This window comes from Drosophila tropicalis, unplaced genomic scaffold (genome assembly GCF_018151085.1).
Source record: "Drosophila tropicalis isolate 14030-0801.00 unplaced genomic scaffold, ASM1815108v1 contig_1116, whole genome shotgun sequence".
Lineage (NCBI taxonomy): Eukaryota > Metazoa > Arthropoda > Insecta > Diptera > Drosophilidae > Drosophila > Drosophila tropicalis.
This window is the reverse complement of record NW_027172485.1, coordinates 290,045-362,133: the sequence shown is the minus strand read 5'-3', so window position 1 is coordinate 362,133 and position 72,089 is coordinate 290,045. Positions and strand designations below refer to the sequence as shown.

The 72,089-nt window shown below is 38.7% G+C and overlaps 1 protein-coding gene and 2 long non-coding RNA genes across 9 annotated transcripts in view; 2 read left to right on the top strand and 1 right to left on the bottom strand.

Annotated features, from left to right (window-relative positions):
- LOC137574326 (uncharacterized) overlaps window positions 1-2,765 on the top strand; it is a 2,984-nt gene extending 219 nt beyond the window's left edge. Inside the window, exons 1-3 of one of the 2 annotated variants that reach the window (XR_011031979.1) lie at window positions 1-86; window positions 142-2,384; window positions 2,444-2,765. The exon at window positions 1-86 is cut by the window's left edge and continues 219 nt beyond it. This is a non-coding gene — a long non-coding RNA (uncharacterized lncRNA). The remainder of the gene's footprint in view (window positions 87-141; window positions 2,385-2,443) is intronic. The other variant, XR_011031978.1, reaches the window with a different exon arrangement.
- A 1,835-nt stretch (window positions 2,766-4,600) lies between these two features.
- LOC137574333 (uncharacterized) lies at window positions 4,601-5,128 on the bottom strand. The gene is made up of 2 exons (XR_011031981.1): window positions 5,010-5,128; window positions 4,601-4,944 (listed from the first exon to the last, which is right to left on the bottom strand). It is a non-coding gene; the product is annotated as an uncharacterized lncRNA (long non-coding RNA).
- A 34,011-nt stretch (window positions 5,129-39,139) lies between these two features.
- LOC137574334 (uncharacterized) lies at window positions 39,140-46,304 on the top strand. Of its 6 annotated transcripts, none has more exons than XM_068286639.1 (6): window positions 39,140-39,921; window positions 41,740-42,124; window positions 42,480-42,595; window positions 42,655-43,176; window positions 43,995-44,154; window positions 45,033-45,175. In XM_068286639.1, the coding sequence occupies exons 1-6, from the start codon at window positions 39,559-39,561 to the stop codon at window positions 45,089-45,091; spliced, it is 1,605 nt and encodes a 534-aa protein (XP_068142740.1). In that variant the 5' UTR covers window positions 39,140-39,558; the 3' UTR covers window positions 45,092-45,175. The 6 variants fall into 6 exon arrangements, with proteins under 6 accessions (XP_068142740.1, XP_068142749.1, XP_068142733.1 ...); XM_068286648.1 differs by lacking the exon at window positions 45,033-45,175 and adding an exon at window positions 44,637-44,943; XM_068286654.1 differs by lacking the exon at window positions 45,033-45,175 and adding an exon at window positions 45,965-46,304 and having other exon boundaries at window positions 39,141-39,921.
- Window positions 46,305-72,089: the final 25,785 nt, after the last annotated feature.

Genomic DNA, 72,089 nt, shown 5'->3' with positions numbered 1-72,089 from the left:
GCTGACTTGTATGTATGTGCCTTCAAGTCTGGCGTTTTTGGCAGCGGTATCTGCCAAATCGTTCTCTAAAATGTTGGCATGGCTGGGTATGTGGTGAAGCTCAACTGATGTTATGTAATAACTGTTTTCAATCTTTTCCAGGATTCTTCGTGATATACAATTGTTAGAGTGCGGGTTAATAAGCGTTTGTATAGATCCTAAGCTATCGGTTAGAATGGCTACTTTGTGCATGCATTTGAGTATTGCAAAGTCTATGGCTTTCTCTAAGGCAGTGAGTTCAGAGGTCAGTGAGGACAGCGTTCTGTTGGTGTAGAAGCTTTGAATGGTGTTTGATTGTCTATGTACAAATGCGCTGCCTGTGTAATTTTCAGATACGGAGCCATCAGTGTAGATCAGCTCATAGTTGTGGGAGAAGAGTTTGTTAGTTTTTTCTCTTAGAAGTGCACGCACAATGTCTTTGTTAGCTTCTTTCTTGTTTCTGGCCGTGTTCTTAAAGAAGTTTGTATAGAATGAGATTTTTCTAGTGGAGGCAGGAAGGGAATTTACTGGGGTAATTCTGTCTAAGATATGTTTAAACTCATTGTACACTCTGCCGTAGCTTGTGTTTGTGGGTGAGAAGGGGCTGTTAAGGAGAGAGGCCGCTGGTAGCCCGTAGGCGAAGATTTTTGCTAGCTCCTTCGCTGTGGCGAATTTAATTCTAAATTCAGGAGGGAGCTCAGCTGCCAGATGGTAAATTATATTGACTGGAGTAGATCTTATGAGACCCAGTGCTTTTCTGAGGTGGAAATTGGCATGGGCGTTGATGGCGGACATGACTGACTTAGATATATTAGCGAAAGACGTACAGGCATATTCATATTTTGGCCTTATGAATGCCTTATAGTGTAATAAAGACTTAGTGGGGTGTGTTCCGAAACGACATCCACTCAGCATTTGTAAGAACATATTTGTCTGGTTAGAGTTTGCTATGGTTTTTTTAATGTGGTCTATAGAGGAGTTATTTGCGTTAATAAGTCTACCTAGGTATTTTACTTTGTCTACTTCTCTTAAAGCTAAATTATTGCACAGTATATTCAGTGGTTGTCTTCTTAAGTTAAAATGTATCACAGATGATTTATTGGGGTTAAAGGTTAAATTAATTTTATTGCACTTTTCGCTGAATTTATTGACTAGATTTTCTAAGTTATTTTTGGCTGTTAAGAAGTTTTTGTGGAAGCTTATTAGGAAGTCATCAGCATATTGGAATAGGATGCTGTTTCGTGTATCGGTGATGTTGTGTAGTTCAGCTGTGTAGATATTGAAAAGGATGGGGCTAAGGCAGCTGCCTTGACTCACTCCCTTGCTCACTGTTTTTTCTATCGTTCCCATAGAGAGGACTCTTTTCCGGAGGAAATTGATGATGAAAGTGATGTGTATCTGTTCAAAGTCCAGATCAGTGAGTTTTTTTCCTAGGATGGGAATATTCACTGCATCGAAAGCTTTGCTCAGGTCAAGCACTGCTGCGGTGACATGGAAACCCCGCTTTTTGAGGCTCGCTATATTATTGATTACATCATTAATGCAGTGGGAAGTGGAGTGATTTTTCCTAAAAGCATAAGATCTTGGGGGGAGTATTTGGTATTTGGCTATGTGTTCTTCCATTTTGGGTTTTATCAAACCTTCTAGGCATTTAAAGACTACGCTTAGAAGGCAGATGGGTCGGTTGTTGGTTATGATTGAGGAGTCGAGGTTTTTTTTCGGGACAGGTACAACCTTAATTTTTCTCCAAAAATCTGGGATAATGCCGGTATCTAAAGTTTCATTTAGTAGGCTTACCAGTTTTTGAGTTTGAGCAGCTGGGAGGGAGAGAAGCATACTGTACGAGATATTATCTAGTCCTTTCGCGGAATGAGGATTACGCGATTTAAGAAAAGCCAGTAGATCGTTGTTAGAGAAGCTAGCCCTGTTTGAGTTGTCTAGGCTGGCTTCAGGGGCGGATATTTGTGTGCAACCAGGTGTGTCGGGTGTAGAGGCTATTAAATTAAGGAATTCTTCGTAGTTTTCTACTGAGGTTTCTGCCCTAGAGGGGTTTGTCTGTTTATATAGTTTCAGTTTGCGAATTATCTTCCAAGAATCTTTTATAGTAGTAGGGTTTGACAGGGTTTCTGCAAGATTGTCCATGTTGTTTTTCCTAGCTTTTCGTATATAATTATTTAATTTTTTATTGCTACTTAGATATTCTAGGGCATCCGTATGTAGCTTCGATTTATAATACTTTTGTCTGCTCGCGTTCCTAATCCTGAAAAGTTTTTCACAGTTTTCGTCCCAGTATTTCTTTGGCAGGTATTTATTTTTGGCATCTACTTTAATTGTGTTTTGCGATGTGATTGCGATTGAGGTATATGGTAAGTTTTCTAAGGTGGATATATCAATTTGTGCAAAGTCTTGAGCTACCTTTTTATAGTTGATTATTTTTCTATTGCAGGACGAGGAAATTCCCTCTATCTCAATAGTGATCGGGAAATGATTGCTGTTGGAAATCTTGGAATTCGTTGCTGTCCAGTTATATTGCAAATTAGTTTTATTGACTAGGGTGATGTCTAATGCTGAGCTGTAGGCTGGGGTGTGAGAGTAGGTTGGACTACCGTTGTTTAAGCAAAAGAAGCCAGAGTTTAAAAGTAGTTGTTCAATGATGTTTCCTCTAGGATTTTGTACGCTGTTACCCCAAATCTGTGATTTTGCATTTAAGTCTCCGCCTATCATCGATAGGCCCGTGGATTGATTTGCCAGCGATATTCTGTCCTTGCAACCTTCCTCAAATTCATCGTTGTTTAAGGATTGTGGTGCATAGACGCTAAAGACGCTGATGTTGTGCTTTAGATTAGTTGTGCAGATGCCTATTGCTTCTACAGAACTCGGACAATTTAGCTGCTTAAAGCGTATATGTTTTCTTAGGTAAATTCCCACCCCTCCGTAGCCGTCAGAGCGGGGCTTACAAACAAAATTGTAATTAGCTAAGCTACACATGGCATTGTCAGTAATCCAGATTTCGGAGAGTATGGCAATATCTATGTCGTTTTTGATAAGATAGAGTTCAAGGAGATGTTTATTGTTATTTGACGTGAGACTTTGTATGTTGTATTGTAGAATTCTCATCTTAAAAGAAGATAAGTTTAGGAAATAAGATAAGGCGTGAAGAAATGGTCTAAAGATTTAATATTAGTAAATTTGATTTATTTTTAGTAAATCTATTTTCGAGTTGGTTTGAGCAATTCTACTTCTTAGGGCTTCTAGGAAATTTTTGGCTTCGGGTATAATATTAGAATTTTGGTCTATTAGAAATTTTGAGATTTCCATTGATAAGGCTGATAGACTGTCTTCGGCTGTTTCAAGAGCCGAAACTCTGTCGTTAGATTTGGAGGTGGAAGGTCTGGGGGTGAGATTGGCGTTATGGTTGGCATGGGAGTTGACATATTTTTCATTGAGGGAGATTCTATGATCACTTAGAACCGCATTCCAGCTGTTCATGGTATTCATAGCGTTTCTCTCTTCATTTTTTCTATTTTGGGTATTTTTGACTGTTTTGTTGTAGGGCAACTGTTTGTGCATATGTTCTGCAACGACTTGTGTGTTGTTTTGGATCGCGTTACTGTCAGAGCTAATCTGCCATTGTGGGGTGGGGAAAAGCGTAAGGTCGTTTGTGTTTATGGAACTAGTTTTTTGAAAGAGAGCGTGGTATTTAATTTTTGTCTCGTTTCTAGAGAGATTTTCCATAGTCATGGCTTTTTGTATGGCGAACTCTCTTTTTCGAGCAGGGCATTCTGTGTGTGTGGCAATGTGTTCTTCTTTGCAGTTTATGCAGATTGTCTGGGGGCAAGATTGTTCTTTTGTATGAACTAGGGAGCAGGTGCTGCATTTTTGTTGCTTTTCTTTGCAATGCTGAGCGAAATGGCCAAAACGGAAACAACGAAAACATTGGCTGAAGGGAATAAAAGGATTTACTTTGACCTTGGAGTACAGAAAAGTTATCTCTGTTGGAATATTGTTTCCTCTAAAGATAAGCTTAACCCTACTCGTGGGGACCAGCACATCCCTTTCTTTCCTTTTTACACGTATTATTTCGTAAATTGGAACTGCAGAGCTGATGTACTCTTTTTAGTTCCGCGTCTGAAAAACGTATCGGAATTTGGAATAGAATTCCAGTTTTGAATAAAAAGTGTTTAAGTATTTTGGGTTCATAACCGTTTTTTTTTTAAATCAGAATTTAATAAATTATTTGCTGCCTCTGCTGACTTGAACTCTGCTTTACATCTACCATAGCCTATTTTATTGACCGTTAGGATGTCTTTTACTTTGAGCCTAAGTAACACCGCGTTTAGCTCTAGGGGATTTATTGGAATTCTCATTTTCGACTCACTTGCATTTGTGTCAAATTTGTCTATGTAAACGATGTAGGGGCCTTTGTGTGTGTTGTTATACATACATTCGTTGAGTTCCTTTGTGGCATTGTTTTTGCTTTCGTGCTGTGTACCGTTGTCATGTGTATTCATATTATCCTCGCTTTCCTTTTGTTCCTTTATTACATCAACTTCCATTTCAACTTCTTCTGCAATCATTCCTATTTCGTGTACCGTTGTTTTGGCTTTGGTTGTCGGGGAAAGTTTACTTCTTTTTGCAGAGTACCGTTCCGAGGATGCGGGTGTCACCCTGGCCTCGGTGGCCATCTTTTTGTGGGTAGTTTTACCCGTTTTGATGAGAATTAATTCCACTTGATTCACACTTATTATATTTCTTGTATAAAGAAGAAATAAAAATATTTCCACTGGTCTGTGGAATTTGATTTGAATTTTGCGCCTTTTTTTTTTTTTTTATGTTCACACTTGAAAAGTACCACCACTATGCTTTGAAGCTGTTGCTTCGGAAGACCACTTGGTAATGAATATCATGCCTTTTTATGGAATATTTCTATAACATTAAAAATATATATAGTCACCGAGTGTTAATTTTCTTGACGATTGCTTAGAAAATACCGAAGCAGCTCATAAAGGGATTTGTGTGTTTGGTCAAGTGGTCAGATCCTGCTATGCCCGAGATGTGCACTCCCATAACGCTGCAGCATGTGAATCGTTTTGTTGTGCTGATTAAGAAGGTACCTATTTATAAACGAAAGTAGTAAAAATTACAATGAAATATTTCCTTTTGGTAATAGTTTATTTTGACTAGTCGAGATTTCAGTTTTGGGCAACACCAAATCGATTTGACAACTAGTGTTGGTAAACTTCAAATTTGACAGGTAGATATTGATAACGTCGATAAGCTCGTCAACATGCAAAGCAATCGGCTTATGTCAGTGTTGAACAAATTATATTTGTAATTACCAGTGTTGCAAGCGAGACACCTGTCAAATCAGACTTCTCGTAATAAAAACAAAGTAGGCCGATTCATAGATGGGTATAAAGGCAAGCTAAACTGGCAATCCCAATTCATTCTCCATCATGAAGTTGTCCACATCAAATGCTGCGAAATACATAAGCTTTACTTTGGCTTTCATTATTATTTAAGTTTTCGCTAAACATATATGTATGTATGTACATAGCTTGTTTAACACTTTGACTTGGGATGAAATACGGAACACGGGTAATTGCCCGGATAGGCACTACGTGTTTTAAATGAAATATGACACAACATGAAACGAACATGACCCATGAGCATTATACAGCTCTAAAATAAAGGCTCTACAATAAAAGCAAACTGATATTGACGAAGATTTGCATACTATTGTTATCAGGAACATGATACAACTACCTTGCGGTACAATAAATCCGAATGCACCACGCTTGGTAGATGGCACTATGGTCTGGATTTGGATTTTTTTGGCATAAACTACAGTTTGAATGCTAGAGAGTTGAAATTTTGCAAGCATGCTGGAAATACTTAAAGAAATTTTCAATTTTTTTTTTTTTTGAATTGCACCATGGCTTTACCGCGATTTGTCGAAAACTATAAAATTTGATCCGATTGCATACTTTCAGGCTGCATTTTTAAATATTCGGAACTGTTTTGACCAATTAATAATTATAAACATGCACAAAATAAATAGTTTAAAATTTTATTTGTCTCATATTTGGTAGTGTAGAAAAGTGGTATGAAGAAAATAGATTAAAAAAATTTGTCTTGTGTTTCATTGGCATCGTCTTCTTCTTCTAGCTCTATGCCGTGAATGTCCTCCTCAGAATTAGAATCACAATCAGATTGTAAGTCCGATTCATTACCAGATAAATCTTCAACTTCAGTAGACGGCAACTCCAGAAGACTTAAAACTTCTTTGGGAAGAGGTTTTTTCGGGTTTTTCCTTTCCCTCTCCTTCAAACAGACACTCGATAGTAATGGATCCGAGGAATCCATGGCTCTATGAAAAATGTCACTCATTGTATTGACTCGACTATCTTTCCTTGAATGTGATCGTCTGTTTATTAAGTGAATTTTCTAGGAGGTAAGCTAAAGCTTCATCTGGAGTAAGTGGAATGGGTTCTTGCATTTGACGTCGGTTTCTCGTTTAAGTTGGGTATTCAGGTGTTTTTTTAGAACAAACGCCGCATCCTTTCTGCATTCTGCAAGAAGATTCGTGTTGAGATTAGTCTCATTTGCAAGCTCACAAGCTAGTTTCCTTTTTAATCTTGCCCCTGCATTTGTTTGTCCTGTTGTCTTCGGTGTCTTACAATTTTCATTAACAACTATTGATATTTTAGATTCAAGCCAATTAGAATGCTTGGACATAAATCGTTCCAACATTTGGTTGCATTTCAATAGGTTTTTTTTAATGAATGATTCAAAATTACTTATTTTTTTATCTATTTCTTTTATTTTTTCGTATTCCAGATGGTTATTGTTGAGTTTACTGTAGATCCATTCTGATACAGATTTTATTTCTCGATTGTTGCTGCACCAAATATCGATGAGTTCTTTATGACAAAATTCGAACTTGCCTGAATATTATAAAATGAATGGAAAAGGGGGAAAAACGGGGCGAAGGCATTAGTTTGCGATCAAAGACGACATATATAGGTACCAACTTGTCATTACTTTTTGTCAGCAGGTGTCAGCTCGTTAGTTTTATTCCACGAAACACAGAAAACGCAAAACAATTTTCTAAAAAAATACACATTTATTGGACATTACACAACACTTAAATCCTAAGACTACACATAAAATAAATATATACATTAAAAACTACATACCTTGATGGATATTTTCAATATTTTAAATTATTTTTATGTGCAAAATTCCACAAATGGTGGCACTTTAAACTTTAGGTTGTCTGACTTTGAGACCCTGGTACGAACCCAGGGATGCCATTAAAATTTTTTTTTAATCGTTATTTTGTGCTCAGGGTATCTACTCTTTTCATGAAAATTTGGACTTTGTGCCAAAAAATCGACATCCAGACCATAGTGCACTGCTGTAAATGCTTCTGTAGGTTCTGAACGGCACTTCGGAAACAATTCAACTGGTGCTTGTCAGGAAAAAAATGAATTAAAAAAAATAACAATGCACTAAATAATAATATTGCATATATGTTTATTAAATATAAGGATATTGCCAGAAAAGAGAATACATTTGCAAATACTACGCACATTTAACGGATAAAAAGCTTCTTATTGTTAAACGTTTACTTTTAGTTTTGGTAAATTTAAAATTTTTCTATCGGTTGGTCATCATGCAATACCAGTAATCGGGTTATCGTCAGTGCTGAAAAGTAAAACTGTGGATACCAGTGTTGCAAGCGACACACCTGTCACCACATGTCACGCATAGGAACAACAAAGTAGGCTTCGGCCTCAGATACAATGTATGTACATATGTATAAATGGCACGCTCAAGAGGCAATTCTCCGACATTAGCTGACATGAAAGCGTTCGCATCACATGCCAAATAAAATAAAAATGACTCCAAAAATAAATTTGATTATTATTTTAATATCATTTCACATTTGTCATATTTTGGGTAAATGTTTACTATTACTACTCGGGCCCAAAACGCGCTTAAACTACATAATTTTGGTATCAAACGAAAGAGAAAAATTGCACGAGCACGACCTCAGGTGCGCCTTGGCGATTTATTTCGTAGTTTTTGAGTAATTAACAAAAGAAAATTAATATTTTTAGCGGGACTATAGCTAAAAGTAGCTTTTTCTGGCTAAAAACAGCTGTTCAATTTTGAGATGGTGTTGCCGAATGCCGAATTTTGGATACTCGAATACGCGGGCTTTTTGAATCTTTTGTTAGCACTATTCTCAACAAACGAAAATATTGTTGAGTTTACAATATTTCTTGATTTTATGGAACAAATATAGTTTAGAATACAATATTCGGCTGCCAGAGCAGCCGAATATTCCTCGACTTTTGAGTTTAGATTAAAATATTTGGCTACCAGGGCAGTCAAACAGCGCGCCAAATAAAAAATAGCGTTTGACAACACTGAAATCTAGCTTTACCCGATTTTTCCACTTTTCAACACTGAAATCTCGAGTAGTAATAGTAAACATTTACCATATTTTGTTTTAATGAAAAAAGAATCTTAATACTGAAGTGTCTTGAATATGTTTATTCCGATTTGGCTGTTAATGCTCATTAAAAATATTAAATTATGCGTAAACATATGTACATAGCTCGAAGATAACTGTTGACCGGTTCGTGCAGTCGCAGAATAACTGTGCTTCAGAGAGAGCAATCGTTTGCATTGTTCCTTAAAAATTTTTAATCGCGCTCAATCAACGAGCAGTTTTCTCCGTTTGCATTTGAACGATGCGACGATTTAAAGTGAATTTTCGTTGGACAAAAGGAGATACATTTAAATTTTAATTATTAATACAAAGATCGTGTGCTATAAGTTAAAGCCTTTAACTTTTTTATTTCATTGCCTGTTAATCATATCCGCCGGGGTGTTAGCCGGACGGCTGCCAAAGTCTTTGCGCAAAAAATCTCTTGGTGTTTTTTACGAAATGCGATGCTTTGGGTACAGGTACAGGGTATTGCCTAGAACTAAGGAAATTGTAGGAGATTCTTCTATTACTTTCGTTTATGTTAATTCTACCGGACAGAATACGAAATTTTGTTCTCCAGTAATAAAGGGAAGAAAGTCCTTTTCTCTGATACAGTAATAAGAAAACTTAGTTTCTTGTTGATTTTCAATCACTTTTTGTAGCTTTGAGCGACGCTGCATTCTCCTAAGTTAAGTATGGATCCAGTTTGCAGGGAGCAGGCAAAGCTTCGCCTGATTTTGCTTTTCATAATTATTTTTTTTTTTTTTTGGCGACCTTTATGAGTGTATTTTGCTAAAAAATAATGTTTCTTGAAGAATGTTTTTCCTGATTTTGCTTTTTGTAATTATTATTTTTTTTTTTGGCGCCCTTTATGTGTGTATTTTGCTAAAAAATTGAACCTTGACTATTGCATTCATTATTTAGGGTGCGCAAATTTGCATAGATACATCAAAATACGTTTTTCTGCCTTTTCAGGATTTGGTGGACCCAATCCCTCCAACAGAGACATAATTCGTTTTATCACATCAGTGGTAAATGGAACAGTGCTTGGATTAGCCTCCTCACTTGTCTGACTGGGTATACCAGACTATAACCATTTCAGAACATTGCCATTGTTTCCTTCTTGTTGCTTTATTAATGTTAAAGTTGTCAGTTTTTCCTAGACTCCAATTTTGGATATCCAGAACAACTTTCTATAGTCACTGACAAAAAATCATCTTGATTCTCCATAACTGCTATTTTGCTAAAAAATTCAGTTTCTTGAAGAAGAATGTTTTATGCGTATAGAATAACGTATAATTTCCACATGTGACCGAAATCCTATATCATTCATGACTTCGAGCTTCTAATTTAGAATGTTATTTTGCACGCCATGAGAGAACTGCAGAGAATTATTTCCTCATAGAAAGATGTCTCACCTAGGGCGGGCAGTTGCTCGGAATCGTCCAAGTTATCCTTGATGGAACCGTTTATATATGTACAGCTGTGTTCAGAAAAATAGGAATGAAGTTGTCTTGCACAGAAACAGGAGAAAAATATCAAAGAAGTTAAATTCGGCTATGCCGAAGTTTATATACCCTTGCAGTCCTTGACAATAATAATTTCACATGTTCAAAATTTCTTTTCTGCAACTCAATTCATTAATATACAAACAAAACAATTTTACTCTTCATACTATGTACAATTTGTTCTTCTTCTTCCCTCATTCCCTAAGCAAAGCAACGCACGCATACACATACAGTTTATGTAGCGTTGCGTCTGTGTGTGTATGCATGTGCTCTGTTAACAGATGGTGACGTAGTAGGCAGCAAGCAGAGCTGCCGGCAGCGATTGAACCGATTTATATAGACTGTAACTTGTGTTCTATTTATCCGATCAGGGTCAAATTTTGGGATCTGAGATTTTATATCAAATTCTATTATATTGGTAAATTTCATGGGGATACTCCAATTTTTGCAAAAATTTTTGTTCCAGAGCTATATGATATAGTAGTCCGATCCCAAAGATTTTCATACTTTATCTCACCCGGGTAAAAAAAAAGCTCCCAAAAAAAATTTCATCCCGATAGCTCTTAAGATGGCTGAGTAAAACGCGTACGCACCGACGGACAGACGGACAGACGGACATGGCTATATCGACTTAGCTTCTCATGCTGATCAAGAATATATATACTTTATGGGGTCGGAAACGTCTCCTTCTGTGCGTTACAAACATCTGACCAATTTTATAATACCCTCTGCAAGGGTATAAAAAAGGATTTGTATATATTTCTCATAATACTACACATTTTTTGGATAATACTTTATATTTGTTTGCCTTCCATGGCTCAAAAAGAAAATAAATTCTTAACTTCGTCTGTTCATAAAAATAGGAATGCGTACCTAAACGTCCTCGTTTGGTGTCGTTTCACGTTTTGTACCGCGATTTTCCGTTTTTTTTTTTCAAAATGAACAGCGTTAAATACCATTGTGGTGCTGCACCCAACAATATTTTTAATTTCGTTGTATGTTTTACCCTGATTTTTAAGGCGAATTATAAGATTCCTTATCTCGACCGAGAAATGTTTTCCTCTACCCACTGAAAACGATAATCTATTAGTTTTGTAATCAATTTTATAATCTACACTGTAGATTCTACAGGATTACCAACAAATAAAACTTACTAATGATAACTTTTTTAGTTTGAACTTTTTTTAAACTTTTGTAAAGGTTTAAACTTGGCGTTCCTATTTTACTGAACAAGCAACTTTTGATGCTCGTGTTGAAAATCATTGAAAAGAAGAAAAGGAAACGCCAGAAAGTCAAAAACATGGACTAACTAGTTTATCAGTTCTCGCTGAGTTTGTAGCTTTACAAAATCTTTGTTTATGACCTCAACAGATTTCACTCTTTTAATCGGGAAGCAGCTTTGAACTGTCTAAGGATCCTACCCGCGATAGCAGAACTAATAGTCCGACACAGCACGCACTATAGAGACTGCCTCGAAGCTCATCCGAATCCCTTAGCCAGTGATGTGGCCGTCAACACCTCCAGGCGGAGGCTAAAGCGTCTCATCCTTTGGACAGACGACCAACTCCGAAAATAGCCACTGACAAAACATCATCTAGACTAGACGATTAATTTCCAAGAACTTACTTGGAATACCAATTATGCATATTTGTGTTCTGATTTCTATCAAAATTTGACTTAGACTCAAGGCTATGATTCCCGAAATGATCCCATTGTTTGATTTAGTTGCTTTTTACTATAAAAATAATTATTTTAGGCACATGAATATCTCTCTTTGGATCCATTGATAATCTTGATTTTCAATTTTCTATATTCCATTGCCTTGTCCCAGACCAGATAATTTTGGCCCTGGGTAATTCAGTTTTTTGTTTGGTCACTTTGTTGCTTCCGTTTTGCCTTAGTTTGTTGCATTTTTTAATTACTTAGTTGTTGTTGCTGCTGTTGGTGGGTAAGCACTGGGGGTTGGACCTGGAGCTGGCCTGGTGGGTGGGGCATACTCCCTCCGATATGTGGTTTATTTTCATTTTCGTATTAATTTTCATTCCGCTAGCTGTCGAATCTGCAAAAACCAGAAAGTTTGTCTTTTGCGCCTTGCGTTGCATAATTTGCGTGTTGCACACTAGTTTTTCTTTTTTCCTTTTTGTTTTTTTTTTTTTTTGTTTTGGATTTCGGGATGAGCGGGGGCGTATTAAGGTTGAAGCGAGTGGTTGGTGCGGAACTGAAGCGGAGTGGTCTGCTCTACATTTCCGCCATATAAAATATGCAAAACAATGCAAACTCTCTCGTTCGTCCAAACTTTCGTATGCCTCGAAAAATTAATTTCGTTTTAGATGGAGCCGCCAGATTTTTCGGCTGCATTTTTCGGGTACTAATGTTGTGGCACAAACTGGACCAGTAGTTTTTTGTTTTAATTAACTTTTTTCGTCCTTTTCGGGTTTTGTTATTGTTTTTATTAAAAAGTTTGTCAGAGCTTTGCGAATTGTGCTAATTTTATCCTGGTGGAAATTCAGCGAATAGTTGATGAAAATGGACATACATATATGGGGAAGATTTCGAAAATTACTTTAGACGATTGGACTAAATTGATGAAATCGATTGAAGGTGTAAGTAAAATAGAGATGGCATCACAAGTTGCCAAAGCAGATGAAGTCATCTAAGATAGTTTTAGAGTTCTCCAAATTCGTAACCAATTCAAGTTATCCCAGGGGTATACAAAACAGGTGTTTCTCATTAAGTTTCCGGGGGAAAACTGTGACACTATACAAAAGTGGATAACAGATATTGTTGTTACACAAAAAATCGTACAAACAAATGTTTGCAGTAATTCTGATGGCGCCCAAGGGTATGCACATAAAAATCTGCAGTTACAAGCTTTGCCGTTCCTTTTTCGCTTCATGTAGTTTGAATTCCCAACTACTTTTAGCGTTGAAGATGTGGTATGGCCATTACAACTGTGGAATCTTTAGCTATTCTTCTGCTGATGATATATCTTGGTGGTTCTTGAAATAACTATAAAGACAACCTGCTCACCATTTGTGCTGCCTATGATTAAAAATCTTAAATTAGTAAGATTTATTGACCTTAAGCAAAAACTCAGTTTTGAAAAATATTAATATTATATAAAGTGGTGGAAGTGTCTTTGAAAAGTATACGAGTTAATTCTACACTTCACAGCAATGTTTAGTGTTCTTATGGATTTTAATATTTAGAGGGAAATGCTCGAATTGAAAGCATAAGCTTAAGTCCAAGTAACAGACAAAATCCATACAAATTGTACAAAAGCGAGGGGGAGGGAAAAGAGACCATCCGAAAGGCTGAGAGATGCTTTGCATAGAGATTTGTGCGAAATAAAAAACCAGATGAAGGCAACAACAGAAGAACGCGTTGATGTATGATGTTGCCAATTGTTTGAAGTAAATCAAACGGCATTGAGGACTCAGAGGCATACGGACAAGGGGAAACAGGCTGCGGGCACAGTCAAAAGGCACATCCTGTGGTTGCGGCTAGAACGAGGCTACAACAAAGCTGCTCCTTCTGCCAATGATTATTGCGGCCAGGACTATGGTCCTTGGGGCCAGAGTAAACAAAGCGCATTGAAAAATTGCCAGAAATAAAGTAAGCCAAAAGGATGCGCCTTCTCCTGGCCATGTGTTGACAGACAGGAAAGCAAGAAGCAAAGCAAGAGAGACAGAGTCAAAGAGCGAGAAAAGATAGGCAAGAGCCATTTATATCTCTCTGGCCATTTTGCGAGTTATTCAATCAGGAACTCTTTGCCAGAGTTCAGGGAGGGGGTATGCTAAAGGAATGGACACAAATTAGTGCGGACCCATGCCTGCTTTTGTCTATTAAGAGCCATCAATTAACTGAAAGTCCAAATCGTTTATTCTCGTATTACCATATCCGAATATGTCCCGTGGCCAAAAATTATTTTACAACTTAATGCGAATTTATGGCCACAAAATGACACGAATATACTTTCTGCCTCCGCCCTTTGCAAATTAACTTGCGTATTTTGCAATTCATTTGAGAACCGCAAAACATTTTGCGACACAAAATAATTTATGGTAATACCAATCAGAGATGCCACACAAAATGAATTACTGCACACATATTGGCAGGCCAATCGCCCAACTTAGCATATACTTAGAGTCCCATTTAGGTGCGAATGAATAATGAGTTAGAAGCACTGCGACAGCCCTCTCTTCTCAGGGCCAATAACATTAATTTCTAAAAAGTCGTAGCACATTTATGTCTCAAACTTAGAAGGATACAAAATGCAATTGATAGTCTGCCTTTCTTTCGGAACAGTGCCTTAAAATTCAACAGTGTGGTCATATCGGTCTTAGGTATCGAAATTTCAACAGCCATTCCTGATGTGTTTATGCAATAGAGCCGTTCATACTCGATCATTCCCAATACCAGTAGACAATACTGAACTCATTCTTTGCTGTCAGTCACTTGGGGTGAGGGTGAGTGGGTATATTATTTGATTCTTTTTGGTAGAGAAAAGTTTAATACTTTCCACAAATCGATAAGGTGACTAATTCTAGTCACCATTATTCAATGGTCTTGCATTCAATTCAAATGGTATATTAAAGTCGTCAAAATGTATGTAACAGGCAGAATAAAGCATTTCCGACGCCATCCGTCCGTCCGTATGAACACCTTTATCCCAGAGGCTATAAAAGTTAGAACCACCAAATTTGGTGTGCAGACTCGTGCCGTATTTACAGTTATCAAGTTCGTTTCAAGTTTTTGCCACGCCCACTTTCACTCCCCGCAAATTAAATAAAACCGATTTTCTCAAAGAGACACCGAAATTGGTATGTATACTTGGCTCCTCTTAAGTTGGCATCAGGGAAGTTAAGTGGTAATCCTGATGAAGAGAGGGGTCCAAATAGGACTCAGGCCCCCATGGGAATGACATTTCTTTTTTACACACGTTCAATCAGGTGCCAAATCAAACGGTAAATACTAAAGAAAAGCGCTTTTCAGTGCTTGTGTTGTACTAATTGTAAGAGAATTTCTTTATAGAATTTGCACCTAGTCCGCAGACTAGATTTGACGGTCTACGCCAGCAAGCAGACCTAAGAGAGGCGCATAAGAAGCAAGCCCCTTTCTGTCCACTGGAGAAGCAGACGCTCGCGAAGACGTACATTTGGCCAGAAAAAGATCTAAGGAGACAGGCGTAAGAAAGTGGAAAGAGTGTCAGGCATGAAAAGAGAGGGTTCCCCGCTAATACTTTGTTTAATACCTATATAAAAGCTTTTCCTTTATATGTGTAGCAGCCTTTGCTGGCGATCTTTACTTAACCGTCAGTCGAGAAATTAAGTGCGGATTGATAGCCATGCCCTATGGATTATGTCTTTTTTTAACAACTGAATTTTAAATGCATTTTATATATACATTTTAGGGATCGCTATGTAATTTTATATTTTGGCTTTATTGCAGCATGATCGCTGGTAGGGTGGGCGAGTTTTAAAGGCCAAGGAAGGGTGGGCAGATATGAGTTTTCTTCTTTTCCTTCTTCTTTCTGTTCACTTTGGTATTGAGGATTCTCCGGTAAAATTATGGCTTTTGTAAGCCCGCATTTATTTTAATAATAATCCAGTAGGCCTCAGCGTAGGTAATTAAAGTAAACAACCCACACTCGTGGCCGAAGAGCCAATAGCCGGGTTTAAGTGCAGCGTGCATACCCTAGCTGAGAGACACCAGCTAGCTAACACGTGTTTGTTGCACATTACAGTACTGTCGATAGGTCCTACCAAATTCCAACAGCTCACAATAAAATTGTACTAGGTGATACATATGGTACAATGCTATGAGGCATGTAAAACAATGTAATAACCATACATTTAACCTTCGAAAATAAAAATATTTCATTCACTTTGTGCATGGTATATTTGTAATTATGAAAATTTTATTGGCGTTATTTTACTTGCGTCGTTCATTTCAAGTTTCCAATCGGAAAAATAGCTTTAAAAGAAACTTACAAATATCAGAGCAGATTGAGATATCGACGGTTGAATTTAAAATGACAGATAATGAAAAATGGTAAAAAGGCTGATGCGATGCCAAGACCAACATATTATGGTCATGTGACAAACATAGCGGAATGCGTCCCTGACCAAGAAACGTTTGATATTTGAAAGGAAAAATTGGAAGTCCATTTTTGCAAGATTAGCTGAACTCCAAAAAACGCAAAGAAAGCCACGTTGTTAAAGTCAATTGGAGTTGCAACCTACATACAACGTACTTCATAGTTTGACAGTCCATAGTCACCGGCTTCTAAAACACACAAAACAATTTTTCCATCTGGAATAAGTTTCATTTGTCTACAAAGTCTGAAAACGAATCAGTGGCTGACGCAAAAAGAGAAGACAATGCAGGTTTTTACATGGATTGCTCATCTACATATGGTCATAGGAGAGGGAAGAATTATGACCGAAGACAAAATTGGAAACACAAGGAAGCGAACAAAAAGGGCAACAGAGACGTTGAAGAATGCCACAAGAAAAGAAAAATTTACCTGAGAGATTCATGTACAATTTAACTCATCTGAGCACAGGTCATTGTGAAGCTAACTCCCAATACAATGTTGCCACGCGAGGACATAACGATCGTTAAAGTTGGTATTATTGATACCATGTTGTTGGTATACTTTCTGTTCTTATTCGCAACTTGGAACTTCCATCAAATATTTTAACGTTACACATTGTGGATGGAGTAATCATGATTCTAATGATTGCACTTCGCTAGTCAATGTATCTAAGAAATCTGAGAATGGGACTTATAACCCCAGTAAAGTTCAAGAAAGCCTAGAGTAGGTAGATAGCTCAGATTGGAGGACATCATTGGCGCTCATTTTAAAGCTAAACGATGTGGCGACTACAAGGTGACCATAAACACTGCACCGCAAGGACTCTAACGTGGATTTATCCAATGCGTACAATCAGTTTTTATTAGGAGAAGGGTCTCAAAAACTATGCACTTGGTGCACACATGTCTTAAGAGTTAAACGATTACCACGATTTGGCGTAAAAAAAAAGCGGCAGTGACTTATCAGAATACTATGGAAAGCTTGTTTCGTCTTATCATGTCATGTGTTAAAGGTCGTTGTTCAGTCAAAGAAAGGACCAACAAAATATTCAGTTGCATTCTCCACTGATCCCTTTTCGTGTACCAAAACTTTTTTGATGAATACTTGTGCCTATTTTGAATATTATGCGAGTGAGCCAAAGTAGAACTTTGTTTTTTTTTATGTTTTGGATTACTATAACACATGGGTTTTTCAATTGTTCAACGAAATGTGGCATCACTTAAGTGTTCTCATTTCCAATGGTTCCAATAGAACACTTTTTAGACTCAGTGTATTTAAAACGTCGTCTTCTGAAAAGCGATAAGTTGAAGGCTGGCGACTGCATATGTATGTAAATGAAATGGTGGTAGACTTTCTATGTCGAAATTAAATTTTCAAGTTATCAAAACAATTTTAGTTTTCGTCCATTTTTAGAAAATTTAACATTTCAAACCAATGAAATGGAGAAATCCGATTGATCAAATGACTGGAAAAAAAGAGAAAGGTTTAAAGTAAAGAGCGAGAAATCAGCCACAAAGGATACTCACATGCATCCCAAACGAGACCCAGCAAAAGAATCATTAAGTAATCCTCCGACAGCTTGGTATTCGGGTCCCACTACCAACAATGATGATTATAACGAAGACAATGGTACAATTTTAATAGTCAGAGTGAACTTAATGACTACAACGTGAACTTGTCCAAGCCAATATGAGCTTCTGCGAACGTTTTTTTTCTTGTGTGCTTGATGCAGTTGTATGTGTCTCAGGATTTAAGAATCTTCGATTTTCACGATATTTTGACAACTCGTCCATGAACCAGATGGTTGGAGTCAACACAGCAAATAAAAAGTTATTGATGGTGCAATTGGCAAACCAAGTAAAAGCATTAAAGCACCCAAACAAAGCAAGCGCTAAGTTAAATAAACTTAAAACGAAGAAAACACATGGAAGTAGCACAAATTAAAAGCCTAAACGTCAAAAAATGTGCTTAGCTAGAGGTGCACTAAACATCGATAGCCGTAGTCAAACATCGATAGTGCAATATATCGATAATCGTTGTCAAATATCGATAGGACAGTTAATCGATAGTCGTTGTCAAATATCGATAGGGTAAATTCTGAGTAATTTTTACCTTACCCCTAAGGATAAATGTTTACTACTACTACTCGAGATTTCAGTGTTGGAAAGTGGAAAAATCGGGTAAAGCTAGATTTCAGTGCTGTTTGACCGCCCTGGTAGCCAAATATTTTAATCTAAACTCTATAAAATCAAGAAATATTGTAAACTCAACAATATTTTCGTTTGTTGAGAATAGTGCGAACAAAAGATTCAAAAAGCCCGCGTATTCGAGTATCCAAAATTCGGCATTTGGCAACACCATCTCAAAATTGAACAGCTTTTTTTAGCCGGAAACAGCTACTTTTAGCTATAGTCCCGATAAAAATATTAATTTTCATTTGTAAATTACTCAAAAACTACGAAATAAATCGCCAAGGCGCACCTGAGGTCGTTCTTGTGGAATTTTTCTCTTTCGTTTGATACCAAAATTATGTAGTTTAAGCGCGTTTTGGGCCCGAGTAGTAGTAGTAAACATTTACCAAAACAGCTGTCAAATTTAGAGATAGTGCTGCCAGATGCCCAATTTCGTTTACTCAAATACGCGGGCCTTTTAAAACTTTTGTTCGCACTATTCTCATCAAACAAAAATATTGTTGGGTTTACAATATTTCTTGATTTTATAGAACAAATATAGTTCAGAATACAATGTTTGACTGTCAGAGCAGCCGACGGACTGGCAACACCATAACCCATTAAAAATAGCGTTTGCCAACACTGAAATATAGCGTTAGCCAATTTTTCTACTTTCCAACACTGAAATTTCGAGTTGCTTTACTTAAAGGTAAATATTTACATAAGCTACTTGATACCAAATTTATGTAGAAAATGGCATAATGACAAATTGTTCTCGTCAATTTTAATTCAGTATACAATGAAAACAATTGGGTTGTCAACTGTTCGGCGCGGGATCGACAAAGAACAATATTAAGGCCTTGCAGAGGGTATTATAAACTTGGTCCGTCTGTGCAAATCAACATCACGCTGCCACTGCCACTTGATACTTTAGCCCTGAGCAGATAAAGCATGAAAATTGTCAGGATCGGACCACTATATCATATATGTAGTTATAGGCGAAACATAGATGAAGAATATTTGAATATAAAACATCAGTCAATATAAATCGGCAGAGCTGCAGCCAGCCTACGTCATTGTTTGAACCCCACAGAGCAGCTGAGCACACGCATACACACAGACGAAACGCTACATAAACTGTATGTGTATGCGTGCCAATCGCAGCATTCAGCAGGGGAAAAATGGAAGAGACATTTCAAAGGTTTGTGCATTGATGAATTGAGTTACATAAAGAGTTTGGGATATAAGTTAGCTTCTTTGAAATTTCCAAAATGTTTTTGACATGACCTCTTCTAGGCTTAGCCTATGTATATGTATATTAAGTTCACTATTCGATTCAATGACATCTTCATAATTTGAAAATGTTAACGATTCTCTCTACCGATCAGGACATCATGTTTTAATTACTTCTCCACTAAATCTCTTTTACATTTACATTAGATAATTGTTGTTCGGTGCTACAAATCATTCTTTTACCAATAAATTTATCGACGACGCTTTCCGTAACCACGGAAAATTCATCCTCTCAGTACAAAAGTGCCCAAGCTCGTCGCATTTGAATCATTTGACAGGTTATTTGATCCTTGCGTTAAAGTTCCGCAGTGGCCTTTTCACTTTGGAGAGATACTTGGGCATTTTACGCTCCGAGCCTGATGCGTCGTCTCCTGGGTTCTGCTTCTTCCCTGAAGATGTTGTTGCATTTCATTCCGGGCTTTGTAAAAACCCAGTGCGACAATTTGTCATAGATTTGTGCCATGTGCGCCAGAGCTAGTGAAACCGCAAATTAGTCCAAATCATAAGATTTACATTTTGACATTAGTAAGGTGACAATTCGGCTGCTATATTTGGTCTAACTTTTTCCAGACTTTGGTTGCCCGTTCAAAATGTTTAACAGTACGGCAGCAGACGTTTCGTTGCCAACAATGCTTCCCTCTAGCGCCTTACTTAAAGTTATTATCAGGCTGCTACTGCAAAAATGTGATCCACTGTTGCACACCTCGCTAAGGCATCTTCTCCACCAGCTCAATCAGGATTAAAATTTACCCTTTTCATCAGTTGCCGATGTCCTTGTTGTTGTTCTGCTCTAGTAAAGCTGTCAATTATGCATTGGTGTTATTTGTACTATCGAACATATTCATATATACATACATGAGGTAATGTTATTTTCCTATGCATTATCATCTCCATGCAAAAGACTTAAGCGAATACAAATAGTTGGAACAATAACAGCTACAACATTTTCTTCCTTGTTTCGTGTTCAATCGCATTGTTATTTTCCACATCTCAGTGGGTCTAATAGAGACTCTTTGTCGGTTTTGGATTTTTTGGTTTTGCATCTTAAACTTAAGCTAGACTCCTAAAACGGAGTACTGTCAGTAGTCAAATTTTATTTATTAGGACTTTCGTTCTTGGCTTGCACATCCTGCTACGAAACTTCTGAGCCAGAGTCTGAAATGATGTTTTCCAATTGGAAAGTCGATCTGTTTAGCTCATTAAGCAGGAAAGAAATGCCTGTTTCTACGCTGCGTAATTTTTTTTGGTTTAGAAGTTGAGCAGAGCCTTTAAATTTTCTTTCTTTTTCAACTTAAGGATTTTACTCCCTATGCTCAATACGTCTTTTAGATACCTTTTAGTAATCTTAGATTTGAATGCCGAATAGATGAAAGTATTTCCATTCCAGGGAAATTTCGGTATGTTATTATCATACGACACATAAATCGCGAATGTCAAGTGCGAATGGCTAAGTTTTATTCTGATTTATTTATTTTCTTAAAAACACTTTCGAATCAGTGTGCTTCTAAGTAGGTGTGAGACCGAAGGGGGGAAAACCCCGATTTGTCGTCGAAAGTACTGAGATGATTTCGATACAACTCAATTGCTTATAAGGGGTATCTGAACAAACAAAAGGGTTATTATGTACATTTTCAGAGCAACCGCGTTGTTGGACATGAACTCTAGTGAATTATAAATGTTCTTTGGCATTAATGCTCTAATGACGTTTCGGTGCTCTATACCCGCTGCAGAGGTGAATACAATAGTACCAGATAACGCACCTGCATTACCTACAGTTTGAAAGCTTTGGTAAGCGTATGTACTCATAGGGTCAAAGAAAAGAAAGGTAGCCCCCAAAATGGATGAAACAGAGAGATGGAAGCTTCTACAAACCCATAAAGTACATATATTTTTAATCAGCATCAACAGCCAATTTGATCTAGCCAAGTCCGTCTGCAAAGATTCGTTATTGGAGATGTGAACTCATCGATTGTTCTCTGTCAAGACGTTTTGCATTGCAGTTTATGCATGGACCAGAGGAAGGCATTAACATTCTTGTCCCAAATGTTATTTAAGGAGCATAAATTAACAAAAGACCATTTTACCACAACACGCTAGAGATTTCAGTTAATATTTTGTAATTTTCCGTTTACAGGGCTGTCACAGAAATCGATAACCCATCACTGCAGATCGTTTATTGCGTGAATCAAACAGAGACGAAGTCTTTAGGTAACCTGCCTAAGCAGCATCCGTCCGACTCTTTCGACATGGGTCACATAGTTCATGGTCACGCAGTCTTTTATCAAGAAATCGCTTAATATGTTTATGTTTTCATATTGCAAGCATTTTTAAAGGTTCTTTAAAATTTTCTCAACAAAACGTCGGAATTTTAGGTAGCATGATAAGTTCTTAGTTAGTTATCTGTCGCTGAATTTAGTAGTAGATACCACGCTGCGTTTACTGATTGACGAACTCTCGATGATACAATAAATATTTCAGGGACGAATTATCACATATCACATAGCAAAGGAACGAAAGCAAAGGAACGAAAGTTGCACAGAAATAATAGTTAAATACGTGGAGCAACTCATTTGCTTTGATGTATTATAAAAATAATAATAATGTAGTAATACAAATAAGCGAAAGACCTATCCGAGTTCTATTCCCATTTGCAAAGTTTTGCCATTTAATGCAGATTAAACATTTAAATTTTTCATTTTCCACTCACACTCGGGGCAAGGAGAAAAGGCACATCATAAAATATGCAACAACAAGCAAAAACACAACTGAATGCAGTTTTTGTTTCACAAACGTATTTTTTTTAATAATTTTCGCAAAGCAAAATAAAACAATTTAATTGGTGCACACACACAAACACACACACACGAGTGGGGAAAACTAATCCATTTTAATTAAAGTAAATAAAATTAAATTTCAAAGAGGGCACAAAGAGGGATTATAAAATCAGAAAAAAGTTGGCGAACAAACGAATATAATTATTGGTCGTCGACAGGGCAAAGTTAGATAAACGGATTTAAATGAATATGTTGTTTTTTTTTTTTTTTTTGCCTTGGTTTGCGCTTGTGTTTTGGGAAATGGGAAATGCATAAATCATAATTGTATGCTTATTGTAAATAAATAATATTTCACATTAATTTGTTGACAATTGTGAATTTATTAGCTAACCAAAATCTCTGCTGGAGCTTACAGAGCGATTAATTAGCGTTAAGTTTTTGACAGTCTCCCATTCCCCTATCACTAGTGATTGTCAACACAAAATATTTAACTGCTCATTAGTTTAGGGAGCACAAAATGTCATGTCCTTCCTGGGTCCGTGACCACCTGCCCGGGGGTCATTAGAATTCAGCTAGTGTCTCGCTCTGGTCTCAAGTTGAGCTTCTCAGACTGCAGCCTTAGGCAAGAGCGCCTGTAGGTATGCAACAGCAGGAAAAATCCAAGGAAATATGTGCTCCTGGGTGTGTGGCTGTGTGTGTGTGGGTGCTTTTACACGAAAACTACTTGGTATTCAGTGCGTTGAACTTCGTTTAGCTGGACGAAATGTTTCAGAACTCGTTAGAGACCTGACAGTTTTTGGCTTAGCCTAGCTGCCGGCCCAATCAATGTCTGGACTAGTCCTAAACCTGAGGACTTCACCCACTTAGTAAGTAATTTATTTAACATCAAATGATGCTGACTTTTGTATTGAGTTTGATAAGCGCGTCAAATGCGGTGCTTAGACTAAATTTAATTCCTTTTGCAAATTCCGAAATAATCAAAAATCTGAATTGGGAAAATTAAAATGTTGTCAAAGTTGTTGGAAACTTATTTTCCAACACACTCCTAGCCGCTTTCTTGTGCGGATTGCCTTTCCCCCAAAGGAAGCATTTCTCATATTTTTATGCATGCAAAATACAAGCAGAAAACGACAAAAGAATGAGAAAAAACAAAAAAGAAAAGTCGAATATAAATCTTAAAATCCTTGTACTTGTGCACGTTGATTGCTCCTGCCTCGTCATCACCCCGCCCCAACTTACCTTATCGATCGACCGTCTTGCATTTACAATTCCTTTCGATTTTCCTACAGCCACTTTATCAATTTCGCCAATAAAATTTCAAACAGTTCTTTTTCTGACTTTTCCTTTTTTTCGTTGAGGTTTTTTTCGTGTTCTCTGTTGTATCCCGGCAACAAAAGTAAAAAGCAGTCGACTCTGATAGAAAGACGGACGACAGGTAGGAGGGAGAAATGCATCATTCATCATCATCCGATTTGTGTTGGTTTGGATTTGGTTGGTTTGTGTGGGTCTAACAATTGTTTTGCTTGTCTAACTGGGCTGATGGATTCTAAGAGATATGAGTTATCTGCCTCAAGATGCTCCTCTTCCCAATTGTATCAGCTAATTGGTTTTATTGTGCCATTTGCTTGAAAATAAATTAATCTACACAGCTAACTATGAGTGATTAGTTTTACAGTTTTGTCACTTGCCAAACAAGCTGTAATCCAAATCAAGTTTCTACCATTTCTGTTCTGCTCACATCCAATCCAGCAGCCAGACAAGAAAGATATGTCAATAGTTTTCCTTTTTTATGTCCCCTTTTATCCTCCGGGGTCCAAAACATTGGTTCAGGTGTCAAGCACATGATAAAACACAAAAAAAAGGTAGGAAAGGCGGAAACGAGCGAAATCACATAGATTCAACGGTGAAGAGTTGTTTCAGTTACTGTCGATGTTTTACATGGTTGAGCTAATATTTATGCTGTTGAACAGATGGATAATCGATAATAATGTTCTGCTTTACAGTTGTTAATGCTCATTATAGGTTTTCCCTTTTGATTCAAACGGAAATAGACTAAGTGCAGCAGGACTTTTGTTTCTCTTTTCATCAAGCTTTATCTATTTAGTGTTATTATTCAAGTTTAAAAGTATATCAACATCTGTTTTTAGTATAAGTTGTTGTTGTTCAGCTCTTTCCCTACCCAGGACGGGGAAAGAGTTTGCGTTGAGATTTGAGGACGAACGGACGAGCTTGTCTATTTTACTTAGTTCCACCTTAAATGGTCAAAGATGATTCCTTTACCCATTGCAAAATAAACACAGGCTTAATAATGGAGCCTACTAATAGAAATTGGGTTTCGAGGATAAAAAGAGCGGTGGATAACATTATGACACTGATATACGTAGAACAATCAATTTACAATTTAGGTGAGTGAAATTATATTCATTTACCACTTCGATTGACTAAATAGGATAAGGACGAAACACAGAAACCCCCATTCTGATTTTGCAGAAGGAATGGTCAAAGACAACCATTTTATCACAAGTAAGGCTAGGTTTATGTATAAATTAAGCCACATAATCCTTAAACCAGATAAACCAAAAAATAATTGGTTTAAGTTTTGATCGAAGGGTACGAATCATAAGAGCATTTTTTTTTTTGATAATTCAAATTAAATTCATAATTGTGTTTTTGAAGTGTTTTAGCCCCAGAGCAACTGCAATTGATTGCCAAAACAAACAGAGTTTGTGGCAACAAAAGAAAGCCTGATGCCTGATGAAAGGAGGCGGAGATTTGTAATAATATTCTTTGTTTGTCGAAATGGGATTTATGTATCTTCAGTTCACAATGCAACTAGAAATAATCGCATATCAAACATTTAAACTGATTTTCCAAATCTCACAGCAAACAGACGAAAAGTAAAGAAGGAAAACTACACAGTCCAGCACTTTACTTCACTTTAGTCATAAGCCAAAGGAGAGTGTGATTGGGGGGAGCAGGAGATGGTGGGAGGGATGTGGATGCCACATGTAACGTAACATGCTCAATTTAAAGTGCCTCTGATTTGCCAGGCTCACTGGTCTATATATTTATCCACACATACATACATACACACATATGTATGTGTCTGTGTGTTCAACACGTTTTCTCTCTTTGTTTGGTCTACAAATAGATGAGCCCAGTCCCCTTTCTGAGCATGGGCGTATTTGAGTGTGGGGTGGAGCCTGAAAAAATATTGTAGCATAATTTTTGGCGCTAACAATACACGTTGTACGTGAGGATAGACGGCTAAAAAGGGGATGTCGGTAAAAGGGGAAAGAGGAAAGGGGGGGGACTAGACAGAAGGCACATGGCATATATCAGCACATGCATTCATAAATCATATTCTGCAGCAGCAGCAAAGTGCAGGCAGGCAGGCAGCCAGGAAGCGGCCAGGATCCTATTTTAAGGATATTTATACTGACAGCGGATTTTTGATGGAAAAACTTTTGTAAATTGCTTTTAACACACACACACACACACTTGCATGCATACACATAGAAACTCATACACAAAATGTTGACCAAACCTCAAGCTTTAAGAATTTCTTCGTCCTGGTCGTGTTTGTGTCCTGTTTGGGGCCCCAGGCACATTTATTAAATCGACTTCACATTTTTAATGATGCCTGCCGCCACACAAAAGGACGCATAATAGCTCTTTAAAAAAAATTGCCAACCTACATACAAATATCCATGGATATACATATACATGGCTCTATTTATTTCTCCTTTTCTTTGGCATTTTATCGTCCTTGCTGCAGCGTGTACTGCTTACATTGTTGCCGCTATGCAATTCGGTGTGTCCTCTTTGTCTATCCCTTGGTGACCAAGGAAAATATTGTATGGCACATTTTCTTTTGTGTGCCAAAATCATATAAATTTACCCGATATTAAATTGTAAAGGTCTTTAATTGGTCAATAATTATATAAATATGTACATGTGTATATTTCACTCTTGATATTTTCTCTTTCAAATAAAAAATTAGTAACTTTATTCCACTAATTTACATTTAATTGTCTTAAACGAAGGCAGTTTGAAATGTAACTTGAAGGACATTTCATTAAACTAATCTAAGATGATTGGAGTCCTGTAGGAGTAAAGACAACGAATTCATTAAAAAACTAAAAGAAACATTTCCCATAACATAAAATGTTGTTTAGTATATAAATATGTATCAAATATCCTATGTATAAGTCTGTGATATGCTACTTCTCAAATTGCCCTCGTTTGGGCAAATGTATATTATTTTAAAAATAAATATTTCATATTTTCTCTAACCAGTTTAACCCATAAATTTCATTTAAATTAAACAAATGAAAATTCATTGCCAGCCTCTTTGTGGCTTCAAAAATTGTTTATAAATATTTCACACTTTTGTAGAAAGAAACCAACAACGGCAAAAAGCAACAACGATCAAACCAATAACAACAAACCACTGGCCAACAATTAGCGTATTTAACAGATTTTGCTTGGCCAAAAAATGCTTCATTAAATTTGCAATATATTTATACTTTTTTCTTGTTTGCCTTTGGTTTGTTCAACCAATTAAAATTGAAAATATTGTGATACATTTTGTTTATAATCAAAATAACAAAACAGCAACAACAAAATGCCAAATGACCATAAAATTAAAATGTACCAGAGGAAGGGACACAGTGCAGGAGAGTGGACCAGGAGGAGAGACCCAAAACATAAAGCCACATGAATAAAAATAAATAACACGAAAACGCTATCTGTGAAAAATGCAAACAATTTGATAGAAATTGTGATGTCGGTTTGCGTTCAATTTGCAAATTAGTTGAAAATTCAATTATTCTGCATTTTGGGCCTGTTGGGCAATAAACATTTATACTAGAAATATTTAGGTCGTTCGGTTTCCTTTATCGTCCTGTGAGGATTGTGCTGGATGCATCTAACACATTGACCACACCAAATATCTTCATTGCAGATGAAGAATAGTGAAGCTAAACGATATGAGCAATTTTTAATATCGAATTGTAAACGCATTTGTCAAGAAGACAATGGCAAATTCAAGGGAAACATGGAATGAAAAATATTCTGGTATAGAGTCTAACCAATAAGAATAGAAATTCATTTGAAACTGAAAGATATTCAAGTTATATAATTTAACTTGCGGTTAGTATTAAAAATTCAAACTTGAACAACTCATTTGATAACCGTCAGTCCGTCTCGTAAAATTTGATAAGATGCTAAGCGTTGGAAAGGGAAACTTGTAATGACCCAAAAAATGACACTAGAACTAACCATTTGTAAAGCTTTTGCAAGGTTTTAACTTGGATTGTCCAGGATGTAGTATTTCTCTTTTCTTAAGCAATATTTTGTGTGTCCAAAGTGCAACAACTTCAGCCATACCGAAGTTCAAATACTCTCTATTTATAAGTCATCAACTTGCTATCAAAAAAGTAGAATTTGCGCTAAAGAATGAGCTACAAACTTAGGTTGGAGCAATTGGGGACACATATGGAAAGCAATTTTTGTAAGGTTGTATCCAAAGTCTAGTTTTGCATAACTGCTTTACAGCTTGCTATATATGACCTCATCTCGTAGTCCTGATCAAGAATATATATGGGTATATTATTCATATTATTATGGGTATACTATTACACTCCTCACCAAATACAGTGGCGAGCACATGTGGATACATGTTTTGATACTGTGACTTTGAGTGGCTGTAAAACCCACATAAATGCATTAATCGATCCCAAATTTTCAACAAAAATTCATTAATAATATATAAAACGAAAAACAAGAATTTTTTTTATTATCCTTTCTTTAGCTCAAATAATCCTGAAAAAACTTAAAAATGAGCATGTATCCACTTTTGCTCGTATAACAAAACTTATAGGTTAAGGAATTTTTTTAATACTAGTCACAAAAGCCTTTGCCTTTAATCACGCTATTATTGCTCCTGGGCATACTCTCCACCAATTTTTCTATCAATCCGTGCGATAGAGTGCTCCATTCAGCTTGGACTCGACTCCAAGGCTCGCCCATTGTCCTGGGCGGATTTTCGTCGCGCGACAGTTGCTTCTTTAGCAGAACCCACGATTTTCGATCGGATTTAGATCTTGGCTTTGAGTCGGCCACTGCATCTTCAGAAAACTTTGATTTTCGAGCCATTCCTTTACAATTTTGGCCATGTGACCCGGATCACCGATAGAGATGCTCCAGCTCTGGAACCGATAATGATCAACCAACCGTAGACAACGCTAAAACAAGGTTCAGTTTCATTGAATAATGGAGTTAGTGAGTGGACAGCACGCCGGGCACTTCGCAGGATTGGCCTAACAGCTGCTATTAAGCAGCATAACCATGAGTTCTCAGCGAAGAATGTTGCAGCACGGCTTAACTTCAGCAAAGAACACAGGAATTGGAGTGTGGATGATTGGAAGATGGGTGATTTGGTCAGATGACACCAAAATCAATAGATATCAATCGAATGCAAAGGAGTAATACTGACATCGCCCTCATAAAAAAGCTTCAAAAACACCAAGTAAACGAAACTATGAAACTTAAAGGTGGCGGCTTGATGGTTTGGGGGTGATTCACCCATTGGAACGTTGGCGCATTGGTCCGAATAAATAGCATTATGAAAGAGGAAGACTATTTACATGTTGGTGAATCCAATCTTCCTGATTTTATAGATTAGAGTGGGTATCAAGAGAGCGAAGTCACTTTCCAACAAGGCGGTGATCCGGGTCACATGGCCAAAATTGTAAAGGAATGGCTCGAAAATCAAAGTTTTCTGAAGATGCAGTGGCCGACTCAAAGCCAAGATCTAAATCCGATCGAAAATCGTGGGTTCTGCTAAAGAAGCAACTGTCGCGCGACGAAAATCCGCCCAGGACAATGGGCGAGCCTTGGAGTCGAGTCCAAGCTGAATGGAGCACTCTATCGCACGGATTGATAGAAAAATTGGTGGAGAGTATGCCCAGGAGCAATAATAGCGTGATTAAAGGCAAAGGCTTTTTGACTAGTATTAAAAAAATGCCTTAACCTATAAGTTTTGTTATACGAGCAAAAGTGGATACATGCTCATTTTTAAGTTTTTTCAGGATTATTTGAGCTAAAGAAAGGATAATAAAAAAAAATTCTTGTTTTTCGTTTTATATATTATTAATGAATTTTTGTTGAAAATTTGGGATCGATTAATGCATTTATGTGGGTTTTACAGCCACTCAAAGTCACAGTATCAAAACATGTATCCACATGTGCTCGCCACTGTATATTATAAAATGTACGAGTAAGACATGTCGATGTCACATACACAGAAGATCATGAACATGAGTTTTGATTAGCTCAAACATCGGATTAACTATTTCAAATTTCATTTCGACTGTTGTCTCCTGTTTTTCCGCTCAATTTTCCGATTGCTTGCTAAGAATTTGTTTTAAACATATTGAAGAAATGAAGAAAAATGCGATTAGTTTCTATTTCACTGCCTAAAAGGCAAACTATCCGTCTGAATCCTATTGCTACAAAGTGAATTATACAGAATCGAACAAAAGTTACAAATTGCTCATGTTTTAGTGGTATTTGAGGACATATTTTTCAATAATTTCCTTTATTATTTGACCCACTGTAGTGTATGTGATCTACAGGGAATAAGTTCGTTCTAGAAAAATCCAAACAAGTGAGGAAAGTGAGGCAAAATCTGATAGTTAGGCAGCCGTGCAATGATTTCGCGTTTGTTGTGCAGCGGTTGGGTGAAAATGTTGCACAGCATGCATAAATAATAAACGGCAAGCTGGCTGACACTCACACAGAGGCACATGCACACACACTTGCAGATGTTATGTACATTTTGCCGTTTTGCCAACGCGCCCAACTGAGGCGTGATGCAAACAAGAGGAGGATGGTTGGGAAGAGTGGATAGAAGCCAGGCAGCTTCTAAATTTATTTTATTAAGTCAAGCACACAGACAGCACCCGTTACCGCTACCGCTGCCGCTGCAACTCCTGCTACTCTTCGCGTTGCCTGCAGCCTGACTAACGGTATAAATAAAATAATTTACGGTAACTGCTGACGCTCATCAGGCCGGGCCGTGCCAGGACGATGACGTTGACGACGACACCGAGAACATGGGCGACGGCGGGAAAAGAAGGAGAACGCGAAAATGGAGCGTGTGGATGATGGCGGCGTGTTGACAAAACCTCGGCACAGGATCATCGTCATCGTCATCATCAACATCAGCTTCAGTATCATGTTCAGTTTACAGAACGAGGTAGAAAAAAATGTAGCATACTTTTTTGCGTTGAGCTTTTGTGTGCAGCTGCCGTTTTTTTCTGCATATGAAATTAATGCACATTTGCATGTATGTGTGTGTGTGTGCGGTCGCTTCTTCCTAAATACAGTTATAATTATGCGCACACATTTTTAATTAAGTTTTGCACTGGGCCGCTCCCCGGTTTTCCTTTTTGTTTTTGTTTTTGGTGTTGGTTTCACTTGGCTTTGGTTTAGCTAAATATTATGCATACGCCCTGTTAAATTGCATTAATATGAGCCTCTCTTCCGCTTGTGTTTGTGTTTGTCAAAAAATTACATATGTTAAACATTCTGTTATCTTGAATATTATGCAACTCGCGTACCGCTTGCAACTGCTGCGTAGATGCTTGAGAGTTTATTTGGGTTGAGTGCGAGAGAAGAGACCAAAGGAGATGCCAAGAGTCCTTTGTGCCAGCATTTTTTGTTACACAAATGATTTCAGATTTTTGTTTGTTGTTAAAATTCTGAATTAAATTCACCTGAAAGTATGTGGATGATATGGCTCACACTTAATTCCGAAGGAAAAAATCAAATATTTTTATGAAAACTATAAAGGACCCTCGAACCTACACTCCATTGTTCACTTTGAAAAGAAATTCATTGATTTTACAACAAGAAATCAAACAATAAAAATGTGTGCATGCAAAAAATGCATTTTTTATTTCGTTATAAAAAACTCAATCAAATTGAACCATTGCTCTTTGGTATGTTTCGCAATTATTAAGGTAATAGCCAAAGCGAAAATGGCACAGCTTACCCATCAGAAAAGCTATATAGGTATCTCATAAGCAAAATGGTAAAACGAAAAGTTTTGATTGTAAACTTATCGATTCCTTTTATACTATTTATTATGCCCTTATGGAAATAAGTGTGAACTGCACACACAAAGGAACAGTCTAAAAATAATTTGTGACCTGTCCTTAGCTAAGAACAATAGAAATACATGCCGCAAATGCCTCAGTATTAGTAATATTATGGGCCGGTGAGCCGGTGAGAAAACACAAACGCATTTTTGTCTCCTTGATTCCAAGAAATGTTCTGCACAAATTGTAGAGACAGGCTCTGACATTGACTAAATTATATAATAAGGAACAATGGATGGAAATTCGCATGGTGTGATAGGTTTAGTTTGATAGTCTAGTTAATATATAGAACTAAAGTACGAAATGAACCTGACCCATCGCATGGAACATTGCATTCTCCTGCCATCTGCTGGTGGATAAATATTTACAATTTTAATAAAAGTTAAGTTGGTTTTTTCTATACTTTTTGTGTGCTCTTTGCTGAGCGCCAAACACAAAACACTTTTTCACTGTTTTTAATGCGAAAGTTTTGTTATGGAAATGCGGCAAGTTGTAGATTTTTTCAACATTTTTTCTGCTGATGTTTTATAGTGTGAAACTTTTAAATATGATTTTATTTGTGCTGCCAAGTTTGCGGCATTTTTATTTGGTCGGCTAGCGGCTGATTTGGTCGGCCACAAAAAGGAAAAAGTGAGAGCACGAGGAAAGGCAAACAAAAGAAAAGTTGAAGTAAAGTAAACGAGTTTTTGCCCCAAAGTTGAAAATATTCTTTGGGCAGAGAGAACTGTATAAACGTTTAGGCATCCTTAAATCAAGTCCTTTTTTTCGCCGTTTGTTGTTCAGAAGATTTTCAGCTAAAATGCATTTGGTGTCCGCATCGTCTCAAGTGGCCAACCGTTGTTCGCACGATTGCCTCGAACAGACTATTTTCCTTTCAAACTCAAGCTACTTTTTGCAATTTACATACAATTTATTCATTTCTGCTGCTCGCGGTAAGGGAATAGTCAGTATATCCATCTGGATCAACGCAAACCCCACTATAGGCCATTAAAGGCATGGAAACGGGCCTCTATATCATATACATTTACCATAGCGACGTTTGTGTTATATTGAAACTAAGTAATCATCAGGTACATCTAATATTTGTGACAAATCAGATGTCATTTATCATTCATTGAATCACACTTAAGGGCCTTTCTTAGATAAATATTTTATATTTAACATTAAAGAGTTTTCAAGTTGACACTTCAATGTTGGGAAGAAGCAATACAAAAACTAGCTTGGCCTGGTTTGGTTTATCATTGTGTGTTATGATAATACTGGTTAATTTACACAAATATTCATCCCAGACACTCATTGGTGACATATAATTTCATTTTCTAAACCCTTGTCAATTTGTATCCACTCATTTCAAACACACTTGGCCACTACCACTTAGCTTCTTGAGGTACTTCTTTAAGACAATTCTTAACCCTTTTGATTGCCATCTACGTTGAATTTACACCTGGAGCCCCAGAGTGATTTTACGTTTTATGAAAGGTGACATATGCCAACAGCAACATTGCACCCAACCACACACATACACTCACGCTCACACACAGAGACATCCACCGAGACCCACACTCATTGGGTCGACGTAAATGTTTGTGGCAGTGTCAGATCCATTGTGAACTAGACTTCATCATGTTTTGAGGTTGTGTGACTGCTTCTGTGGCTGAGAGACTGCAACATGTTGTAAATTATTATAAACTCGAGTGGTTTTTCAAGTGCGGCATTGGTTTGAATAATGCAAAAGAGGTTCAGGCTATCAAATAAAATGAAATATACGATTTACAATGAAGCAAATGTTAGGTGAAATATTTATACTGGTACAAAAAACGAACTTATCACATAAAAGAGCTCTAGTTGGTATTAATTGATAGACATTAGGTTCGATTTGTAAAAACAAACACAGTCAATGTCGGGGAAGAAATTAGCACTGTAAAATGTTTCGATTGAATAGTCCTTTTGGTTAAAGTAAAGATAACAAGCCAAAACCCAACTTTGCTCTTATAAATTAGGCTATAATTTTTTTTTGTCTTCAACTCTCTATGAATACAATTTAATATTAGTTTACTATAATGTTTTAGGGTGTTCCAAGAACTGAGTATCCTACATATCACCTCATCCTGTTCGAGAAGAAACTCTTCTCATTCATGCAAGAATTGAATCATAGAGTCTAGACGTCTCTAGAGTCTAGACCAAGTTTGGATTGTTGAATATATCTCGCAAAGTATAGAATGTTTCTGCGTGGCATTCCAAGAGACTAATTTGGTAGTCAAAGATTGCGAAGGGCTGTTGATCCTGCACTATTATGAACTTTTCCTAAATTTAAAATGAAGCACTGCACCCTACTGACATTATACAGAAGTCAGATTTTATAGTGGTTATTAAGAAAGATGCCTCCAAAGGCAACAACGAAGTCAATGATTACAATGATTAGGTGTCGCATTCACTTAAAATATGAGACACATCGGTCAAAGAAATACCAAGGACAGACTTTTTAGGTTTTCAGACCATCTGCATATGTACATATGTATATGTAAGTTTGGGAGTTTGTTTTCAGCCCACTCAACACTTCCCCGAAGTCAAGAGCCAAGCCTAATCGGATAGTTTGTTTTTGCATCTGATTGATTATTTAATTTCATTATAATGAATGTTGTTCCACAGAAAGAATCTTCACATATGAATGTTACGTGGAGCTAATACAAAAATGTTTCGCTTACTAGTTAACTAATTCCTAATGGCACTTGGCACTTGGTGCAATATTTTTGTCTTTGAAGTGCTTTAAATTCGGCTCACTGGAAATCTCAGCCAGCACTTGGTAATTTATGCTGTTGGCTGCAATGGCAACTCACTTAATTTGCAGGGCGATTTTTCTTTGCCAACACAGCGTGCAAGTGCAAGTGTGGACCAAGTGGGGAGAGGGCAACGAGAGGCGACAAAGTGACAAACAACTAAGCGAAAATCGCGTGCGTGACGCGTGGCGGGAGCATAAAGTTTGTGACACGTTTCCCTAGTTGCTGCATTTTGTTTTTTGATATTTTTTTTGTTTGTTGTTTTGTACGAAAACGAGAGAGGAAAAACTTGGCGACACTTTACAGCCGCGTTGCATACTTTTGGGGCGTTATGCAAGTCACGTTAATTTCACAAGCGAACTGTGAAGACAAGAACAACAAGAGCCACCAGCAACATTAACAACAACAACAAGAGCAACAGCACCACTAAGAAGAAGAAGAAGATGAAGTTGGCAAAAGTTTTACAATTTTCCAAAAAGGGATTTAAAAGGTGGACGAGAAAGCAAATCAAAAATGCTCAACCATGCCAACGAAATATGCTGATACAAACATACAAACAAACAACATAGGTAGGTAAGTTTTGTGGGAGTTATGCCTCGCCCCCATTGCCCATTTCTATGGCTTTTCGCTCTTGTCGGCCATAGACACTCATTAAGCGTGTTTAGTGTGTTTATATTATATAAATTAACTTAATTTGAAAACATTTTTTGATGCCAAAACTTTTGCCTGCCTTTTCAAGAGACAAGATGCCATTGCAGAGGCCGCCAGGGTAGATGGCCAGAAGTGAGAAACTTCTGTCTCAGCTAATTTATATGCCCGTTGGACATTCTGGCGTCGGCCAAAAAGTTTCGCAGCATCTTCGTCTCGGCATTCCTATTTTTATTATTTCTGTTTTCTGGCGGTTAATAAGACGACGGCGACCAACAAATTGGCCAACATTATTCTTGCTCTTCTAATGCTGATGGCTGGGGGCTGAGGACTCTGTTGGCAAGGGTTCGGATTGAAGGTGGCAAATAGACTTTAGAGTGTTGTACTTGTTGGTCTCGTTTGGACCGTCGGCCGTTGCCTGTCTTGTTGACTTTGCCTTCTCCAACTGCCTGGCACTTAAGTCTTCCTTTTTTTGCAAGTGTCAAAAGCGCAGGCAATTAATTTGGCCTAATTAGACTCTGACTCTTTGCTTGGCTGCCTCGCCAAGCATTGGCAGCGACTGCAATTTTTGTGTCTTGTCTTGTGGTTTGAAGGCAAGACCAAAGGAAATAGGATTTACGGCTTGTTGAGTAATTTTATGGCTTATAGCAGGAATCAAATATATATATTAGCGACATCTTATCCCCTTAGAATGGAATTCATTTCTGTAAATTGCCATAAAAATTAACTGAACTAACAAAACCCATATAATAATAATTGATTGAACTGTCGATAAAGCGCTAGTTGGAGTAAATACAAACATGACATTTAAAACAATCGCTTCCATTAGTTCATCAGTATTGGTGTCTCCCCGTCTCTCTCTCTCTCTTTTTTTTTTCCAAAGTACAGGAAAAATATTTCTAATTTAAAGGTTTAAAGTTTAGTTTTAGTTGACAACAGCAGACAGAAAAGAACTTAGCGACCCGAGACAAAATGAACTATGTCTCCGAATCCGATCTCAAACATGGCTGAAAATACAGATAATGAAAATAAGATACCAACAAATCGCTTGAATAGTGAAATACCACAAATTGAGGGACGAATTTGCCATTCAAATGGATGGATGAATACATATATCAGCATTAATTTATTCATTTGAAATAGTTTCGGATACTCAGAAAGTGACTACATTTACAGGATAATGTTTGGTAAGAAAACAAATAAAGTTGCGAAAGTTCAATCGACAATAAGCCAATAAACTGTTGATTTCGGTCCTCTTAACAAATTTGTGTTCACATTTTGGAAATCTTTCATTATTATTTTAAATTATTTTAAGATGATTTGGCATCGAATAGCCCAAAGACTTTCCACTTTATTATCAGGACTCAAAGGCCTTTCAATTTTCCTAAGATTCTCTATGATATTCATATCTGGACTGAATCTGATAAGTCTTTAAAACGTTTGGTGAATTCATGTGTGATGTGGACTGGAGCTAGTTAGTGCCATTGGAGTTCTCGTATTTTTATTATATTATGAAAATATTTATGGGTTTTGACTCCATTTGTATTATGTTAGACTATCATTTATATCATTGTTTACATTGATGTCATTAACAATAGTGACATGGCAGAAGAAATTTAATAATTTTAGAGTATAAACAAAAGTTAGTTTCTTTTTTATAGTTTGCTGTTGCTCTTTCAAAGGTTCACCTTATTTGCTATCGATGGTTACTTTTCTACGATTCAAGAGAATAGTTTCCTAGTAGTTACCTAGAATTTAAAAGGCCCTTTCTCGAAAATCCATTTCGACTGTCGGATGTAAGTCGTCGATTCTCCTATAATTGTCAATAAAAATGCCTGTTGTACACTTTAATGTTTTGACCACTGAGCAATGGTTATTCAAAACTATTTTTAAGTTCTATAAACATTTGTACATCTTTACATACAATTGAATATCAATTTGATATTGACGGTGGTATTCAGAGACGCTCTTTATGCATATTTTTGGACCTTACTTTCATGTTCTTTTTCGATAAGCGCGGCGAGCAAACATTCAAATTTATGGCTTGGTCCACATAGTTTTTGGCCTGCCCAACAAATAATTTCATTTATTTTTCTCCTTTTTTTGGCAAAAAATAAAATGGGAAATGCAAGAGGACCAACCACACAACATTATAGTGGCAATTGTTCGACTGGGCAGCCGCAGAAAAACTTTTGCTTGGCCATAAATTATGTCGGAAAATTATTATATAAACGGCTAGTGTCGAACAGTTGAAAAGAAATTGGCCAAGAGCCAAACGAGCAGAAGGTTGCGGTGGGTGTGGGGTATGCCAACTATTGGCAAAGTTGTTAAGCAAATTATGGCCTGGCATAGAAATATTTGAAACTGTTACATTCAACCCGTTTCACTGTGGGCACTGCGGGGGAGGGACACTAAATGCCGTCGCCAAAGATGTGAGATGCAAACATTTGAATCTTTCGGGGCCCCAGCACTTAAGTGCAGCTGTCCAAGTGAAATTATCGAGAAATGACTGGACACTGTGGCTGTTTTTCAGTAATGCTTAAAAATTGTTAGCATTCGTTATGCAAGTTTAGTATATATGAATTTCGGTGAACAGAGAGTCTTCGATTCGATCTTCACTTATTGAGTTGAACTGATGATAGAAATCTTAGGATCTAGGATTTGACAATTGTTCTTAGAAAAGCTTTTCCTAAAGACATTATGCGTAGGCCACTTGGCATCCAACTATCTAGTTTCATCTCGTTAATATTAATGATATTATCAAGGGAGTATCTAGGATATCAAATATGTCAAGATATTATATTAAATTACTTTGAAAACAGCCTGACACATTAGCTAGTACAACCAAGAGACAAGCGTTTTAGAGGAAAGCAACTAAAAAGTTTATTAAGATGGTAACCAAACTCCCCATTAAGAAGTGGCGCAAACAATTCTTTAATCGTTAGTGCTAAAAGACCTTAGAATCATTGCAGTTTTCTGTGCGATATCAACCGGGCCTTACATCTGTTTCAACCACAACGTACACTTGTTCACTTTTTTCTGAATTTCCTAAATATGTAGTGGGTAGATTTATTACATTTCCTGGAAAAAAATCGATTTGTGAGAAAATTTCACTCAAAAACAGCCATATTAATGGTTAAGATCTCTGCTACGAAACGTTATGGTAAACGTTAGGGTGCAACCAAGGACATTATACTAGAGTAGGTATATGTATTTACCATTCTAATCGAACTAGCGGATCCTATATAGGCGATGACTTTTTTCTCATAACTAGAATATATCTTAAAAGTCATTCACGTTTAACCCGATAAACAGACTTTATACTCTTAAGAAATAAAACCCATTATAAAATTTTGAAATTTAAATTTCAAAAGGTTTGTGTTTTTTTTTTTTTTGGCTTTGGCTTATTTGGGCGTAAAATTTACAATTTTGACTGATTACTTTGACATGGAAATAAGGTAAAATACATTTCACCTTTTGTTTATCGGCCCTGATAACAGAACTTCTCGAGTTCTGTCGTTTGCAATGAGAAGCCGCTGCGTGGCAAATAAAACGAAATGAAAACAAACGTTATATATTTGAGAAATTTTCTACTCCAGAGATCTTTGGAAGAGGCAAACAACATGATTAAAAAGATAAAAAGCAAAACAATAACAAAAAGTGATCATTAAACAAATTGTGACTCACAGAGATAAGTGGGAGAAGAGAGTTGTGTGGAAATACAAAAGAAAGATACAGATACTTAAAAAGCAAAAACTTGTCATGTGAGAAAGCCCAACTGGCATTAGGTCGTCACAAAGATACCTTGTACTTCACAAAGCAAATCAGAAGTTATTTGAATCGAAATGGGAAAGTTTTCTAGAAATGGATTGAAAACAGAGTTGAGAAACTAATTAAACCAAATACGATCTGGTTGGTAGATATTAAAGATCTATCAACTAATAGATAGTCACTTAACTTTATGAGTGCAGGGTATATGAAAGACTAATGAATGAGTTAACAGAGAGTAAGAGAGAGTGAGAGAGCGCCATGAGCGAAAGCTCAGCTAAAGCTGATATCTACCAACAGGTGAGCGTTGAGCTCAGTTGTGCTTCTGCGGCAGAGCAACGGAAACGCTTGGAAACGGAACGGAACGACCGGGCCCCAATATCTCTGAGCGCGCCTTTAAGCCAAGTCAAGCCGAGCTTTCTGGTTTTTGAATAAATTGTTTCTTCCAATCTCATGTGTATAGGTTCTGTTGTTGTTTGTGGCTGGGTGTGCCTTAACCGTTGCCAGCAACAGCAGTTCGACTACAACGCGTGAGCGGTCAACACGTAAGCCAAGCGTTGCGGGGCAGTGAGAGAATATTGAAACGGCGAGAACAGTGGTTGGGGGCATATTTATAAACAGCAGCAACTCAAGTGTGAATTGATATTGAGGTTATGTAAGCGAAAGGCAAAACGCGAAAAATACGTTGAAATACAACAATCGTGGGCAGAGCAGCAGCAGCGGCAGCAAGAGCAACGTAGTTGCATTTGTCAAAGTCACACGACCAGCCCAAATCGCAAATTCCAGGCACGCGCGTCGAACGACTCGACGCTTACATTCCACATTCCGCAAATGGAGGGAGAGGATATCAAGGCCCAGCCGCCGCGCACGCAAACGCATCCGCTGCAGGATGTCAGCCTCAGCGACGATCATAATGAGGATGATGAGAAACAGACGCCCAAAAATTGGGTTAAATTCGATGATGAGGCCGATAGCAGTGAAAAGAATAATAACAGTAATGGTAGCGGCAGCAGCAACTTTGGAGATGCCACACAACAACAACAACAAAACAAGTTATCTCTGCCACCGCCGCCGTCAGTAGTGAGCAGTAACAACAACAGACGTGCGCGCTCGCGCAGTCCCCATCAGCAGCAAGCAACGGCAACAACAACAGCAACGGAGGTAGAAGCAACAACAACAACAACACCTGTCCAAGTGAGTAATTCTCTCTCGCGCTCTCTCGCAACTCTTTCCTTCTCACTTGCTCTTTATTTGTCATGGGGGGTGACCCAAACGCATTGCGTAGCATTCCAATTCCAATATGTGGCCCTTTCTGTAAATAAACTTTACTGCTGTGGTCACAGTAAACACTTGCTAAGGAGATCGCTCGGTTATCAGTCAAACACGAAATATAGATAACAGAATGTGTGCATCTGGTATGATAATTTCCACTGAAAAAGAATGAGACTAAAATTACTAAAAAGTTCAAATAGAACTTGCCTTAGCGATAGTTCACTGTGCGGTTCTGAAGTTGACTAATGAAGTTGTTATGAAACTGTTTGGGTTCTTTTTCCTCTGAAATTTCTTTCTTTCTCTCTCATCTCGTGGCTGCGTTGCAACCATGACAAAAGGCAATGCCATTGAAGCCAGAACTTAGTATGTGAAGTTGAAGTTCAAGCCCATCCGGTGGAACACGGTGATTTGACTCCCTCTCTCACTCCATCGCCCCTTAGAGTGACACGTCATGGGGCCAAATTGGCGAGCGGGGGAAAAAGGAGAGACCTAGACGGAGCCAATAACAATAAACAAAATTTACTTTTGTCTTTCCCCTTATTAGTTGACTTATTCTGTTACGTACATATGTATGTATGTATATTGTGTTTAAACAATATCTCTGTGCTTGCCAAGGGGAGGCATTTGTTTAAACATTTCCACAGCATTTTCAGTGTAAATATTTGAGCCAACAAACAGAAGTAGACAGTAAACATGTTTATTATTTTAATTCTTCTTCTTTGCTGACTGAGCCAATGCTGAAAATGTAATCTAAGCTGCAGTGCCGCCAAGTTACTATCCAGAAGAATCAACTTTATTTTCTGGATAAGTTTCTTAAACTTAGTTCTATTGAAATGTTTTTGATACCCTTGAAAAGGTTAAAGGAATTCATATGTTTCAAAAGGACACACATACTTCTTTATAGGATTCCCAATAGCCACAGTGATCCCTATTCTAAGGTTGAATAGACGGAACTGTAGAAGTAGAAGTTTCTCAAAATATTGTTCTTCTTCAGTTCAGCTAGTTGTATTTCATTCAGAATGGTTCTTAACTGAAAGATACATACATAGCTCCAAATCGTTTTAATAGATATACATAGCTGACTAAACTGATCGATTCATAAGGGGATTACTTTAAAGTGTGGGAGGTACATACACTTTTCATATAAATTTGTATATAAAGAATTATACGCAAATGTTTATTTTTCACTTAGATTTGTGTTTGGTGATAATTGCTAAATTCCTTTTAGTTTATTTAGATTTTGTATTATGTATTTTTTGCTCTTATCTTGTGAGTTTGTGGCTAGAAAATTGAGGTTTATTAGTAGCTTCGAATGACTAAATGCCATAAATTAAAGCTGATCTGAACACTTTGAATTGTATGTAGTCGGTGGAAGAAACTAAAACGAACAGCAATTGCAATAAGCTCACTCAATTGCCTTGAATTATCTATATTCGGTTCTGGGTACGTGACAAACTGACAAAAATGATTTTCATTTCGGGGGGTTTCATTTCGCAATTCTATATTGGAATTAACGTTCATTGTTACCATGACCCTGCAATGATTTGAAATCAATAGTTTGAATTGATTTTTCTCTCTGTAGAATTTGCATAATATTTTAGCTTGTTCTTTTTTCCCCCAATTCACCACCTTCTGTATGGGGCCAATCTGTCTCTCTCTCTCTCTCTCTCTCTGTCTGTCTTCCGGCATCTTAAGGGCAAGACCAAGTACTTACCCCTATTGTTCTTACAATTTCCACAGCGCTCGGCAGTTTCCTCAACAACAACAACAACAGCAAGTGCAAATGCATCTGCCTCTTTACCGGATGTGGCACCCGCTGTTTTGACAACTGAGAGTACGCACGTTAATCTGAATGCATCCGGCAGTGGGAGTGGCAGTGGCAGTGGCAATGCAAACGGCCCTAGCCCATCCCGCAATCAGCAGCCATCACAGCAGTTAATAAACCAAAAAGCAAGTGCAGCCTCAGCCACCTCGACTTCAACCGCTGGGGGTGCGTCTTCCTCATCTTCAGCTCTGTCCAGTCACCAGAATGGAAATGGAGCCACCAGCATCACCATTCCTGTGGATCAAGCTGCCGGCATGCGCACAATTGAACTGTCAACGGGTCGCATTCGCGAGGGATTTGGTAAGCATAAGGGGACTTGGGGCTGTTCGAGTAAATGTAAAATAGATCGAGCGCTTCAATTGAAAATATTCTTTGAAATACCAGCTGAGTAAAGAACTATACTTTGTCTCGCCTGTAACTTTAATAGACTCCATTACACTTGATCCAACAATTACTCATAGTAGCAACAACTGCAATGAAATTTTCTGTTTTGGTTTTGAAATTTATTAACGAACTTAAAATTCGCATTTGAGGGGCATGATGAATCGAAATGCTACAAAGTGTAGCCTTTAATGGGAGTAAATAAAATGCTTTGTTAAGGCTGAAATTATATTCATGGGATTTTTTACAATTACGTTAATCTATATATTCGTAGCTAATGGCGATGTTATTGTAACTTTGCTTCCGGCCAATACGAAATGGCCCTGGATCACGCCTGCCATATTTCGTCCTGAGTTGGTGCCCGAAGAGTTGATGGCCCAGGGATTGACAGTAAGTAGATCGACTCCCGTTAAAAAGGCAATTTAAATAATATACTTTTTCCACTTTAGCTCACCGTGGAGGATTATGTGAATGCCATGGAGACTTTGGTCAATGATTATCGTTTCACCGTGTATAATATATGCTATAAGCGCATTCTGGTCTGTTGGATCCTGTTCGCTTTTACAGTGCTTTTGGCACTGTTATTCTCTGGCCTCCAGGGCGTTGCCTTGTTCTCCCTGGGAGTGGGCTGGCTCTTTCTGAATGCAGCTGCCATTTTCCTCTGCATGTGGGTTAAATTGAGGCTGTCGCGCGGTCTTGAAAAGTGCTTGGCTCGGGTGAACAAGCAGTTAATGCGACACAAGATACTTTTGGTGCTTGATGATCGCGGACGGATCTCCTGTCATAAGGTTAACTTGTGCTTCATGTACTTCGATGCCACGCAGTGCGTTAACTTCTTGAATGAATTCCTTGAGCACACGGAGCAGAATGGTGGCGACGCCATTAAGGCAGGATGGGAGGCCAAATTGGACATTGATGTGAATGACATAGTCATTCAGGGTACTCAGCCAGTGAGGTTGTCCCGCAAACAGGTGAGCTTGCCAGTTCAACGTGAATCTGTGCAAATATGGGGTAGTCAGTTGAGTAGTCTTTCGATCATCTGTCGCATTCACATTATCTTCTGGGTGACAATTTTTCTCTCTATTTCTCCGTCTATCTATCTGTCTCTCATGCACTTCACAACTTAACTCATTCTGCATTCTCCCAGGCTGTTGCCCAGGAACTGTTCCTCAGTTATCTACAACGTTGGGGCAAGGACTTCCTGCGACGCCGCCTCGACTGGACCGTTCAGGAGGCTGGCGTACACGAGACACCCCGCCACCTGCAGTCCTCGATTTGCCCATGCCAATATGAGGAGGAGTTGTTGCGCAACAAAATAAAGATCAGCCTCCAGCATCGTCAATGCTGTGGCATCAATTGCATGGGCTGCTGGCTATGAAAACCACAAGAGAAAACGATGAACGACAGAAAGTATATGTAATTTTATGTTGCTGATTAAAGGAAAAACAAGAAATCCAAACACTTGGAAATTTGTCTATTTATTTGAGTGTTAAGACAAACAGAACGAATTTAGCTTACAATCAGATGTAAAAATGTATTTAATTGCTCTTGAAAAATATTCCACTACTAATGATTGCACTTTCAGCCCAAAAGTATGCTAAGCTATTTTCAATAATATCCAGTTTAACTTCCATTCCACCTCACATCGATATCATCTACGTCATTTAACAAGCACAATCTCTACGTCTCTAATGTGATACTTTTATCATTCTCCAAATCTCTTTTTCCTCTATATGTGTCTCTGTCTCTTTTTCTCTTTCTGTTTCTCAAACAAAAACTGTCATTGTAGGAACGTGGATTGCAGCTTTACCTCAGATACGGCTCGCGTTGGGGCATGGAGGCCTTGCGGGGACTGGTGGATGTCACTCCCATCGAACCCGGACGCCATTGCGGCCAATTCCAGTGTCCCTGTCAGTACATCAAAGAGCATCTGCAATGCAAACCGCGAGGCAAGTTCAAGTGTTGCAATTTTGTCCATTGGGTGTTGGCATCTGAACGCTATGATTATTAAATGTGTCTCGATTTTATATGTAACTAAATCAATGTGTGAGGGTTGTGAAAAACGAATTTAATACGATAGGGAATACATGTATTTAACATAAGTTTGTGTTTGTTGCAGCTAGAGGCTTTCTTGATTTTCTTTTTGCATAATTTTCCATTTGCTGAAATACCACTAAGCTACCAAAACTTGACTTATTGGTTAAGCATAGACGCTTTCAAGTAACAAGACTCGAACTACTCAAAAATATACATACTTCATTTGCCTTTCAATGGAAAATCTCTTTTATTTCAGATGTTAGTCCATAATGTTAAACTGGTCAGTTGATTTTTGGTATATTCTTGGTATAACCTACTAAAACCAATTTTTAATTGTGTCTTCTTTGGCACCCAAGCGAATTGAATACTTACAATTAGTTATGAAATTTTGCAGTTGCCATAAACAGCATTGGGCAAGTAGTTTGGACTCGTTTTCCCTTATTTGGCGGCTAGATTGGTTCTTGTACAAATTCACACACACACATTTATATATACATACGTATGTATATGTAAAGGGTGTTGGCCAAGCAACACACAAATATCCACAATACTAAGCCATTTCGATATTAAATGCACGATCTGCTTTCAAAAACAGTTTGGAAGCGATTCAATTTATAGAGAAATATTTTATATCTGAATATGTATAACCCTTTTTGGTCTACACAAATAAATTGTCAAATGTTCTGTTCTAACTACTGTAATTTGTTGTTGTTTTTATTGTTTAACCATATTGTCTCTTAATTGTTTTGTGATATTTATTTCTTTCTTTTCTAACGAACGCCTCTTGCAGGTTATCCATGCGGTTGCATTGTCTATGGGTCGGATCCCAGCTTTCAATATCGTTATTAATCCCATCATTTGTAATCCAATCAATCGTACAATCAATGATATAATAAATATACATAAATGCTAACTAAACCAAACTTGAATCAGTTGTGGAGTATTCCCTCATACAACGTGTTCTTTGGCTTCGTGTTTTTAACTCCTGTCATATACATTAATTTCATTTTATTTAACAACGAAATTACATGCAAAATTAATTTGCACGAACGAAAGAATAATGAATGAAAGCAATTTCCAAAACTACTGACAATCAAATACCCTAGGAGAGGGCATCTTCGAATAGGACTCACATATGCTGTGGTCTATACTTACGACACGATCTGATTCTGAGGACAGATAAAAGAGATTGCTGAGAGAAACGAAGGAAGACGACTTAAATATATATTACTGATAAGGGTACCAAAACATCGGTAAGCCCAATTTCATATGCGGATCCTAAGGACAACAAATTTTTGGGTTGCAAAACATAGGAAGAACTTTTCTCTAGCCTCTGGCTATAAATACAATATAAGCTGGCTCTCTCTTTCTCACTTCTTCGTTCTCTTTTTGGCGTGTGGAGAACATGTGCCATTTTAACTATTATTGCATTATTTTTGCTGTTTTTCGTTTTGTTTCTGAATTCATATACGTTTTGCCGCATTTTAGCCATATTCACGTTCCACAAATTGTGGTAAAAAGTTTGTGTTTCGCTCCAACCCCTCCCCGCCCCACCATATACATATTTGTGTGTATGGCCGTATATGTTGCATGTGTAATGAGTCATTAACATGGTGCAGAGCCATAGACATACATATATACTGAGATACATACATACAAATGGTACAAAAACACATTCATACCTCAGCATTTTTTAATAGAATTTCCGCATTCAAAAATTAGGTGCAAGGCGATTTTATTTATGCTAATGAAAGTATTTTCCACGGACTAGTAAAATGGTTTGGAGACCTTATTTCGGACTTTTAGTATTAAACAGCTGCTACTCACAGATGAAATTATCGTGCTGAAAGAGCCAGTAAGTTGGTATTATTTTTGGAAGTTGTAAATTTGGTAAGCTTTTAAAAAATTGTATACAAATCAGCAGTAAATACGCTAGAAGATAGTTGTTGTTTATAGTTTTAAGTATACATTATCCAATTAAGATTTAGATTTAAGATTTGCGTTCGTATATTGTTTTTGTCATAGTAGTAATTAAATGAAACATTGAATTGTTGAAAGTAAAGATTCAAAGGTATGCATCGTCTTCTGAACTAAGGTGCAAAATCCAGGTGAATTTAAGAAAAATTTAGCCGGTTTTAAGTCAAGGAAAATACATATACATATGTATAAAGATGACATATTTTAATTTGGAAAATGATCTTTCACAAGCTACTTGCGTACAAGAAAGTGTGAAAAGAAATGTAAATACATACAAACATGTACATACATACATATGTATGTATATGCAAGAAACTGAATATTGAAAATTTCAAGACTGTTAAGAGGCCCTTTAAAGTTAGAAGTTAATGAATATAATTTCAAACGTATCTTCCAAATAAGGGCCCTCCTACCTTGAGGACCTACCGGGCATTTCCCCGGTTGACTGCTGGGCCTGTCCCTTACATATCTTGGTCCCATATTGGCAGCAACACATAAGAGTAAAGCAATTACAACTTAATCTTAAACCATCACAGACCTACTGGCTTATACATACAGTGGGTCACAGCTTATTTGATACAGCTCTATTTCAAAAATTGATACAGTCATTGCTTGGAAACTGTACACACTACCAAAAAACTAAAAATGCCATTTTAATAATAAATGCTATTTGTTTTCAAAAACAAAAAATTGTAATTCAAATCAGAGCTATTTAACAGTAGTGTTCGTGGGGGGGCGGAAGGATCCAAATGAAATACAAGGAGTTGGCGGGTGCCAATTTCTTCAGTTTGTGGTGAGCGAGTGGTGAATTAAAACGCACGAGAAACTTCGGTTAACTAAATGTAGGTTTTATTATTTATATAATATTCACAGGTAAACCGGCACACACGGAAATGGTTCGGGTTGAAAGTGATTAACAAATCGTAAAAAAATGCAAGAGAACGGGTGTTCGGGTGAAAGGCTCGATTCTTAGAGATGGCGGTGCCCATTGGAAAAAATCAAGTCACTCCTCCTGGTGTGACCGTAGACGCCGAGGATCAAAAAACCCTCCTCACTCCCTCACCGCTCACTGCTCTTCGCCGCTCACTGCTGTTCACCCGGTGGCGTGAACATACCGCCCCCCTTGCAACATGTTGCAATTGTCACCCTGGACATATAAAGGATGGGGGACGGCAACGTCCTGGAGCGCCTAGATCCCACAGGAGCCGGAGACGACCCATCCGAACACGGTGCTCTGGGCTGCGGGAGTACCGCTATGACCGGGCACACAGCCTGGTTGGATGACCTCAGGATAGAGGTCTGCCCCGAGCACCACGGATACCGACGCCGGCCGATAGAAGTAGGGGTCGGCCAGGATCAGGGTTGCGAACTTCTCTCGGACCGGCGCCGCCACTTCCCGGATGGGAGTGCGGATGAGCAAGTCCTCTTCGACCCGGAATATAACGTTCCGTCGGAACGTCTTGTCGGACCTCGACTCGAGGACGGCCGTACAGGCTTGGTCGACCCCGACCGTGGTCACAGCTAACCCCAGGGACCGGGCAAAGGAGAGATTGATGCGGCTCTCAGCCGCACACGCATCAAGAAGGACGCGGGTCTCGAAGGATTTCGAGCCATTGCCCAACCGTAGGACTGCGGTGGGCAGGACAGTCGTCGTCCTGGCGTGGAGCAGGGAGGATAACGAAATCTCGGGTGCGCCTTCTGGGGAAGCGGAGCGGTCGGACGATGATCGGGAACGGGGTTGTAGCGGGGGTGCAGCACGACTGGAGGGGGGTGATCGGCTGCGACGCCGGGCGGAGGCACGTCGTCTCGGCGGTTGGTCGGCCATGTGGAGCAGGGTATGGTGCCTTTGCCCGCATCGTCGGCAACCATGGCGAGTCCGACACGCGTCGGATGAATGCTCGTGGGCCAAGCAATTGGGACAATATTTATTGATGAGCACCGCCCGAAGCCGCTTTTCCCCTCGGAGGTTTAGGAAGCGCTGACACTGCCGGAGTGCATGAACCCCCCGACAGACCCGGCATCGGTACACGTTCGTGCCCTGTGGAGCTCGTTTGCTGCGGTGGTGCGGCAGACGCGTGGGGGCCATGTCGCTATGAAAGGGCGAGCTGAATGAACTGTAACGAAAGAAATTACGTATGGGGGAGTGGATTAGTCTATGCACGGGAACGAGAAACATGCACGGAGACGAGGACATTCGGAGGAAACATAGAGGGATTAGGAGTCACGATAAGGTTTTAGACTCAGGACTCCTGCTGTCTTGCAACAGAATGAGCTTCGCTACGGGTCTTCGGATAGACCCACGCGCGGTGGTGACATCAGCCACTCGGACGAGGCCGTCAGCCCCGGGCAGAGTGCGCTCAATTCGCCCTAAGCGCCACTCGTTGGAGGGGAGATGATCTTCGGACACGATCACGAGGTCGCCGGTCTGGATGCTGCGAGTCGGTGATTTCCACTTGTTCCGTTTGTGAAGCTCCTTGAGGTACTCACTCTTCCAGCGGCGGCAGAAAGCCTGCTGGATTGCCTTTAGTCGCTGCCATCGGTTGATCAGCGACATAGGCTCGACCAGAATTTCCGGTTCCGCAATGGCTAAGAGTGGTCCTCCAATCAGGAAATGTCCCGGGCTTAGGGCCAGTAGATCCTCTGGGTCCTCACTCATGGGAGAGATTGGCCTGGAGTTTAGGCACGCTTCGATCCTACACAGGAGAGTGGAAAGTTCCTCGAAGGTGTATTTGACAGTGGACGAGGACTTGTAAAACAGGGTCTTAAAACTTTTGACCCCTGCTTCCCACAGTCCTCCCATGTGGGGCGCGCTTGGCGGAATGAACTGCCAGGATAGGATGTGCTGGGGGAATGCCTTCATTATTTCAAGCTTGGTGGCGTTCAGGAAATCTTTTTCGAGCGCCTTTGAGGCCCCTACGAAGGTTTTGCCGTTGTCGGAGTAAATGCGCTGTGGACATTGTCTCCGTGCGACAAACCGAGAGAAGGCTGCCAGAAATCTTTCAGTGGTGAGGTCGGAGGTAGCCTCGAGATGGATTGCCTTCGTGCTGAAACACACAAAGACGCAGACATAACCCTTAGTTATGAGACACGCACGCCCGGTGTAATTTTTGATCTCGAACGGCCCTGCGAAATCAATGCCCGTGTGGGTGAAGGGCCTGGAATACGTGATGCGTTCTCGAGGGAGATCACCCATCATCTGGGTCTGTAGTCGTCGACGATGAACGATGCAGACCTTGCACCCCTTGATGTGGGACTTTACCATGTTCTTTATCCGTGGGATCCAGAATTTGGTGCGCAAATACCGCACCATCAGTTGATTGCCGCCATGCAACGTGATGCGGTGGGCGAATGCGACAAGCAGGCGAGTGAAATGAGTACTATATGGGAGGAGAATAGGGTGACGTTCATCATATCGGAGGGACTCAGCGGCCCGGAGTCGTCCGCAGGAGCGGAGTAACCCATGCTGGTCGAGAAATGGGTTCAGATTGAGTAGAGTGCTGGATGATGGCAGGGGTCGCCCTTCGCCCAGGGCCCGTATCTCCGCGAGGTATTCCCGCCGCTGAGAGGTCCGAATCAAGGCGCGCTCGGCGGAAAGAAGTTCGTCATTGGTGAGGCGAACCGTGGAAGGCGTCGAAATCCTCTTGGTGGCGAAGCGTAGGATGTACGCGATGACTCGTAGAGCCCTACCATAATTCGAGAACCGTTCGCTGACGTCCTCGAGTAGCGTGGTCGCGGTGGTGTGGCACTGGACCCGTTGCTCCAGCTGGGTGTCTGGGAGTTCGTTATGGGGAGTTGGCCAATACTCGGGGGCTCTCTGGAGCCAGTCCGGCCCATGCCACCAGAGGCTGCTGGCCGATAGCTCGGCCGCGGAGACTCCACGGCTCGCCAGATCCGCGGGGTTGTCCTCGGAGCGCACATGTGACCAGCTTTGGCCACTAGTGCTTTCGGAGATCCTGGATACGCGATTGGCCACGAAGGTGGACCAACTGCACGGAGGTTTATTGAGCCAAGCCAACACGATGGTAGAGTCGGTCCAAAACTGGGAGGTTGCAGGTCGGATTGGAAGTTCAGGAACGATCGACGCCCAGAGATCGGCTAGCAGAACCGCTCCGCACAACTCTAGCCGAGGCAGCGAGACTGTTTTGACTGGAGCTACACGGGTCTTAGCCGTTAATAAATGGACGTCTACTTGATTGCCGTACCGAACCCGCACATATAGGGCCGCTCCATACGCTTTCTGTGACGCGTCACAGAAGCCATGAAGCTCCCACGAGAGCTTATCGCTGGTGTTTAGCCAACGGGGAATGCGGAGTCGACTGAGGCCTGGGTAATCCTGCAGGAATTCATGCCATTGCTGCAGCAGGAGAGGCGGCAGAGCATCATCCCAGCCCAGTTCGGTAAGCCAGATTTGCTGCATGAATATCTTCGCTCGGATGACAAATGGGGCTAGCCACCCAGCGGGGTCGAAGAGCTTAGCGATATGAGACAGAACCTGCCTCTTGGAGATCGACTCCTTCAAGGGGGGGGTCCGCTGTGGTGAAGAAGAAGACGTCCTCAGCAGCTTGCCATCGAATACCCAAGGTTTTTGCGGTGCTCGCGTCTTCCAGCTCGAGAAAGTCCTCTCGCAGCAGGTGCTCTCTCGGAATGGCTTGAAGTACTTCCTTCTTATTGGAAGTCCACTTCCGAAGCGGGAATCCCGCAGATTGGAGGACCGCTTGAAGCTCTCGTATGGCGAGACGAGCGTCGGCTTCAGTGTGAGCGCCGGCAAGGACATCATCAACATACATGTAGTTCCGAAGGATTTCGCTCGCCTGAGGATACATCGTTTGCACGTCTTGTGCCAGTTGTAAAAGGACTCGGATCGCCAAGAATGGCGCGCAGTTAACCCCAAACGTGACAGTTTGTAACTCGTAATCCTGAATATTGCCGCAGCGGTCTCGGTAGAGGATCCGCTGAAAGGGGGTATGCCTGGGATCGACTCGGATTTGTCGATACATCTGCGTTATGTCGGCATTGAAAACGAATTGAAAGAACCGCCATTTCAGTACCTGAAGCGTGAGGTCGGCCTGAAGAGTAGGACCGGTGTGCAAGACATCGTTGAGGCTGACGCCTTGTGTGGAGGGGCTCGACGCGTTAAATACCACGCGTACCTTAGTGGTGGTGCTATCGGGCTTAAACACCGCATGATGGGGGAGATAGAAGTTTTTCCCATCTTGAGGCGGCGTCACCCGAATCATATGACCCAATTCCTCATATTCTTGAATAATGGCATCGTACTGCGTTTTTAGAACCGGATCCTTGAGAAGGCGTGCCTCATTCCGCAGGAATTGAGCCAGCGCGATCGGTCTTGAGTGGCCCAAGTCAACGCTATTCGGACCTTTGAACGGTAGGGACACAACATATCGGCCGTCCTTTCCCCTTTGGGTGGTCTCCTGGAAGTTCCGCTCGCAGAATGCGTCATCCTCCTTTTCCGGCTTTGCGGGAAGGTCTTCCACCTCCCAAAACTTGGTGAGGAGTACATCAAGCTTTGCTTCGGGACTAACTCGCGTCTGTGCCGCGAAAACGGATCTAGACACCGGGGGGTCAGGAGTGATAGCCCCACACAGAACCCATCCAAAGATGGTTTCTAGCCCGACAAAATCACCAATATCCTTTTTGATCCGTTCTCCGAGGATGTGGGGAAACAGGTCTACACCGATGATCATGTCAATAGGCGCGGGCTTGTTGTAGTACGGGTCAGCCAGGGGGCGATCGAGGCACTGCGTCGGAACCGTATTAAGGAATGGAGCTGTTGGAATGGCCCCTGACAATTTGGATACGACCAGGGCGGAGACCTCAATCTTGTTCAATCTGTCACACGGGGGAGACAGCATTAGCAGACACACCTTGTCGGCGCAGCCTCCATCACTCTGGCCCATGCCAGTAACCGCGGCGTCTACTGGGTAGAAGGGGGCTGGACCATGCTGAAGACGCGTTCGGAGAGAAAAGTTGAATCGGCTCCCGAGTCGATCAACGCCCGAATATGATGATCCACACCACGATGGTGCAGAGTGACAATCGCAGTGCCTAAAAGGCCTCTGCCTGGGGTAGATGCAAAATAACTTTGAGCATTTGTGAGCTGGTCGCTCGCGGACGGGCGCTCTGTGACGCTGGATGGTGGGACTTGCGCAGCGGATGGCGAGGGCACGGACACATCACTAGGATGCAACAGCGTATGATGACGTTCCTTGCAGGTATGGCAATTATGCGCACTGGAGCAGCCCTTCACTTGATGACCGCGGGCAAAACAGTTCAGACAAAGTCCCTGCTGTCTAATGGTTTCCAGCCGCCTCTGAACAGGCATATCAAGGAAACTAGGGCAGAGCCGTATTGGGTGATTTTCCCGATGGCACAGCTTGCAAGACGCCGATTTGAGCTGAGCTTTCGCTGGAAACGCTTGGACTTTCATCGTTGCAGAGGATTTGCGGGGGCCAATGGGGATGGCTTGGACACTTGGGGCCGACTTATGTTCGTCGGTGGCATCCAGGACCCGATACCGATCGGTAAGAAATTGGTTCAAATCGGACCACGTTGAGACGACAGTCTTATTGGGCACTGATTGCTCCCACAGGAGGATTGTGGCCTTCGGCAATTTACTAGTGCAGATGGCGATAAGTAGGACATCCCAATTCTCAGTACTAACACCCGAACGCTCAAGTGCGGTAAGACACCCTTGAAACGCGGTCTGCAGCTCTCGCAAGGATTTGCCCGACTCTTGTGCCACCGCGGGAATCTGAAGGAGTTGTCTGGCTTGAGTCATGACCAGCAGACGGCTGTTTTCGTACCGTGCGGTGAGGTTCTCCCACGCGGCCTGGAAACCCTCATTCGTCAGGGGGGACTTAGCCACGATGGTTCTCGCTTCCCCTCGCGTCTTGGCGTTCAAGTGATAGAGCTTCTCCACTTGTGACAAATACGGATTGGCGATATAAATGGCGGCGAACAAATCGCGGAATGTGGGCCATGCTAGGCTGTCGCCATCAAATGTCTCTACCTCACACGGAGGAACTCTATGCCCCGGTGGCCCCGACGGAGCGGTTGGCTGACGCCTAAGAGTCGTCATCTGTACCGAGAGCTGTTCGATGCGTTCTCCGAACAACGTCCCGCATCGCACATATGCCGCGTAAGCGGATTCGTGCTTCGCCTTGATGTGGCTTATGTTTGCCAAGCTTTCCTCGTCGGCTTGGATTGTCAAGGCCTTGTGACAACGGGAGTATTCCATCTCGACAGTTGACCAAAGGGATTTGAGCTGCTCTAAGTGCATTTTAATGGAAAACAAGGGCACTTCAGAAGTTAGAGCTTCACTCTCGCGAGCTTCAAACAGAGTCAATGCGTCGCACGCTATAACGAAATCGGAAAGGGACATTCTGGAGTGTTCTCTACGCTGTTGTGATACGGATCGGGTGACGGGAGCGTCAGAACAGTGCGTCACAACAACGTGCGGAATCTGGGTCTGAGTTGAAAGCTTGGAACGACCTTGGTGTTCCCTCGAGTCTTTAACCGAGAATCTGCGACCCTCAGGTAAGCTGGACGAAGACGGACGGGACCTTGGGGATTCGCTGCGGCTGCGAACTGACGAGAACTTGCGCGAAATATCCGTACGCTTCACGGTCACCGGAGTTGTCGGAGGCCGAACCTTCTCCGGAGTTGCAGAGGGAGACGAAAGACTGTTGGACTTCGGCGCAGTCTTGGACGGCTCCGTGGACATACTCAGGGGACGAGCTTACCGACGAACACCGCGTTTGTGCGCGTCCCTTTTTTTTTGTTTTGGAAGTGAGAAGTGGACTGTATGGGGACGCAAGAACTTCCTCACTGTGCACCGCAGGATTGCGGGAGAATTTTCTCGCGTGTGGCTCGGAAACGAAGCCTCTTTAATGGGGATAGATGCGGAATAATATACGAACGCACGAATGCGGATTGAAAATTACCGATGGGAGTACGTATAAAACAAAACACGGATGAAATATATAAACAAAGATGTATAGGATAAAAGGAAAATACGTTTTTATATAAATCTGGATCTGGATATATATGTGTGCGCAGAATAATGGCCGGAAAAAATTGTATATATAATTTATAAATATGGACGGAGATATAAATATGGGCCCGATAGTGCTGGAAAAAATATATATATATGTATTTATTTAGAAATATGGGCGGATATATATATGAGCGCAAAAGGCTGGCCGGAAAAAATATATATATAGTTTTTAAAGCTGAACGGATATATAAATATGGGCCCGATAGTGCTGGAAAAAATTTATATGTGTTTATTTATAAATATGGGCGGATATATATTGAGCGCAAAATACTGGCCGGAAAAAATATATATATAGTTTTTAAATATGAACGGATATATAAATATGGGCCCGATAGTGCTGGAAAAAATTTATATGTGTTTATTTATAAATATGGGCGGATATATATATGAGCGCAAAATACTGGCCGAAAAAATTATATATATAATTTATAAATATGGACGGATATATAAATATGGGCCCGATAGTGCTGGAAAAAATATATATGTATTTATTTATAAATATGGGCGGATATATATATGAGCGCAAAATACTGGCCGAAAAAATTATATATATAATTTATAAATATGGACGGATATATATATGTGAGCGCAAAAAGTTGGCCGGAAAAATTATATAAATGATTTATAAATATGGACGGATATATAAATGTGGGCACGATAATGCTGGAAAAATATATATGTATTGTTTTATAAATATGGGCGGATATATAATTAGGCGAAAAAAAGAGAATCGGAAATAATGTGATTTAAATTTGGCGCGCTTGAGCCGCCTATCGATATCACGACTCGACTCACGTGTCACCACTACTCCGAAAACAGCTGTCGGCCGCTGTTTATATATTTGGTTTTTGATTTTGTTGTTTAATTATGTATGTGAATAATTTTTTTTTTGTGGTTGTGCGGAAAAACCAAGAACAAGTGTTGTGCGGAAAAACAAGCGAGTGTTGTGCGCAAATAAAACAACCGATCAATGCATATGGACAGATGCTTTGATCTATGTGTGTACGTACATGCATAAGTACACAGGTGAGTATAGATATGTATGCACACGCGTTGTTCACAACAACAAAAAAAACGTAAGTAATTGTAATTTAATTGGATGTGGGGTTGTGTTAAATCAATGCGCGACACCGAAATGTATTATGCGTTGTGGATATGTACATATGTATGTGCAATGTATGACTATGTAAGCATATACATATGTATGTATGTACGTATGTAAGCAAGTGCACCGGTATCCAAAGACGCGCGTGAGGAAATTAATTTCGCACCTAATTCGAACGCGCAAGAAATCGCGGTGCATACGTGAAGTGCTATTTAAAAAAAAAGAATATTTTTTTTGCCTTTTGTGTCGTGGTAAATGTGCGAAGGGATTGTATGTATATGGATATGTATGTACATATGCGCGTACATCAACAGGTGACGATGTATGTATGTACGTAGATACGCGCGTGTGGAAATAAGTTTGGCATTAAAGATTATTATTCCAACACATAAGAAAACGCGGTGAACACTTTGATTTTTATTTTTCCCTATTTTTTATAACACTTTAATAATTTTTTTTTTTTTTTTTTTTAAACTTTTACGCGGATTTGGCAAACAGCTGTGGAAATTACATGTACATGTGAATGCATATGTAAAAAAGGTGGATTTGGACAAGTGCGAGGAAAAAAAAACATAAATGAAAATGGATAATCGTGGAATGTAAAATGAGAACGTTGGACAATCACGCTAAGGATTAGGAACTACCATGAAACCTTGGAACAGGTCAGGTATGTACATACAATATGTAAAAGTGTGTAGGTCGCTATGGAGAAGCGGGAAAACCTCACACTTTTAGTAGTATGTAAATGAAATGAATAATGAAATTTTGTACTTATCAGGAATTCCGCCGATGCAAGCTGGAGGAGCGGAAGGATATCCGGCTCGAAGGACCAATGTTCGTGGGGGGCGGAAGGATCCAAATGAAATACAAGGAGTTGGCGGGTGCCAATTTCTTCAGTTTGTGGTGAGCGAGTGGTGAATTAAAACGCACGAGAAACTTCGGTTAACTAAATGTAGGTTTTATTATTTATATAATATTCACAGGTAAACCGGCACACACGGAAATGGTTCGGGTTGAAAGTGATTAACAAATCGTAAAAAAATGCAAGAGAACGGGTGTTCGGGTGAAAGGCTCGATTCTTAGAGATGGCGGTGCCCATTGGAAAAAATCAAGTCACTCCTCCTGGTGTGACCGTAGACGCCGAGGATCAAAAAACCCTCCTCACTCCTCACCGCTCACTGCTCTTCGCCGCTCACTGCTGTTCACCCGGTGGCGTGAACAAGTAGAAAACTAACATAACGAAATCAAATCAAAAACTAGCCTCACAGCTTATTTGATACAGTCTTTCAAATGTACTTAAATTAAAAAAATTATGGTTGTTTCAGAATTTTGTGTGCAATCCTTTAACTTTTATGACGGCCTGCAGCCTATTTGGCGTTGACTCCACCAACTTTTGGGTAAAGCTTGGAGTAATTTTTCCCCATTCTTTTATCAAAGCTTTTTAGAGGTCATCCTTATTAGATATTTTATGTTTTGAGATTCCAATGTCCAAAAAGGCCCATAGATTCCCTATTACATTTAAGTCCGGCTGTGCGGGTGGAGCCATCAGGTGTGGGCAGTTCCAAATCAGCCATGTTTGCACAATTCCGGCCTTGAGCTTGGGATCGTTATCTTGGTAGTACCGGAAATTCCTTACTTACATAAAAGGTGGTGTATCAAATAAGCTGGGAGCTCAAATTCTAACCTTTTGTCGTATTCGTATTACAGCCGTGCACGCTGTAAATAAAACTTTCTGGGAATCCATTTCTTGTAAGAAGCTTTTGAAATACATACATACATATGTACCTACCGTGATGCATTTCAAGTTTATCGATAAAATTTATGGTCTCGATTTTTAAGATATCGATAGTGAAAACTTAATGCTGTATCAAATAAGCTGTGAGCCACTGTAGGTATTCCGTAGTAACATCTGTGATGAGTCACAATACACGACAGGAGCTGGCACCTCTTTGTATGTATAGGTCCCCTCTTCGATTTTCGTTTGCTACGCCCATGGAGGGCATATGAAAATAATCTCACATGAAATTAACTGTAGTTCTTATTTTTACAAACAATGCTCACGATCTACGCCTCTCTCTTTCTAGCTACCGTCTTGGTGTGGCTGAAGCATCGACGCGTCGCTGAGAGCACAATCTCTCAGCATCGGCCACTGCGTCGCATGCTGACGCCAAAAAGAAAAGCAAAGAACTGGAATGCGAAAGAGAGAGACGGAGATCTTGACGTGTGCTAAAACGGCAGACGCATCGCTTGTTTTCACCGTTAGGATGTAAATAGGCAGAATGAGAATGAGTTTTAGGTAGGGAGAAGAGGAATAGAATAATTGTCAAGTTGAAAAATAAATGTGCAAGTGAATAAAAGTCAAGCAAGAGTATTAACCTGAAGCATATTACCTTACGGAAGGATTACACAAGCCGACATGATTTTTGGTGACGGTAAGGTGAGAGGTGTTCCTAACTTATTCGGTTTGCTGATCACGACACTAGACTCAGTTTTTGCCCATCAGGTCCAGATTTTTCACAAATTAAAAAATGTTGCAAAATTTATGGTGGATCTGAGCTTAGAACTACGATTCGACGTTTTCGAGATTATTTATTGACTCTTCTAAAAGATGCCTGAAGGGTGTCTTGTTGCACAATGGTAATATTTATGCCTCGGTGCCTGTTGCTCACTCCGTGCATCTTAAGGAAACGTATGAGAATCTTGAGTTGTTGCTAAACAAAATAAAATACAGTGAATATTGTTGGCAACTATGTGGAGACCTCCATGCTTTTGGGTCAGCAGTCTGGATTCACAAAATATCCATGTTTTTGTGTGAGTGGGACAGTCGAGAACGACGTTTACATTATGTTAAAAAACATTGGCCACTCAGAGAAAGACATGGACCTGGTGTGCAGCGTGAAGCATTTGTTGATCCACGATTGGTACTACTACCGCCCCTCCACATAAAGCTAGGACTAATGAAACAGTTTGTTAAAGCTTTAGATAAGCAAGGTGACTGCTTAAGACATCTGTGCGACAAGTTTACCGGACTTTCTGAAGCGAAACTTAAAGAAGGAATTTTTGTAGGACCTCAAATTCGCTGTTTAAAATCAGACGAAGTGTGGAATACCATGACCAAACTGAAAACTGAAGCTTGCAATTCCTTTGTTGAAGTAATGGATGGTTTTCTTGGCAATAAAAGGTCTTCAAACTACAAAGAAATTGTGGCCAACTTAATCCAGAATATTAAAAAACTAGGATGCATTTTCTGGACTCCCACATTGATTTTTTTTCCTAAAAATCTTGGAACTGTCAGCGAGAAACAGGGTGAGAGGTTCCATCAGGACATGAAGGAGATTTAAGTATGGTATCAAGGTCGATGGGATACCAGAATGATAGTTGATTACTGCTATAATTTGAATAGGGACTTGATGGGAAAATACCACAAAAAAAGTCAACAAGACGCAGTTTTTTGGAAAAAAAAAGGAAAGATATCATTCAAAAACTAAAGAAAATTCAACTTACAATTAGATTAACACAATATTGTTTTTTGTTAAGAACAATTCAACTAAGATTGTAATATATGAAAAAAAAAAATTTTTTTTTAATTAAAATTTCCTTTGCATATTTCACAGGTACAGGTGTGCTCATTGTCCGGGTCTCCGGTTTATTTTGAGTGCGGTAGGGATTCTTTTGCCATATGGAGAAATTATTGTCTTGAAATTCGGCAGAATGAGATATTCTGCTGCAGTCGAAATCAGTCACTTATCTCAAGGCTCACTCGATCTAGGTGAAGAGGCAACGGGACTTCGCTTGGCAGTCAATATCAGTCGTTGCAGTTTCCTGTCCCTCCATGTTTCCTTCACATTACTCACCATCCTTTGAAGGTGTTGAAAATCAAATAAATTTTCTGTAGCGGGACTCTGAAGACTGAGAAGTGTACCCTAGCCAGAGCTTCCACACACATAAAGACAAATTTCATCTATATAGCTTCAGTTAATATTATATTGTAAGCACAGAAAGAAAAAAAAAATATCAAAGAAGTTAAATTCGGCTATGCCGAAGTTTATATACCCTTGCAGTCCTTGACAATAATAATTTCACATGTTCAAAATTTGTTTTCTGCAACTCAATTCATTAATATACAAACAAAACAATTTTACTCTTCATACTATGTACAATTTGTTCTTCTTCTTCCCTCATTCCCTAAGCAAAGCAACGCACGCATACACATACAGTTTATGTAGCGTTGCGTCTGTGTGTGTATGCATGTGCTCTGTTGATTTGATGATGACGTAGTAGGCAGCAAGCAGAGCTGCCGGCAGCGATTGAACCGATTTATATAGACTGTAACTTGTGTTCTATTTATCCGATCAGGGTCAAATTTTGGGATCTGAGATGTTATATCAAATTCTATTATATTGGTAAATTTCATGGGGATACTCCAATTTTTGCAAAAATTTTTGTTCCAGAGTTATATGATATAGTAGTCCGATCCCAAAGATTTTCATACTTTATCTCACCCGGGTAAAAAAAAGCTCCCAAAAAAAATTTCATCCCGATAGCTCTTAAGATGGCTGAGTAAAACGCGTACGCACCGACGGACAGACGGACAGACGGTCAGACGGACATGGCTATATCGACTTAGCTTCTCATGCTGATCAAGAATATATATACTTTATGGGGTCGGAAACGTCTCCTTCTGTGCGTTACAAACATCTGACCAATTTTATAATACCCTCTGCAAGGGTATAAAAATTCTGGACTATGTAAGGGGGTTTGTAAGTAAACTACCGTGGCCGTGAAACCGAGTTGTTAAAAAAAACTTGTGGATGAAATGTTTTGGAGCTAAATGAAGGTGCATTTTCTATATGTAGATATAGATACGAAATAGTGGAGGAAAGATGGCAGACTACTGATGGACCTTAGTTCGCGGTTGCTCTGAAAAACCCACAACAGGAATTACATACCACAAGAAAAGAAAAAATCATATATTCATAGCGATATTTCAACTGCTTTACCTACTTTGCGTATGAAACTATACGATATAGTGATCCGATCCTAGAGATTTTCATACTTGATCTCATGTAGGTAATAAAAAGCCCAAAGAAAATTTCATCCCTATAGCTCTTAAGATGACTAATTGTAAGTAAAACGCATACGCACGGACAGACCGACGGAAATAGCTATATCGATTCACCTTCTCATGCTGTTCAAGAATATATATACTTTTTGTGGTCGGTAACTTCTCCATCTGACCAATTTTATAATATATTCTATATATTTATTGCTTTTTCCACTGTGTGGTAACTTTCTTTATGTGGCAACCTCTTAAAGTCAGCTGATGTCAGCAGCCATTACGGGCACGGTCAAGTTCAAGTCGTACAGCGTACGAACACGACCCCTTTTTAAATGAGATGAATTCTCCGGACCAAACCACCGGAGAAATCATAAAACCCGGTGCCATCAACTCATTCAAAAATGTTAAAAAATCCTAAAGTAAAGCAATTAACAAACTGAATATTTCTGTAGTATGGTATACAATTAAAAATACTCCGTCAGTTTAGTTAATTTGACGCATAAAAAAAGAAAATAAAATGCTGTTTGCTGTGGGAAAGGTTTCTTTTCAGGATTTGTTTGAACGAATATTAATTTTACAAAAGGAAGTTTTGCAACAAATGAAAAATGTTACAGAGCATGCAGTTATTGTGGCAACATTGATTCCAATAAGACTAGTGGATTCTTTAAATCGTTCAATTTGGGTGAACAGAAGCGCCCAGCCTGTACGCTTCTGCAGACCGATAAAAATTGAATAAAGAAGACAGCTTTGCAAAAATCCTATCAGAAAATAATATTATGCAAGTAGCAAAATTAAAAACTTTTAAGTCACAAAGCTCAAACATTTCTATAAATTTCAAAACATTTATCACATTGATTGAGGGCAAGGTACTTAATGTTTTAACAGATACAAAGTCTACGCAATGTTGTCCAATATGTGGTATAAATCCAAAAACTCTTGTGCACACCAATGACTTCAATTCAGAAATTTTTAAAACCTAAACCTGATTCTTTCAAATACGTTAGTCCGTTGCACTCCTGGATTAGATTTATGGAATTTCTTTTAAACATGTCATATCGAATCGACATTAAGAAGGAAATTCAGCAAAGAATATGAAAGGAAATGGGCTTACATATTAGCATACCAAAACGGAATGGATCTGGTAACAACAACAATGCAAACACGGCGAGGTGAATCTTTGCAAATACCAAACTTTTTGCAGAAATCACATATAAATAGCAATTTCGTCTGAATTTGCCATCAACACAGACCAATTTCGATGTTTTTGCAACGACTCGTTCTCATTGTATATGCAGGCGCATCCATGGTACCCAATGTCCCCAACAGTTCACAAGATAATTGTTCAGTGAAATACTGAAAGTCCTTACAAAGTATGAAATAGACTTAAAACAAATAATTTCCATAACATCAGACAACGGAATATGCTAAAAGCGACTAGAATAATGTCTGTGTTATCTGAAGAAGACGAAAATGATGAGACATGTGACATGTATTTAAAAAAAATTGAGTTTTTTGCTGTTGCTTCGACTGTTTATAGTTTTCGAAGCGGAAGCATCAGCACACAGCAAAACTGTCGACAGTTTTCAAACCCTGGTTTATTTCATATTTTCCAATATTGTAACTATTTGAAGAAACATTTTTTTTTTATTAAATATTATGTTAAACTTTATTATAAAACACTTATTATTTTGTTTCTATTTTAGTTGAACATTTAATTTCAACAATGTGATTTTGCTGAAGAATCTAGTAGAACTTATAAAAGAGTTCTGGGTTGAAACACAGATTATCTGTAGAAGTTTTAGCAGAGCATGGATTTGCTACATGCAGCCAGAAAACTACCCTTAGAGTTATGAGATGTACTACAAAGAAAGACTTACATCTTTTATTGGAAAACAGTTTAAAAAAGAGACAATAATTCAAATAAACATTCGACAATAGACCTAAATAAGCCCGCAAACATCAGTGAAATTGAATAGATTAATATTTCTATAAATGTTTTTATTAGATTTGTGATCAAAGCCTGTAGTCATGTGGCAAGCACAAGTCAGAATCAACAGTCTCTTCCGATTCTAATTTTTTTTATAGTCATCACACAAACTGCAGCAGTTTAAAGAACTTCGTGCTTACTTCATATTTTGAAAAAAAGTATTGAAAACTTTATACGCAATAACTGAACAATGCTTGTAAAGTGAACTTAAACTCAGTTCTTTATTCAGGGTATTGGATTTAAAAGGTTTATTATTTATTTGATGTGATAACTGATGTCCATGAAATGTTTGTCAATTATATTTAATTTTATCTACGAAATTAGAGTTGCTTCCTTTATTAGTAGTACACATTCAAGTACAAGTCGTACAGTGTGCAAACACAGCCCCTTTTTAAATGAGGTGAATTCACCGGACCAAATCCCCGAAAATCAAGAAATGAGTACCATTTAATTGTTTCATATCTTAAGGATGCCTTAAAGCTAACTCCAAATTGCAATTTAAAAATGTTTAATTGTTAAAAAGTATTAGTTTAGGTGTGTTTTAAACGTTTGGTTTGGACTGGGTTTTACTGTTGAAGCATTCACGTTTGATCTCTGCCACGGTCTCTGCTTAAATAATTTTTAAAAGTTCGGTCCGCATTCCTTTAACTATATTCAGTTCCGATGCGTCGCTCTCTGTCGCTGCCAGCAGCGCTATCCGACTCTCTGTCTCTTTCTCTCTCTCTGTCACCTCATGCTGCTCTGCTGTCACCTCATGCTGCTCTGCTGTCACCTCATGCTGCTCTGCTGTCAGACTCTGCAGCGCATGCTCTGCCAGCACTCTGCCTTCGTTCGGCGGCTTTCATTAGCCAATCGGAGCTTCGGGCGATGCTTACCGACATTCTCCTTGCGACAGCGCATGGGCAGCGGAGCTTTTCTGCGAGTATGTATGGGTGACAGAGGCGGGGAATCATCGATGTTTGCCACTATCGATGTTTTGTAAAAAATAAAAAAAAAATATAGAAGCTAACATCGGCTATGCGGAAGTTCATATACCCTTGCAGTCCTTTGCATAATAATTTTACATGTTCAAATTTTTTTTTTCTTTCAGCGCTAGCAGAAAATTTTATATTATATGCGAAAAATTAATTTAATAATAATTTTACATGTTTAATGGGAAAATTAACAATTGTGGGATTCTTTTCCAGAAAGAAGGTAATAAGCAATTGGAGTGAAATATCGCCAGGCACTCCCCCTAAAAGACTACACAAAAAACAGAAGGCTTGAAAATTACAACTATGTACCTACTATATTATATTATTAATACTAATGAAATTCATATTAATGAGAAAACAAAAACAATTAGATTTAAATTAACAAAATATCATTTGTGATATTTTTATAAATTTTTTTTTATTCAATAATGATATTAATTTGAAATATATTGGAATTTATGGAAATAGAAACATGGAATTTGTTTAATTTAAATTTTAAAAAATTTCCATACTATTTTCAAATTTGTGTAATCTATACACGTATATATATACATATACAGTGGCGGACACGAATTTAAGACTTTTTTTTTTTTTTTTTTTTAGTTCTGATTTTCTCGGCTTCTAAATAACTTAATGGAATAATTTCTTCTGTAATTTGTTGGTTATTGTGTTCAGATAATGGACCGTAAGAATGGTCTTCATAGTTTAGTCCGTTTTCTTCACAGGTGCATTTGAACAAAGAGAAGTCCGTTTTTTGGGGGGCATTTATTTAAGACGTTTTTTCCAAAATCTTAAATATTAAAGATAGACGTTTGAAATCTTTGAAGAAGTTATAGATCTAGCAAATTAAGATAAACTGCATACAAAAATTTTTGAATTTAGCCCCAACTTACGATTTGGAGCCATTTGGAAATCTGAATTTTGTATGGAAATTTTTGGTCCTTTGGGCGAGTCTATTTTTCAATACAAGTTTGTCCTAAAGTACTTTTTTTCTTGAACTACGAAAGAAAGTGAATTGAATTTCCCGTCGAATGACATATTTTTCATTAAAATCGGATAAAAATTAGATACTTTTCATCGCCTATCAATATGGGTAATTTTTTTCAAAACTACCCTTCTATTCTCCATCTCTGTTTAGGTTGTTTAGATTGGCGTAAAATGTCCCTGATTGATAGGCAAAAAAAAAATTTAATTTTTATGCAAATACTACGCACATTTAACGGATAAAAAGCTTCTTATTGTTAAACGTTTACTTTTAGTTTTGGTAAATTTAAAATTTTTCAATCGGCTGGTCATCATGCAACACCAGTAATCGGGTTATCGTCAGTGTTGAAAAGTAAAACTGTAGATACCAGTGTTGCAAGCGACACACCTGTCACCACATGTCACGCATAGGAACAACAAAGTAGGCTTGGGCCTCAGATACAATGTATGTATAAATGGCACGCTCAAGAGGCAATTCTCCGACATTAGCTGACATGAAACCGTTCGCATCACATGCCAAATAAAATAAAAATGACTCCAAAAATAAATTTGTTTATTATTTTAATATCATTTCACATTTGTCCTATTTTGTTTAAAAAATAAACTTAATACTGAAGTGTCTTGAATATGTTTATTCCAATTTGGCTGTTAATGCTAATTAAAAATATTAAATTATGCGTAAACATAGCTCGAAGATAACTGTTGACCGGTTCGTGCAGTCGCAGAATAACTGTTCTTCAGAGAGAGCAATCGTTTGCATTGTTCCTTAAAAATTATTAATCGCGCTCAATCAACGAGCAGTTTTCTCCGTTTGCATTTGAACGATGCGAAGATTTATAATGAATTTTCGTTGGACAAAAGGAGATACATTTAAATTGTAGGAGATTCTTCTATTACTTTCGTTTATGTTAATTCTACCGAACAGAATACGAAATTTTGTTCTCCACTAATAAAGGGAAGGAAGTCCTTTTCTCTGATACAGTAAAACGAAAACTTAGTTTCTTGTTGGTTTTCAATCACTTTTTGTAGCTTTGAGCGACGCTGCATTCTCCTAAGTTCTCCTAAGTTAAATATGGATCCAGTTTGTAGGGAGCAGGCAAAGCTTCGCCTGATTTTGCTTTTCATAATTGTTATTTTTTTTTTTTTTTTGGCGACCTTTATGAGTGTATTTTGCTAAAAAATAAAGTTTCTTGAAGAATGCTTTTCCGGATTTTGCTTTTCGTAATTGCTATTTTTTTTTTTGGCGACCTTTATGAGTGTATTTTGCTAAAAAAATTATGTTTCTTAAAGACGGTTTTATCCGTATAGAACAACATATAATTTCCTGAAGTGACTGAAATCATATATTTTCCTATCCTCCAAAAAAGGGCCGTCTTCGCATGATGTAGGACTTTTTCCGGTTGTGCCCTTTTGGATGCATTCATGCAGATGTTGGAATATTGCCATTGTGATCCAGCGGCAGTTGAACAATCTTTTCTTTTGTTCCATTCCAAGTCTTTTGGCCGTGATCTCATGGATTGGTCCACGTCGTGGGTACTGCAAAAAGCAGACTACATAAATTTTCTATTTTTTTTACTTGGCCCTTCAGTTTGTTGCTTTTCTGACAATACGTTGTATGTCAGTGATTTCTCCAGTGGTTTGGTCCGGTGATGAATGAAACAACTCTAATTTCGTAGATAAAATTAAATATAATTGGCAACCATTTCATGGACATCATTCATCACATCATTTTTTCATTGTTTTTTAACAACATTTTTCTCTGCTTTTATATTTCTACAATATGATAAATGCTTGTAAATAATCTGGTCAATACCAATGCGTTTTCTTTCCTTATTAGCAATTAAATCCAAATGTTGTTGGTACTATGCGAGTTGTTAATTCTTTCTTTTCCAGAAAACAGTTCTAATTTCTGAAACTGTTGTAACTTTAAAAGATCAATATTTTATAGAATGCACTATGGGAAAAAATCCAATTTTTTTTGGCATTAATTAAAAATAATGAGCTAGAGACATGAATTTTTTTTTGGATGTTCGTCAGACTTTAATTTAGTTTCGGATTTTTTATGTTTTTCCAATTTGATCCTGATTTGACCCCTAGAATTTTTTTCCTTTACCAAGTGTGTAAGCAAAATCTAATCAATAAATAAATCTAAATATGAAGAGTTGCACTTGATATTTTTTGCCGTTAGTAAGAATTTGACACTTCTTTTAATTTTTTGTTGTTTTTATATTATGTTTCTTATATTAATATTAAAAAAAACCAGAGGGCCGGGGCTAACTTCGACCGCGTCAAAGTTTGTATACCCTTGCAACTTTTTTGGTAACTCTTTCCTTACCTATTAGCCATCAATGTGGAAGAACGTTTTATCTAAAAAGGCTTATATTTGCGAAAGAATGGCCTACAATCATAGGAAATAACGAAGATATAGATCAAAGTCACTGTTTTCCACCAATCGTTCCTATGGGAACTATATGATATAGTCACCCGATCTTTATCAAATTCGACACAGTCATTAACAGATATATTTAATTAAGAAATGTTTAATTTGAAAACAATCACGGTAAAAGTAACGAAGTTATTTACAAAAGTCACTGTTTTCGACCGATCGTTCCTATGGGAGCTATATGATATAATCATCCGATCATGATCAAATTTGGCACAATCGTTTATAAGCGTAATAAACTCTCTAATATTAAGTTTCACGATAATTGCATAGAAAATAACTAAGTTATTGCGAAAAGTCACTGTTCGTGACTATGGGAGCTATATGATATAGTGGTCCGATCCGGCTGAATCCGAGATATACAACGCCTGCAGTATATACAAGCCTACGTGCGAAATTTCAGCTCTGTAGCTCTTACGGTCTAGGAGGAGTTTGCGTTGATCCAGACGGACGTACATGGCTATTTGAACTCGTCTCGTCGTGCTTCGTTCTATGCGTTGCACACTTCTGACCAAAATTAATATACCCTTTTATATAAAAGGGTATAAAAAATGGAAAAAAAAATTAAAGTTCAAGAAATTTATGCCGAGTGGTTCAAACAGTTTTATACCCTTGCAGAGAGTATTATAAAATTGGTCAGATGTTTGTAACGCACAGAAGGAGACGTTTCCGACCCCATAAAGTATATATATTCTTGAGAAGCTGAGTCGATATAGCCATGTCCGTCTGTCCGTTGGTGCGTATGCGTTTTACTCAGCCATCTTCAGAGCTATCGAGGGGAAGAAGAACAACAAATTGTAGTAAAAAGACTAAAATTGTTTTGTTTGTATATTGATGAATTGAGTTGCAGAAAATAAATTTTGAACATGTAAAATTATTATTGCCAAGGACTGCAAGGGTATATAAACTTCGGCATTGTCGAATTTAACTTCTTTGACATTTTTTCTTAATTTTATTCTCTTCAAATGTAGAGCATTCTTTATCACCCTTTGGACAGTAGTTTGATGGCTCTCGTGAAATTGCTCTCCTGTCCGCATCGGAAACACTTTGTTATTACCGCCTTCATAACTCCGACCATATCCCGTTTTATTGCACAAATAATTACACACTTGCCAGAAAAACTATGCAATTTGTCGCAGTGGGCAACAAACCAAAAGATATTGATCCCGATCAAGAAAATCTGATCGTGAAATTGCGCGATGAAAACTCTACGAGAAATTGGAAGTATTGTTGACAGGACGCACTAGTCTGTGCAGGGAGTATTAAAAAACTTCAATTTGATTGGCTCTGTCAAGTCCAAGCCACGTGCTGGGAGGCCTTCAATTCTGACCGAACGCATATCTGCAGCTAAAATTGGTCAGGACATTAGCCAGAAGCTTGGCAAGGATCTCCATGAGGACACATTGCGAAAAATGTTGAAAAAGGAGGGCTTACATGCCCGTGACTTTTGGAACACCGTAATTTTAAGTGATGAGAGCTAATTTTACATTTTTGGCATCAAAGGACGCAAACTTGTGCGGCGTAAAAGTGGTACAGTATATGAAGTACAAAATCTTGCTCCTACACGCTCATGGTGGCGGTGTGCTGGTATAGGGGTATATAGCAGCAAGTGAAGTTGTCAACCTTGTATTTACTGAGTCAACAATGGACCTTAAGGTTTATTTCGACATCTTAAAAGCCAATTTGCACGAAAGTGCAAGAAAATTAGGCATTGGTGAAGACTTTTGGTTCCAACAGGATAATGACCCCAAACATACAGCACATAATGTGAAGCTGTGGTTGCTGTACAATACAAAAAACCAGCTGCACTCATCACCACAGTCGACGGACTTAAGTCCTATTGAACATCTGGGGGATTTTCTGGAGCGTAGGATTCGCCAGGCAACCATTTCATCTAAAGATATGTTAAAAACCGTCATAATGGAGGAGTGGCTTCATATATCGCCAAGGGTAACCCAAAACCTGGTTATATCAATGCCAAAACTATTAAGAGGAAGGGTTATCCCACCTATTATTAATTTTTTTGTTTATTCATTCATTAAGTTCCTTTTTTGTTGGATTGTTTAGTTTGTTCGCATACTTTTTCTGATTCCTTGATTTTTATTTAGTTTTTTAACTGTATTAAGATAACTATAATTAATGTGCTTATCGTTAAAAAAATTATTTTCAAAATATCCAAATTACAAGTATTAATTTTTTTGATTCAATGTTTTGCATTCACCTTGTCCGCATAGTTTTACTGGCAAGTGTATAAAATTTTCGCCTTCTGCCTATTTTATTTTTTTTTTTTTTTGAGATTTCAAATATACATAGAAAGTCTCAAGTCTTCATATGCATCGATTTTAGCTTTCTCTTCAAGAGATAGGGATTTTCCTTTACCCATAATAAAAAGTTTTAATACACTTGCAGTCCAATACCATTTTTACTTTTTGAAATTTCTTTCCCTGCAACTCAATTTGTGTGTATGCATGTGCTCTGTTGATTTGATGATGACGTATGTAGTAAGCAGCAAGCAGCGCTAAACCGATTTATATTGACTGTAACTTGTGTGCTATTTATCCGATCAGATTCGAATTTTGGAATCTGAGTTTTTATATCCAATACTATCATAGTAATATATATCAATTTCATGGGGATACTCCAATTTTTATGAAAATGTTTGTTCTAGAGCTATATGATATAGTGGTCCAATCCTGACAATTTTCATACTTTATCTGACCTGGGTAATAAAAAGGCCCCGCGATGGCTCTTAAGATGGCTGAGTAAAACGCATACGCACCGACGGACATGGCTATATCTCAGCTTCTCATGCTGATCAAGAATATATATACTTTATGGGGTCAGAAACGTCTCCTTCTTTTTTGACTAGGCCACCAACTAGCAACTCATTCGGCTTTATGCTGCTTCGACTTGCAAGCAAACTGTAAATTTTGCATATGACGACTGTCGCAGCTGCTGCTTTTGCTCGTGTCAGTGATCGGCTTCTGCAGCAGCAAAAGGAAAAACAAACCAAATGAACTTCTTGCAGTTTTTTAAACATTGCACTATGGGAAAAAATTACGATATCTTGGCATTAATCAAATTTTTTTGTTGTCTCAAATCGCCAAACAAATATTTTTTCCCAATTCTAAATTCATCAGATAGAATCAAAATATTTTTTTTTAATTTTTGTTGACTACCCCTATTATTTGATAATTTTACAAAGTCAGCTGATTTAGAGTTGCATTGCAGCGTGAAAAAGCGCGCCAAATAGATCGCAACTTTTCAGCTGTATTAAATTTATTTGTTAATCGCATAAATTAAAAGTTACTATGGAAAAAGTTAATAAAGGTATGTATAATAAGTGTCCGAAGTGATTTTGTATACTTCTGTGTTTTTGTGTAACTGTGCAATGTGTTGTTCATTCGTATTTTTAGCTTAACCCTAACAAATATGTTTGTGTTCTGTGGAGTATTACTTTAACAGTCCTCGCTAGGCCTCGGCAGTTTTACTTAAGGGTAATTAAGTAAACCTTATACTATAAGGTCCAATTAATAACTTTTGCCCGTTTTTGCCCCTTTTCCTGAAAATTGACATGTTGTAGGTGCGCTTAAGTTTAGACGCTCAGTGCTGCTCGAAATTTGGAGCTGCAACAACTGCCAAGAAGATGCTGTAATATCGTTTATTGCCGAATCTTTTAACAACAATGTGAATGAAGATCTTCAAAAAATTATCCAAAAAGAAGTCGAGGAATTTATTCACTACATAAAAAAATGTTTGTTGAAATGCAATCGAATGTTAGATCGATTTAAAGTTAAACATTCTACTTGGCTTGATGGCAATGTTGTAATTACTTTTGGTGAGCACGAGACGTCTCCAAATAAAGCTGGACGTAAATGTTTAAATTATGAAAATGCAGGATGTCGTTTAAAAAGAAAGTTAGTATCAGAGCTCGCGTCAAAGGAAAATTACGAAACTCCACTCTTAATACACGCTGCTTCGATTTCGGCAAGGAAATCGAATAAAAAAGATGTTGCTTTCCTATTAAACAAAACTACGGGTGATGAAGGACTTAACATTAGCGATGTTAGAAAAAAACTTGAAGCAAATCCGCTGAACCCAATCAGCCCGGAAAGAGCGTTGGCGTTCCTCATAGAAAATGGGTTGACGAAACAGCAATACATAAACATCAAATTGTTGAATAAACAGCATGGATCTAATATTTATCCTCCGTACCTAGAAGTTGCGAAAGCCAAGCTAAAATGCTGACCATCCGGAATCCGTATTTCCGAAACAAAAGCGGAAGTTTCTTTACAACACTTACTGGATCATACTACGGACCGTATTTTTACTATGCAAGAGGAGGTTCTCGAGACTTTATCGGACATATCGTATTGTAAATTAATAGTTAGCTATGGATTTGATGGTTTAACAGGCCAAAGCTGCTACAAACAAAAATTTCAATTTGATGAACCTACTTCTCTGGACCATTCTTTGTTTGCAACAACAATCATTCCGTTGAAACTCATTGATGAATTGAAACGAGTAATATGGATTAATAGGACACCCCAGTCTGTTAGATTCTGTCGGCCATTAAAACTGGAATTTGCCAAGGAAAGCTCGGACCTTATTCTTAACGAGAAATCCAATTTGGTCAATCAGATTACAAATCTTGAAGATCATTTGTATATTTACAAAAACAAAATAGTGCATACCAAATACGATATGCATTGCACGCTTATTGATGGCAAAGTCTTAAACATTTTGACTGGCACCAACTCATGCCAGTCCTGTTCTTTGTGTGGAGCCAAGCCGACTCAATTATTACATACAAAAAATATTAATTCGTCAATATTTAATGTTAAAAGCGAGAATTTACAATATGGAATTAGCCCACTTCAAGCGTGGATTAGATTTTTTGAATTTGTTTTAAATGTATCCTATAGAATTCATATAAAAAAGTGGCACGTCAAAGGTATGGACAAAGAGCTTGTACAGTTACGCAAGCAGCACATTCAAGAAAACTTGTGGTCAGAATTAGGTCTTAATGTAAGTAAGCCAAAACAGAACGGCAGTGGTAGTAGCAATGATGGCAATACTGCTAGGAGGGCTTTTTGTAATACCAAACTGTTTTCAGATATTTTAAAAATTAATTCTGAAATTATAAAGAATTTTTATATAATATTAATTGCAATATCTTCCGAATTTAAGATTAATGTCGAAAAATTCAAAGACTTCTGCGCCCACACTTTCGAGTTTTAC

Bases quoted from the DNA above. Each gene is read 5' to 3' on its own strand.
- LOC137574334 (XM_068286623.1), top strand. From the start codon at position 39,559: ATGGAGGGAGAGGATATCAAGGCCCAGCCGCCGCGCACGCAAACGCAT. The intron at 42,125-42,479 runs GTAAGCATAAGG...ATATATTCGTAG, and splicing joins TCGCATTCGCGAGGGATTTG to CTAATGGCGATGTTATTGTA. The intron at 43,177-43,352 runs GTGAGCTTGCCA...GCATTCTCCCAG, and splicing joins TGAGGTTGTCCCGCAAACAG to GCTGTTGCCCAGGAACTGTT.